Genomic DNA, 72089 nt, shown 5'->3' with positions numbered 1-72089 from the left:
TTTAAGAAATGCTGTTAACTTTTTTTCCTCTTTCTCCCATTTTCAATTAAATCTGGTAAATGAGGGCTGGATTGCTTTGGTCTCTTACCTACTCTCAGGCAGAGGCAAAGAGCTGAATTTTTATCATGGGTAGAAAATAACCTATGAGCCTGACTGCAGAAAATATCTTAATATGGGCTTTTGCTGTTCTGAGAAGTGTTTTTTTGCAGCTGAAACAAAACATGAGGAAGATACCTGTTTCAAGGAGGCTAGGAAGCAATTTGTCTTGTTTGCTTGGAGCTCTGAATCAGCAAAAACCTCAGCATCCTTGCTGTCCAGTGGTTTGCTTCATGTGTGATATTCCTGTGAGTGCTGTGTGACTTGGAGAGGATGCCTGCTTTCTCAGGAGAGCTGCAAGTTCAGGATCTGTCAGAACACAGTTGTTGTCGTGTAGTCTGAGTGTTTCTGACCTCCAAAACAGAATGTGTGCACCTCCCCTTCCCATTAACCATTAAGTATCAGCTTTTGCTCATATCTCAGTGGTGTGAGTTGTTTTTGTTGGAGTGCACATGGAATTCAGGGTGTTGCTTGGTGAGAGGTCAGCATGCAGACTTCTCCACTGCAGCTCACTGGGAAGCCCATCCCAAAATGACAACAGAGGTTTCTTATATTCTTATTTTTCTGAGATTCCAGACAGCCAGAGATCTGGATACCAACTTCCAGCTCTGTTGCTCAGAGGGGAAGGGTGAAGCTGGATGTGTGCAGCTGGAAATGCATTGGATGACTCGCATTGTATGTACTCTCATTGTATTCCCTATGCTGAAGTGAGCTGCATGATGGGTTGACACAGCTGATTTAGACCATCCTCTAGTTCTTCTATACCACATTTGGTTTCAAAAGTGCTGCAAAGTATGGACATCTTTGGAAAGTGTTGGTATCTGTGTGGGCTTTGTGTCTGTGTAGGTCCTGCTCATGATCAGTACAAGTTTATGAATCTGGAAAATTTTCTGGTAGAATCAATAAAAACTTCATTGCTGAAGTTACAAGCTCTGAGAAGACATTTTCTATGGTCCTTCTGTATAATTCTGTATTTTTGACAAAACCAGCTATTTTCAACTGGTATTTTTCTCCTTGGAATTCACTGAAACCAAGGAAAATGGTCACCCACATACAACTAAAAGAATGGAATTATGGCTAGAAAACTGCTCCTGATTTAGTTGCAAGGTTAGGTGTCAGGGAGTGAAATGAGGGTCCAGAGAAACATCAAGATACCATTTTCTTTTCTAGCTGTTTTAAAGCCTGCATGCCAGAAAACCTTTCAGAATGATTCATTGGAATGTAGTTTCTAAATGTGCTTTAAACTGGGATTTATAAACTAATGATCAAGATAAACTGGAGCCTAAAAGCAGAACCTGGAAGTACAAATCAACTGGAATTTCTTTTTCCCTTTGAGCTGAAATAACACCCCTTGGTTCAAGTTTAAGAAGGATTTATAATAGGGAGACCAAAATACTAAGAAAAGAAAAAGAAGATTAAGTATTGTTTTGTGTTTATCTTAAATCAGAAAGCAGATTTGAGGTGTTGTTAATGCCTACCCCCTTCTGAATTCTTCTGTTGAATTTCTTCAATTTCTTCCCTTTGCCATAGATCTTGGTCATGTGTAAGGGGGGAAGGTTTGAGTGTGGATATGCTTTGTGTCTGTCCAGTGGCATCTGGGAGAATTTGTAGACTGGGAAGTAAGCTGCCCCTTTGTTTCTACCTGTGTGAAAAGCTGTGTGACAGAACTGTTCAGAGAGAGAGGGTGACACCATTAGGACAGCCACCACTCCTGGAGGACATAAACCCCTCACTCATCCTGGAAACAACTCAGGCATTGCCCAGGGGAGGAAGCTGTGCCCATTCAGGCTGCTGGGCAGCTTTGAGGAGTCTGACTCTGTGCGTGGTGGTCTCTGTAAGAGGAGCTGGTCCTTTTGCCACCCCAGATGACGGGTGGCAGACTGAGCCCCTCTGGGATGGTCCTTGGGGTGAGCTGAGCCTCAGCAGGGGCACAGAGAGACTCTGTGCACGCCCCCAGGGTGCCCTGGCACGAAAGTCATCTGTCAACAGCGCTAGCAACACCTCCCAAGTGAAGAGAAGACCTTCAGGACTGGAGAGAAGAGCTGGAGATGAAAAGACTTCAGAGGGAAAGGAGCAGACCTAGGGCTGGGAAATCCAGGTTAAAGAATGCCTTCTTCCCAAAGCCTCTTTTATTCACATCTCTTTTGTGCTTTGCTGAAAGAATTTCCATTTTTAGAACTCAGAGTGACTTGATTTACTTATGATAAAATTGTAGAAGTAAAAATAAAATGCAGCCACAGGGCATCACCCCACAGAACTATATGAGGGTGGTGCCTGTCCTTACTGTCTATGGGGAAGTGAAGCAATAATCTCTTTAATGACTAAATCAAAGTTTATTATGCAAGTGATCCAGCCTTATATTTCAGTTCCAATTTCAGCTCTACTGCAGTTTAATCATTTTTATAGCAAAAGGTACCAGTGTTAGAAATCTTAAATGTCTTTGGCAAGGCATTGCTGGTGGGGGGGATACGAAGCTGTGTGCCTCAGATTCAGTCTCCCTATAGATTGATCAGCACATGCATTATTTAGGGTCCATGTAGTACAGCAACACTAGTTTAAATGTTAAATAAATGAAAGTAGATAGGAGGCATTTACATGGAGCCAGGTAGCCTGGATTTCAGTGTAATTGTGAGGCATGAGGGGTCTGGTTGGATGTGGAGCTTTTGATGTGATGGTTGAGTTGCAGCACTTGTAGAGCACAGCCAGCTGTGCTGGGATGATTCACTGTTTACTTTATGTGATTTTAAGCATAACACTTTATATAGTTTGCCATTTATCTAATTTAAGTAATTTATTTTATGTAATTTCAAGGATAAACTGCATGAATTATTTTTTAATATCTTACCATGATGTATGACTAACATTATTTCTTAAATATTGAGAGATTAAGTATGCTTCTGTGCTCTTTCACATTGGAAGAGTTTATGAAATGCTGACCAAAAGTTTCAGGCTCAGGGTCCTAAAAGTATTTCCCTATGTTTCACAGAAGCAACCTGATTTTGGGTAGTAAGAAATTCACAATTTTTTTAACTTCAGAGGAATCTCGATATATTTGAAGAGGTGGCTTGTGCATAGCTAAGGATCTAAAGGTCTAATTTTAGAAACTGAGTACTGTAAGTGTGGATCTGCAGTTTTAGTTTGACTGTAAGTATATAAAGCATATGACTACACACAGTATGTGATCTGATGTACCAAAGGATGTTCTAATAGTTTTGCTTTCAAAATTCCTAAAAGGGGAAAGAGTATTTATTTGGATGCAGAGTGACTGTGAAATTAACTGGGTTTTATTTAGTCTTCTATTTTCTCTGAAGTCTGGATTTGGTCCTTATCCCATGAAACAAAGACATTTTTTGCACCTTCTTTTACACCACTTTATTCAGAGTAAAATCTGAATTCAGAGGATCTCTGGGGATGCTTGAAGCTTCCTGCACGTATTTTGTTGGAATAAATGGAATATATATTTATCTGTTTTTTCATCTCTTTGAAGACATTTGAAATACTTCATAGAAGTTTGGCAACCTGTATTTAGCCTCATACAGGCAGAGGCAATGGAGGTGGGACCAATGGAAAACTGAGCTTGTGAGAGTTTTCTTCTCAGCTGCAAGGGAGGGAAAATGCTGTGGCTTTTTCAGTCACAAGGGGAATAATGTGGGGGAAGTGTAACATCTACTTTAGAGCAGAGCAGTGCTGTCACAAAACTAAACAGCAGCAAATAAAACATAGACTGGGAGAGTGTTTCCAGCTACCATTGAGAAGGGGTTGCAGATGGAGTCAGCCTGAGCCAGGTTTTCGGTCTCCAGCTTCCAAGAGCCCTGTCTGCAGGATCTCCCTCTGACTCTTGCACTGGTGCCAGTGCTCCTGCACATCTGCTGGGTGCTCAGGGAGCCCATCCAGGTAGGAATTGGCCAGATATGAGAGGATGGCATTCCTTTAGCTGATGGCATCCCTTCCTTTGCACACTCTCAGGTTGCAGGGGAGCTCGGTATAGACGGGAGCTATGGCCATAAAGGAAGAGAAGAGAATGTGATCATGGTTGGATTTAGGGTAGGTCAAGTTGACACATAGCTTCACCCTGCAGCTCCAGACTATCCAGGGGAAAAAAAAATAATAATAAGGTGGCACCTTCCTTTGAATCCTATGTCCACATCCTGTGCTTGGAGTATTGCTTGAAGTGTTTGCTATCATATTAAAAAGTATGTTGATCAAACAGTTATAAACCAGAAGGAATATTTAAATAACACTTCACCCACCACGTGTACAGGTTCCTCTCCTTTGGTTATTTGCAATTTTATTTTTTTTTCTGTGTTGAACAGATTTTGGAACAACCATAAAGCATCACTGACATCAGAAAACCAGCAAGCACAAGCATACTCTCTTTACTTTTGTCCACAAATAAAATGAATGCGTGTAGATTGCCTTTAGGTGTTGAAAGAGCACAGATCAGATATGCACTTTGAAACTGATGAATAAGCTTAAACACATAACAGAATGGCTGAAAAAAAAGTTATTTTGGCTTCCCCTTTCTACAAATTTTCAAAGAAAATATTGTTCATCAGTTAAACACTATTGATTTTTTACTTCAAAGCATGATCTAAGGAATACTCAGAGTACATTACTTCTTTCAAGAGCCATTACTAAACAATCTCAGGAAAACTTCTTTCCTTAGTACATTCAAAACTTGGGGGGGCAGGGATGTATGATGCTTTTGCAGATTAGTTAGTTTTGGTAAATGTTGCTTGAACCACCAATAAAGTAAAGCTCTTGCTTTAGAGCTTCTGTTCAATAGTGAGAGTATCTTCAAAAGAAATTACTCTTTCAGTCCTTTGTATTTGAATCCTGAAGTCTTGTTCTTGGCTGAATTGTGTTATTTTAGCTCTCATCCTAGCACTGATTTCATCCTATTAGGTTCGAAACTGCATCAGCCTCACTAGCTAAATAGTAAAACAGCTTCATGGTTGCAGAACTGTATTGCCCAGAGAAGTGAAGTGTTAAAAATTTTTTTTTCTAAGGTTTTCTGTCAAAATCAGTGTTTTTCCATTACTGTGTCTCTTTGCATGAGCAAACTTAAAATAATGGAAAAAACAAGAGAGAGACAAAATTCAGTTTTGTTTCCAGAGATGCTGATCACTCAGCAGAAGCTCCCAGTGACAAGGACTCTCAGCCCTCACAAAAATCACTTTTGATATGCCTAAGTCTAGCCCTCCTCTTTATTCTGGGCTCTTTCATCCTCTGAATACCAGCACCCCTCACAGCCTTCCTGTTTCCTTTCAGCCTTAGGTATAACCCTGTGGTTTCCACACTCGCATAATTTGTGAGGAGACATCACCAGGGCAATTCCTGCTGTGGTTACAGGCATGGACAGGTCTATGGTGGTGCAAATGAGAAGAAAAGTCTTCACTGCCTTTCCTATGGGGGAGGCTGGATAAGTGTTCTCCTAAACACTGCTGATTGCTTTAGTTAACAACTTTCTACCTGCTGGACTTTGTGTGTTCATTCAAAATGCAGCGGGGGATTTTGGAAAGTTTAGAGGGAGAAAAGTCACAGATTTACCACACTGCTTGAGATTAGTGCCTCTGGTTTGGTGGTTTAACCTAGTTTGTAGGTCCATTGGACTGACACTGGAAAAACAGAAAAAAGGGATTCTTAGCTGTGTAAATACGAGTCAAGGAGCAAATGGTTTATCTACTGGTTAGAACCTTATGGGGAGAAGAAATGGAAATTTATGTCAAGTTTGATATAGGAAAATAGAAATGAGAAACCCCCCCCCCCCCCCCCCAAACATTTTCTGAAAGAGAAAATGGTTTTGAGAGATATTGAAGGATTTTACTCTGTTTACTTATAGAAAATTTGGGAGACAAATTCAAAATTTGGGAGACAAATTTCAAAAGCTTTCATGCTGTTTGAACACGTCGCTACCTTTCTTCTCCCATGAAGGTTAACGTTCCTTAGAAATTTTAGAGAAAGATGCTGCAGGACTGGATGACTGAAAACCAGTGGCAGACACTCCCAAATAAAAATAATATCAAGCCTTAGGTTGTGTCTTTCAAAAAGCATTTTTTACTTACATTTTTAAGTCTTACTGACATATTGAAAGTTTGAATTTCATGATCATCATTTTACTATCATTAGTGCTTACTTTAAGAAAACACAGATAGAGTTCTTAATTTATCTCCAGAAAAGAGGCAGGGAGAGCCTGTTTTTCACTCACTATGTTCAGCATTTCTCTGGAAAGCATTGGAGATACCAAATCTGCTACTTCTGGCATAAAATATTAGCATATTACACAGAAGATAGCCCTTGAGGGATGCCCCTGGTTGTCTTCTGCCAATATAAGATTGTGTCTATTTTCCTGTACTTGCTTGAGAAGAACTGTAGTGTTGTTCTGTATATCAGGGTGTGTCTGGGGCATCTGGAATGTGCTCAGCATCTTTCTTATGGGCAGGAGGAATTTCACTGAAATTTCTAGAATTATACCATTTCAAATGAGAGGAGAATCTGCTTTTTTGAGTCTCAGCTGGGTATCATCTATTTGATAATCCACCCTGGCAGTTCTTACTGAGTAGTCCTTGTCTACAAACAAATCAAATCAGTTGGGGAAGAACTGATCTGCAAATGAGAGCATGGAAAAGTCCTCAGGATGGCGAGGACAGAAGAAAAATTGTGACACTGATGTAGTTCCCACTAGTTATGATGATTCCATGCTGCTGGTGATTGTGCTAAAGCTTGAGAATTTGTCTACAGTCTGTATTTGCTATCCATCATTCTGCAAGGGGTCTGGCTGAGCTATTTGTTATCTTCCTGATTATCCATGGACTTGAGATAGATTTGTTCAGTAAGAGAACGTGTTTTAATGAATTACTGTTGCTTTGATGTCAAGAATCTCTTAATTCAATAATTTTCAGTTTATGTATAAATTTCAATACAACTTAAATTAATAATACATGTTTAATAACAAAAAGAACAAATGCGTACTTAAAATAGTTTAAGGTTACAGAGCATGGTGAAGGATAAAAAGTTCATTAAAAATCTGGACAAAAATTGGTTTTCAACTTTGCAATTTTGGGGGTTTTTTCCCACTGCTAGACTTTTTGGCTTTAAAAAGTGACAGTCTTGAAATCTGGGTAATGTTCTAGCTGTTGGTAGTCACTGTGGAAAAAAAAAGAAGAATGACTCTATGCTTTGCTGAATTTTTATTTTTATTTTTAAAGTTGCAATCCTCTGCTTTTGAAGCATTGAAGATAGCAGAAGGGAAATAGGAGGAGAGCTGAAGAAATAGCTTTTTTTAATCAAGTCCTTCATGCTGTTGAATATTGTTTTGAAGGAAAAATATATTTGAAAGACCAGGACTGTGGGAGTCTAAGAATGGAATTGCAGTAGAGTTGTGACGGAACTTCTCTAAAGTTGGTGGTGGAGCCTCCTGGTGCAGAGACAGACATACCATGGAAAAGACAGAATTTTTGGTACTCTGAGGAAGAATCCTCATGGATAATAATGACAAAAAACTGAATTTCAATCTCTCAGTCTTTTAGGAGGAACATCTACTGTTTCCGCTTCCTTTTTTATTATTTTTTTTGCCTAGTTAAGTTATTAATGCACTGTCTATGTTACCGTGAGGAGAGTAAATTCTCTATTTAATATGGTTTCACTTCACTCTTTTTAAAGGACATATTTTAAAATCCAGCATTTATAGAACATCACTCTTTGAGCTGTCTTAAGAGCTCATTCTGCATTACAGCTCCTGGGCACCAATACATGTGTGTTGGTTAAGTTGTTTTTCAGCTCCTTTGATCTTCACATTCAGTACACACTTTTTTCTGCTTGTCAGTTGTTTTCTAATTTTTTTGAAGACCTTTTACACATGGTTATCTACAGAGCTTATTTATCAGAGAGTTATTAATTTCTTTCAATCAGTTTTAATAGATTTTTCACTGTATTAAAATAGAAAAACTACTAATAAGAAATGTTACCTTGAATTATTCCTATAGAGAGAGAGTTAACAGATCATGAGGAACATGTAGATATGTTTTTGTTCCTGATAATATGTTTTTGCTTAATTTATATTCTTGGGAAAATATGGCTCAGTATGAGCTATATTCTTGGGAAAATATGGCTCTTTACTGATTTCCTTTCTGGTGCCCTTTGATGGTACATTATTGCTCTTTAAGCTGAAAAGAACACAGTAATTGGTACGAGTTTTTGTACCATTCAGATTGCAGAAGATGCATTGTCCTTTATGAATTCTATCACACTTATAGCTGCTTCAAAAACTTGCTTAAAGCCTAATTTAAACAAAATCTATGTTACAAAAGCTTGCATGTGCTGTCAAAAAGTGCACCTCATGTAGAGAAAGTGAGATGTGTTGAGAACACAGGATAATGTAATGTATTATGCATGTAAATTTGCTTGATCTATATTGGTCTTTTCAATTCCCTTTCCAAACAAAGAACATGGTAATTTCATTTTACAGATAATGTAGTTTGAGGCCCTAAATCAGTTTAGCAGTACACATTTTTGATTCATGGCAAGGGCAGTCGCTAGCTCTGAATGTATCTGTTCATAATCTCCCCAGCAGAAATTCAGCAGTGACTGATTTGTTTAGTGGCACTCACATTGTCTTTGCACATTGGGAGAAATCACCAGATGAGCTCTGTGATTCATCGATCACCACAATACCTATGGACAGTCACCACAGGGGGAAATTTTGCTATGCATTCTGAAAGGAAAAGAATTTGAAGAATTCCTTACTGGCTTTCTGTGACCACTGTCTTCCACAGATGTGGTTTGGGGTTACGTTATTTAATTATAGGTGTATTATTTTTTATTTGGGCATGTGCACTTGCATCCTAATCTGTTGAGTTCCAGTTTTGCATTATGGTATAAACAATGGCTGGAAGCAAAAACCTTTCTATGAAGATTCCTGATTTATTCCTTCATTCCCTTGTAAGTTGAGCATAGATGGAAGACCAGTTTGAAGAGTGATCCTTTTTTTGCTGCTTGGTCTACAGGATGAATACACACCAGACAACACAACTTCTAATAAGCCACTTGTCATCCTTCTGTAAATTATCCTGTTAGTTTTCAAAACCCCTCTAGACACAGGCTTTTGTAACAGCATTAAATGGGCAGCAAGTTCTGTCATTTAACTTGCACAAAATGCAAAGGAAGTGCCATTTGTATTGATTGCTATAGATTTTTGTCTTGTCTAATGGGACTTATATTTTTTCTATGAACTTGTGTTCGGAAAAAAAAAGTGAAAACAAATAATGGCCAGACATAGATAACATATTTTAAGTATAGAAATAACTCAAACCTTTCAATTTCTCGTGCATGCCGTGGCATCCCTGGTTTCTAAGGCATCCAATCCCATCTGTCTTTTTGCCAAGACAGAGATGCAAAAGAGCACTGGAAGCAGCCTCCTTTCACTTTGCATTAAAGCAGACAGACCAGCACTCAGCTTTGTGCATTTTGAGCTCACTGCAATAAAAGTTTTAAGAGATAAGAAGCTTTTTCTATTTCAGGGTTGCCATTAGCCTGAATAATATATAAACATGGGAAAAGGTCTGAAGTCCTTTTGAGGCTCACAGTATAGCTTCAATTAAATTATACATCATTATCACAGCTGCCAAGCCTGGTGTGGGATTTTAGCCCCCTATCTCACTAAGTGTTCTATGGAGCTGCCTTGTCCAATTCTTTTTTCTTCCTTTTCTTAAGCAGTAAGAGCACGCTTTGAAAAACCAGGCTTGAGGAATAAAGTGGAGGACGAGGTTTGGTTAATCAAGAAAGAACATGGAGATGTCAACAGTCAAGCACCAAGGGAGGAAGGAGGTCAACTCTCTAGCCTTAAAAACCACTGGGGAGAAATCAAACACTATTAAGTCATGACATATTATGTTCCTTTTGAACCAGGGCTGTGTGTACTCCCTCTGTCTGCTGAGAGGTTGGCAGAGCAGCTCTGAGCTGCTCATGAAACCCCTTGTGAAAGCTGAATTGCTGGGGATATCCACTGGGGATGCTTTCAGCCCACAAAGCTGGCAGTGACAGTGAAACACAACCTAAACGGATCCATTTTTTGTCTCTTTGTCCATTTATGGTTCTTTCAGGCTTTACATCCCAAAATTTTCATGGTGGCTTGTCATATTGCAGATGAATGTTTTTTGGATCTCAACATGATACAGAATTATTCAGCCTTCATAATAGGTGTCAGCTAGTTAGTACTTTGTGTTGGCTTTGGCATAAATCTAGGATATACAGAACTATTATCACATACTTGGGGAAATCATAATGGCTTGCCTTTCTTATTTATTCCTATAATATCCTCTAAAAGTGTTAGAAGTGTTTTGCCTAATTACACTACCCACACCACTAATGCCACTGCACTTGCTGTTGATTTTATCAGTTTTCTTGTCTCCTTTGTACAAGTATAACATTAATAAATATTTGGCTTGAGTAGCCATACATGAAAGACTGAAATCAAGGTGGCATCACAGAGTTTTGTGTGTAGAATACTTATTTAGGATTATACCATACCATTGATTTTTTACACTGAACAGGCTATTGATTTCAGTGGATGCTTAACGTGCAGATCAATGACACATTATAGGGCTTAAATAGTAACATTTGGTACTTAAAAATAAATGAGACAGAGGTATCACTGACTTTCAAGCAAGACTAAAAAATATCTGATAAGAATGTCAACTTCCTTAAAACTTCAGACAGAATGCTTACTTAGGGAGAAGCATCAGGTAAAGAATGTGTGAAGAATTGTGTTTAAAATGTAAAATTGAGGATTTGTTGGGAAAGATGTGAGTTGAAAACTGTGTGCAGTAGGTTGCACCACAGCCCTGGTACTCACCTGGCAGAGCTTTGCTTATTTACTCACAGACCTGGGCAGCCTGTGCTGGTGCTGCATGTCCTGCCCAGTTTCCCTCAGATGTGTTCTCTGTCTGATACAGCAGCAGTTTGCAGAGTAGCAAAATAGAATTTAGCATTCACTGGTGAGAAATCAGACCATGTAGCTCATTATCCCAGTGATCTGAATTTATGGGATGCAGCTGGAAATCCCTTAAGACAGTTTACACCAAACTTTGTGAACTGCATGCCTTCCAGTCCTGTTTGAGAGACAAGAAGAGATGTTTGAGTAGGAAATGTGCTACAGATTTTTGGAAATCTAATAAACAACAAGACTCTTAACTTCTTAATCCTCCACTCAGCACAATTTGTTCTGACACAGGTTTCTTAAAAATTGGCTGAAATCCATGTTCTTAAATTTGCATTTTCAGCACTTGGGCATTTTTCTGAAGCATGGCTTGTCACTTATACCTCTAGAAAGGCATTGAGATGGAGGATGAAGTGCTCATTTTTGGTGGTTTACACTCTTTGATTAATCCTCACATTGGAAAAGAAACTTTTTTTCATATTAGCTATGCTTTAGCACAGACCTTAGATATAAATGCAGAAGCTTTAAGCCTGTGCAAGCTGTCAGACCAAATATGTAATGAGTTAATTTTTTGCTGTTCTGTGGTAGAATTATTTTTTAGGCATTTCTGCTGATATTGAAAGAGAAAAGTAGACACACCTTCCTCAATCGCTTCTTCAAAATGAGTTAAAAAAATCTGTTCTTCAGCATGTAACATATGCCCTTTAAAACTGCTACTGTGCTGCTGCCTGCTCTTATCAGTATGGGCCATAAATTTTGCATGGATATAGAGAGAACTGCAGCTTGAGGACTTGAAATAGTTAGCAAGATGCTGCTGAAGTATACAGACAAAGTACACTGGCAAATGGGTCTTTGTAGACAGGCATCATTACCAAGATCCATGTGTGCAGAACTGTGCCAGCCTGAGGAGCATTAAAGGCCAGTGCTCACAGGAACCTAATTTTGGGTGAATGGAGTCCTTAGATTCATTGTGATATCACACATAAATGAAAATACCAAATGTCACTGACTTGTCAGTGAAAAAGTAGCCTAGGCTTTGTAACAAATGGATCAGTGATGTATATGTGGAAGCTGTGTGACATATTAAAGTAGTTTATGAGGCACAATTTGTTTTGGTGGTCTGCTCTGATTGATGGTGTGCTATCTGCCACTGCTTTAGATGTTGTGGTATGTTTGTAATAAATGTTCGTTCCAAGACAGTGCTAAATGTGTTCCATCTAAATCATTCATTACTTATAACAAGTTTCAGTGTATATGAACCAAAGCTTTTTTATACTTGCCTTCAGAAGAATTTATCATGTTGAAGCAGCTCTATCACCTGTGATGGGGCCAGTTGCATGCCTGAGTGCTCAGACCCTTTCAGCAGTGCCTGCTGGAAGCAGCACAAAGTTAAACTGTAAGCAATGTAATGTTAAGTACTACATTTAAGAGTTTGTTGCCTTTTCTAAACTAGCACTCCTATTTGCTTCTCTATTTTTGGGTTCACAAACAGAATACCAGAAAATATCAGAAATAAACACTGAGGGATGGGGAGGAAGCATTGGTGTAACAACCGGACTTGCCAGAGGAAGCACATCAGTGGGAGGGATTTTTGCTGATGTTTTATAGCAGTGTATCATTCATCAGAAAACAATGAAAAATGTATGCACTACTCACAGGGGATTTCCTCTTTCTGGAAAGTGCAGAATGCATCATCCTTAAACAAACAGTGTACTTAGTTCCCTCTTGATTGGTAGGAGAAGGATTTCTTTTTTCCCATGGGCCTTGTCTGTGTCCTTCCTCCAAAATTCAAGTGACAGTGGAGAAAACCTAAGGACTATCATTCCAGGATGATCAGTGTAGAAATACTACATAACTTTTTATTTAAAAGCATTGATTTTCCTTGACATGTGGCATTTGAAGAGATCTAGGTTTTCCCTGTTTCAGTAGCCACTAGGAAGTACAGAAGTATCACAGAATTCCAGAATGAGTCAGGCTGGAAGGGACTACAGTTGGTCATCTGGTCATGCACCCCTGCTCAAGCTGGGTCATTCCAGAGCACATGGAACAGGATTGCATCCAGCTGGTTCTGGAATATCTCCAGTGAGGGAGACCTCACAGCCTCTCTGGGTGATGTGTCCCAGTGTTTGGTCACAGCACAGTGAAGAATTTCTCCCTCATGTTCACATAGAACTTCCTGTGCATCAATTCCTACCCATGGCTTCTTGTCCCATTGCTGGGCACCCCCGAGCAGAGCTGTTCCAGAACTGGGCACAGCACTCCAGATCTACCCAGAGGTGGTTGAAGTAATCTTAAATTCTTAACAAAAATTTGTGTACCTATTAATTTAGAATTTGAATGCTGTTGGATTTTGACTACGCTTGAAAGGCAATTGTTTAGAGAGAACATAGCCATGTAGACCAAAAAGTAGATAAAAAAAATGAGACTTTTAAAAATTATTTTGGCTAGTGGAAATAACAGTTAAATCATAACAAATATGTGAATCTCTACACAAGAGTCCTTGGTCCCTTATAAAAAGAAGCAGACTGTTGTATCAAACAGTTTGTAAAACAGAAACAAATTTGGCAAAGAATGGAAAAGTAAAACAGTACAAAGACTTACCCAAGCAGTCCAGACTTGATGCAAGAACTCTCTAATTCATAATTGTCTTTTTTTTTTCTTTCTAATTTTACATGCAAGACAGTATAAAACACACAAATTATGTGCTGGCATTAGGAAAGAAGCATGTGGGTGTCTTTTCTCATCATTTTCAGAAAGAAAGAAAGACAGGCACACTATTGCAGAGTTAAAGGTGCTGTAATGATGGGTTGAGGCTGTACAGCTGCAGCAACATCAAACAGTGGAAAGCATCTGCATGGCATAAGTTAGTAACTTCATTCCCCCAGAGGTGTGCATCCAAACCTGTGCTAAATTATTGTGAGGGTTTTTTTTAACATATAGACTGTGTAACAGTGGATTGATCCCCTTTCTCTTTTTCTGTTAATGTTCACTTTCCAGAAGTTTTTAGCATGTTAATAGCAGCACATTCAAGAGTGTTTATCAAAACCTGAAAAGTTATGTAACTAGACCCAGAGGAAAAAAACAAGATGAAACTCAGAAAACATAAGAGAAACTTGTGGCATCAGCAACTCGTAAGACAAAATAGTTCAGCACTTGCTGCTTTCTAGAGTTAATGAACAGATATGTGGCAATAGGTGGAAATGAAATCTGAACTTTAAGATCCATCTTATCTACCTCTAAGCCTCTCTTGCCATTTTAATTGGAAATCTTTGCCTCTGCATATTCACATTTCTTTTTCCTGTGTGGATGTCTTTTTCTTTATCACGTCGTAAGCAAACAGTTGTTGCATTCTATAACGTCTCATATATGGGCTTGGTGGAAGAAATGGCTGCCTTGGGAATGTTTGTCCATAGGACTGATTATCCCATCAGTTCACAGAAGCTATGCCCATCCATGGGTACAAAATGGTTTTTACAGATTGCCTGCTTGTTTCTCACTTTGGTTCGTGGAAAGATCACCTACACTTTGGTGTGACATATGGCAGATATGTATGTGTGTGTGTGTGTGTGATATAAATGATGTGTACACAATATCTGAGGTTCGAAATAATTTTGTGAGTCTTGCAACTCAAAGAGTGACATATGGTCACCTCAAGGGGAAGAAAAAATGGGGAGAGGTGTTTCCACCATCTAATCAAACCATGGCTCAGATTTTAGCAACATTAGCTGCTGTTCTGGCTCCTGGCCAGCAGCTGTAAAATCTGGCTTCCATTTCTGCCTTCTTCCTTTCTCAGAGTAGTTAAGGCCCAAGAGGAAGGGAAGGTGGGAACCCCAAGGTTGTCCTGGTGTTTTTTTGATATGCTCTGTACCTTGTGCTTGGAATGAGAAGGGAAAAGGAGGCCTTGGGAAGCACCATGGTTTGTGAGCACACAGCCACTCAAGTCAGGAGCAATCCCAAGACTCCTGCTTTGAACTGTGGCTGCAGGAGTGAGCAGTGGCTTAGTCAATGCTCCTTCTCATCCTGCTTCTTCCTTACCTACTCTTTTCACTGTTTCTCAGTTGCAGTGTTTTGAAGTACAGCTGATGCCCCTATTGGCAAGCTGATTTTCAAGGTTGCTGCCAATAGCAGGTATTGCTGTGTAACCAACCATTTTTTCTTTTATGTGGCAACTTTTCACACCAGTTTTGCACTCAAGAATTTCATGAGAGTGGTACCAGGGGATTTATACACCAAGACAAGGTCTTTTATTCGGGCTTTTTGACAGTGATGCATAATACTCACTGTGTCTGGGAGGAAGAAACACATCTGCCTTTTTATCCAGTTCAATAACCTCTACTGCCTGTGTTTGCTGCTACTGAGGAAGGACTAAGCTGGGAATCAGGGCTTTAATTTTTGACTACCACCTGCTGGTGGAATCTGTTTGACCATGCCATTTATAATCCTAGCTTTGTTGAAAGGCAAGAAAAAACACCAGTCTGCAAACTTTTCTACCAGCTTTGATGGAACCTACTGTCCAGACTCGTCTCTGATATTTTTTGCTTGTCCTACTTACAGGGGGATCTGCCCTTCCAAGCAGCTACCAATACAATTTTTTTTATTCCCTTCCTCTGCAAAAGTAAATTTAACCTCACAGTCCTCTTGCCTGGGGAGAGTTTTATCTAGTAACTACATAGAGATCTGAGAAATGCAGAGGTTAGGTGATGTGCCAAATTGTGCTGCCTCTGTCTCTTACAGCACAATAATATAAAGATCTTTCCTATAATAGCTCTTTATTGCCAATTCCCTAGTTGTTCTTCACCAAAGTACAATTAATTAGTAGAGGGGCTTCCCATACAGAAAATTGTTGATGGAGCATCTGAGAAAAAGCAGTAGAGCATAACCCCATGGAAACATACTGTGGGAGGGGACAAAATGTATTTCCATCTTAGGCTATGCCCTGTGTTCCTCTCATTTACATTCTGAGGTTTGTGGTGTTTGGGTTGTTGGGTCCTGTGAGCCCCCTCTTCTTAACTTGTCCCTGTCTTGATGCTTTGGCTATTGTCATTGTCTGTTCTTCATTTATGAGCAGGTTTAAAATGGTGAATGAGTTGTCTGAATGTTTTGCAGTGGGTTTGCAGTGGTAGCTCCAGGCTCCTGCTGTCTCCTTTTAAAATGACATCTCCCTCCTGAGCTTACTCCAAAAGGCTGAATTTGAATGCTAATACAGATTTTTGTTATCATTTTTATTGTGGTTCAATTCAGAGATTAAGGATAAAGTACAGAACTGGGTTTCTGACTGGTTAGGGACTGCAGAACATAGCACTGAAATGCTACTGTTCCCAATGGTTTATTAGGGTAAAGACACAGTTTGCCAATATTTCCTTTAAATATATGTGAACTCAATCTTGCAGAAGCTGTAAAAATCAATTTCACTAATAATTAGAATTATAGAATTTTCTGCCAGTAAATGTGCTATATATAAGGAGGCATTGGACTCCACAAGGTCAATATACTTGCCTTCAAAATATATCCTGATATCTGTTAATGTAATCCACCAATTAAAAAGTCTATAAATAAGTATTTACTCAATAGATTATAACGTCTCCAAAGGGAGCAATTAGGCTTTTAAGGAGAAGTCTTAAACATTCCCATGAAGGTTTTAGTATTTTCTTTAACACTTTGTCTTGCACAAATGTACATTTCAGAAATTATGTTTGAAAATCTATTAATTTATGATAAACTTGTAATTTGCATCCCAATGGTAAATAGTCTTAAAATGAGTGTTGATAATGTATAGTTATATTTATTTCATAAATTATAAAATTATGAAAGTTTTATTTCCTGCTATAGTGTGGAATACCTTGCTATACACTACAACCTTTAGTGTACTTACCAATCACATGAGAACATTTTTTGTCCCAAATAGCTCTCTATGTATTTTACATACTGGAGATAAAGGGATTTAAAATACTGAGGCAGATTCTTGATGTAAATATCAGTGAGCTGAGCTGATTTAAATTAGCTGAGCATCTGGCCCATTCTCTTTGAAAACAGATAATCTACTTCAGTAATTGGCTGAGATTTGTGGGTTTCATTTCTTTCATTTTATATTTAATTGTATAAAATAGCGGCATGCAAATCTAGCCAAGATTATGAAAATTATTGATCACCTATGCTGTCCAATCAGCTACAAACTATGCACGGTTATAAACCATTAGTTTTAGGTTATATTAGAAATTCATCCAATTAGAAAAAATAATAATAATTAAAAGGATCAGGGGTGTGTGTCAAAATATAATTGCACATTGCAGAGATAGCAAATTGTCATAGTAGGACTGGCAGTCATTCTTAGGGGAGAAGACAAGGGCAAGTTGTGAAAAATTCAGATATGACTGAAATGCCAGTAAATGTCATACTAATAAGAGTATACATTACAACCTACTGTGATTTTTTTTCTCCCATGGGTCACCTTTTTTCTCTTTTTCTTCCAAGGTTCCCTGACCATGGAAGACAGCCCTTTCTCAAATCTCTGGCCCATTTTATTTTTTTTCTTCATTTTCACCTAATTAATTAAATTAATAACTTCTATAATTAATCTACAACCTTTTGCAATATAAGAGCTGTGAATCAGACACATGCAAAACCAAAATAAATCTCCTGCTTTGAAATTATATTGTTTTTATGTAATTCCTTAGTATGGTTTACCCATAGCAGAACAAGATTCACCATGTTTTTTTGCAAACTGAAAATAAAACTATACATGTTATACAGCCACCAGTATGGCAGACTGTAAATCATATTTAGATATTTAGTAAGCAGTGGCAAAAGTGACAAAAAAGCAGCTTGCTTCAGTGATTGCAAATATAAACCCAAGCTGATTAGCAAAGTGATTTCCTCTCAGGCTGCATCTGAAAGAAAAGCAATATCATCCCTGATATTCCACTGAAAACACCAACTTGAAGCAGTCACAGCTTGATTTTCTAGCAGGGATCTTCTCATTCCTGTACCAGAACTTTTCTTCTTATCCTTGGGACATGTGAGTTTTTTGGGTATGTTAGGGCAGTGCTTCAGATATGGAGTTTTCTCTATGCTCATCAGTGCCTCACACTCACCTGCCATAAAGGCAGTCCCTGCCCTAAAATAAGTTTGTGTTGTGTGGCTGATATAGTGAAGTGCTGGAGTAATTTAGAATTTGCAGAAAATAATCTGCTACTTTAGAGCTATGAAGTAAAAAAAACCACTTTCTTTAGGGCTGTTTTAAATAGGCGAGTAAAGTTGGATGAGAAAATCACCTTCCTAAGGTAACTGAGCTGCAGCCTCTCCAGTTCTTCCCTGGACAAGGACCACAGTCATAACCAAAACCATTAGCAGAGAATTTGGAAGAATTATAGCAGCCAAAGGATGCCTTTTAATGCTGAGTACTTTCAATGACTGAAATTACTGGAAAGCATCCATTTCCCTTAAGTTATTTAAGTGCCCAAAGTGGAAAATGGGTGCAATTTTCAGAAGTGTATTAGATGAATAATTCTAATTGATCTGAATCACAGAGAAATGACCAGGCTCCTCTACAAAACCCCACTTTGCCTTCATCTGCATCTTCAGATGTCTGCATATTGCAAATATTTTTCTTTGGGCACCAAATCAAGGAACCATCTTTGCTTAGTTGCTCAGCTGTGAGTTCATGCTTGAATTAAGCATGTGGTTGTGTGCTTTCCTCAACACAGAAAACCAAAGGATGGGAGGGTCACAGAATCATTTAGGTTGGAACAGACCTCCAAGATCATTGGGTCCAACCTTTGACTGATCACAACCTTGTCAAACAGACCATGGCACTGAGTGCCACATCCAGTTGGGGTTTTTTTTGAACAAACCCAGGGATGGTAACTCCACCACCTGCCTGGGCAGCCCTTTCCAAGGCTTGGCAACCCTTTCAGTGAAGAAATTCTTCCTGGTGTCCAGCCTAAAACTCCCCAGATGAAGCTTGGTGCTATTTCCACTGGTCCTCTTGCTGTTTGTGTGGGAGAGGGGGGAAGAGATCCTTCTGATTCAAAGTACGTGGCAGGGGTTGGGTGTAATTGCTTCCTCCTAACTTCTGTGGCTCTAAAACTTTGACAGTCTGAATTGAGAAGCAGTATCTTTTTGTCCAGAGGGAATTTGAAGTCTAATCTGTTAATGTGGAATGGAAAATAGATGGGGGTAGAGGCTGAGGGTGCTCATTCAAAGAAGAAAATGAAGACTTAGAAAAATAATCCTCATTTAAATCCCTTAGGCAGCATTTTGAAAATCTCTGCCTCGAGTATCAGCTGTGCTAGGGATTGATACCAAACAATGGGGAAAGTACTTTGGATAGTCAGAAAGTATTTGCTTCTTAGATAAATAAAAAGGGCTATAGAGTGTTCCTTTGGTAGCTTTGCATAATTTTTTTATTTTTAAAAGATCTATTCATTGAATAATAGAGACAAAAGATGCCAGACCCTCAAAAGGTTTTCAGTGACAATGTACAACACTGAAGTCTTAATTCATGTAGTTAAAGAATAAGAAATATATACTTCATAGCCTTTCAAAAAAATTCAAGAGAAATTAGTGGACTGAGGATTGTCCCATCTATCATTTGAAACAAATATCTTTAGTCTTGGTTGAAAACAAGAAAAATTAAATCTTGTAACCTATAAAATATACAATCATATAAGAGGGCAGAATTAGTTACTAAATAAGTGCTTTCCTAAGAGATATTTTTCTTTGGGGGGCATTGGGATGATAAATTTCCTAGTGTAGTTTGACTGCAAGTGAAACAGCGAATTGATTTACAGGCTGTGGAAGCTGGAGGAGGCAGGAGTGGCCTCCAGGCACTGTCTTGCTTCATTTCTGCCCCTCTTTCCTCAGCTGGGAAACATCAAAGTGGGTCTCAAAGGTGCTGCCTGCTGGACTGCTGGCTTAGGTGTTGGGTCATTTTGGATTGTCTAAATCAGGACTGTATTACCAAAAATGTTTCTGAGGGCAGGAAGGTGATATGGGCTGGGGGTTCAGCTTGGTTGAATTTTGGAGGGGGGAAGGAGCAGTGGGGCTGAGGGATGGAGGGAGGAGACAGGTTAGAGAGCAGTGCTGCTCTTGGGCTGATTTTGTCAGACAAATAACAGAGGAACTGAGATTTTCAATCCTCACTTGTAGTGAGCTGGTCCTGTTTGTCCCTAATGCAGCCCCAGCTCCAGAGGGTTTTCTATCCTTCTTGAAGCCTTTTGAGAGAGAGAACAAAGAGCAGGAATAAGGTATGGAGAGCAGGGAAGGGATGGAGACCCAAGGTCCTTGCAGGGTGAGATTCCCTCTGGCCTTTTTTGTCATGGTGGGGAGAATCAGGTGTATTCAGAAGTGAGCCTTGCAGTTAGGCCAAATGTTATTTAATTTGACATATTCATTGTGAACTTGGATGTCAGTGGCCTAAAAAGGCATCCACTTGTGTGTTTGCTAATTGGATAAATTAGACCCACTGTGAGTTTTAGATCCCTTTCCACATCTTCATCTGGCCTAAATGTCTTAACCCACAGCTTTTGGTATTTTTAGTGGAAATCACTTTACAATGTTTTAAACTATTCTAACATAGCATCCAAACTGCTGCAGTCCAGAAGCTCATATTGTGGCATGATTCTTGAAGAGTTAACATGGCTTAGTAGACTTCTACACTGTAAAGAAAGGTCTATACACAGCAATTACCTCTTTCAGCAAGGAGGAATGCACAGTTGTTGCAAATTCCTGCAGTAGGATAAACTGAAAGGGTTTCTAATGAAAGAAGAAACAGGAGTGTACTTTTCTGGAAGAGTTGATGACCTTATACTGAAGTACAACACTTCTGTGTTCACTTAAGCAAAATGTTTCCTGCCTGAAATCAAGCTGAACTATCAGATCTGTATTTTTTTTTTTGTTACTTTAGGGGAAAAAAAATTAAATGGTAAAGAACACCAGTGTTCCAGCACAATTCTTTGCAAATATTTACACATTTGTTGTCATTGTTGTTTCAGTGGGATTTTTTGTGATATCCCAGGTACTTCACATTTACAGATAGAAAAGAATATGTTAAGAAAATTGTTAAATATTTTTATATACTTTTGGGACCAGATTAATTTATATGTGGCTATTTCCTATAAGTTATTGAAAGCTTGTGTCATTTCTAACTTTTAAAAGTACAACAATACTCCTCAGTGTAGTTAGTAAGAGAATAAAAATACAATATATTCCATGTATTATTGGGAAGTGGTCCAATTTACCTAACTTCTCATGCGAAGGTTTATCAATCCAAATTAGCAGTCGAACAAAGCCAAGTGCAAGGTGCTGCACATGGGTCAGGGAAATGCCTGGTATGAATCCAGGCTGGGGATGAGCAGATCCAGAGCAGCCCTGGGAGAAGGATTTGAGGGTTTTGGTGGGTGGGAGGCTGGCCATGCCCTGGCTGTGGGCACTGGGAGTCCAGAAGCCCCTGTGTGCTGTTTGTGGATGCCCCATCCCTGGAAGGGTTCAAGGCCACATTAGATGGGGCTTTGAGCATCTTGATTTTTGTTGTTTTTGTTGTTTGGCAGGAAAGTGCCCCTGCCCACAACAGGGGAACATTGGAACAAGGTGATCTTCAAGGTCGTTTCCAACACAGGCCATTTTGAGATTCTCTGATGTTACGGAACTTGAATCCAATGGCCTCAGGTTTTGAAACTTTTCTCAGGATAGTTAAAACCAGTTGGTGAGTCTGGTAATAATTTTCAACTGATATTTTAATAGTATTGGAATATGTAATATAACTAAAAACCATCATGTACAGGTGTTATACTTCAAGCAAAAATCTTCCTTGCCCTGTATTTAGTCCTCTAAAAAGAAGTGACAGCATGACTTTTTTACTGTTCTACATACATGTCATTGATCTGGAGAAGCTATGTCAACTTCAGCATAGGTTTCCAGAGCAAGAAACCAACTTCTAGTTAATCAATCAGCTGGAGTTAGACTTGTTTTCTTTAAGTAGTATTGCTTTTGCATTGTTTTGCTATGGGATAACATATTTCTTCATGAAATATATATATATTTTATACCTTATTTGCTTCCACCACACACACTACAGTCAAGGACATTATCCAGATCTGGAACAAGCCCCTAAGGATTTTCATCCCTAAAATAACAAGATTTTTTCAGTTTTGCTCCATATATAATCTTGCTGCCTTAAATTAGGAGGCAATCAATAGGAAACTTTCCAGAACTCTCCATCACTCTAAGCTTTAAAAGAGCACCTACCAATCTGAGTAAGTACAGAAATCTTAGATACCTTTTCATATTAATAGCCTAGTGTGCGATTTGTGATCTCCCTGATTATTTTCAATCTGTGTATTATGGTAGTTATTACAGGGGGTATTTGTTTTCCCAGTTGATGGTTGTGTTTCAGTAATGGAAAAGCAATCCAGCTGAACAGTTTCCTTCAAAATCCTCTCACTAAATAAATGGCAAGTGTATTATAAATTCCATAATTTTAAGCTAGGCTGTAAATTTATGATCTCCTGGGATCTGTGTAAGTTTTTCCTGTAGAGAGATTGACTTAGTCCATATCAGCAGGATTTTTTTTTTACAAGTAGATCGATGCAGTTATTCTACAGCTCTGCTTATTGTGTCTTGCTACTGTAAGATTAGAAAGCTGGCATCAGAGAAGATGAACTGAAAGCTTCATTTATTGGTTTTCAGTTCAGTGTTGCAAAGCACAATAGTAATGGGAAGTATGATATTCATGGCAAATGGTGTGGCTGGAAATAATGTGAAACTCAATAGGAATTAAAAATTTTAACCCAATAAAAAATAGAGTAAGAAAGTGTTGCAGTTCCCTCTGTTACCAGCGCTTTTTAAGTTTCTATTTCTAAGGCATGGGAATTAGATGTAAAAAGAGTGAGATATAAATGGTATTGTGCACAAACAGTTTTTCTTCTGAAGCTGGAATTAGAGCCACTGCTTCTCTGGACATGTGGGATGCAGCCTTCCCTTGGTCATAGGAGCAGGTGAATGGTGTACATGAGGGTCCTTGTGATTGTCTGCCTTTCAGTGCTCAGCAATTTTCTTCCTGGGTGCAGGTTGGAAAGAGAATTTTTCTCCTTTCTGCACATAGTGATGAGTTTTACCTGATTTGTATCAGAAGTTAGTTTGGTTTGGGATGGAAGATCCTCAAGTGAAAGGTTAAAATATCAACCTCCTCAGAACCTCTGTGGTCTGTGCCTGCTACTTGAAACTAAATAATAATTAAATCTGCACCAGTCCTACTTCTGAAATGCTGAGTGACAGCAAAAAAGAAAATCTATTTTGCAAGGAGCTTTCTGGGGACTGCTCTTGGATCTTCCATTCTGGATTTTCTTGTGGCATCACCCAGGACCTTTGCTTGAGCACCTTATCATATTTCCCACCCATCTGTCCTTTGGTTTTCCAAAAAGGATGGATTGATTGTTATATTTTTGCAGTTAGATCTGTCTTGCTTGTCAGTAAAGCAAGTCTCTGTCCTGTGGGCTAAATCTTTGAGGAGCTGGATGGACTCTGACTCCTTGAGGGATCCAAAAATATGCGACAATGGTACATTCACCAGAGGATGCTCAGGACATGGTTTGCATCCTTTAACTTGTGTGAAGGACCTGGCCTTATAATATGAAAATAATTTTTTTTTCTGAACAAAATGAAATAATAAAACAAACTGTTGCCTGTTTAGTCTCACTCATGTGTACAAAAATGATTTAATAGATCTAGTGCTTCATGATTAATGATGATGATGTGCTTTAAATTTCTGGTTCCATTAATAAGCCTGTGGCCTGTGTGAAATAAGATTAACTCCTTCAACATGCAATATCAGTAACAAGTGAAACAAAGTGGATTTTTTCTGTCCTGAAAAATTCAGCTGCATGCGATGTAAAGTCTTTTAAAAAAATTCTTTTTAGGGGTCCACCACTTTACTAGTTTTTATAAATAATTGATTAAATGAAAATGTCTTCTAGAAATATTGATAGTAATTATTGCATAAAGAGAGTAATATAAATACTTATTTATGGTGATTTATTTTTACAAAATTTTTGTACGTACAAGACTGGATAGATTTGTATATACATACATCTTAAATGTCCCATGGAGTGATTTACATTTTAGGTAGTGAGAGAATAACTAGTGCTAGTTGAAAATATGAGTTCATTCTTCAAAAAGTAATTGTAACTTCTTACTTAAACAGTAGTGTTTCAAATGTCTTAGGCTAGTGTTTGCATGGATTAAATCAAATTTTAAAAAGATGAAGCAATTAATCTTAGAGCACCTTTCTGTAGATTTCACAAAGTTGTTTATGTGACCTCATTTGGCTGATGCTGAGATGGTTTCTGAGGAGCAAGCCTGCATTTTCAGGTGGGTGAGCAACTCACTGCTGCACTTCTGCTGCTTTTTCACCTCAGCTGGCTCATCTAGAGCCCAACTGCACGTAGCTGCAAACCAAACTGCACAAATAGCATGTAGATGAAGCTGTGACAGTGCAGAAAATCGACAGGAAGGATTATGTGGTGTAATTATGTGTGTAAAACTCCGAGGGCTTCTGCCAGCAGAGCGGGAGATGGAGCTCAGCCCGTGCACAGCCCACTGAGCTGAGAGCAGGGCTTGGAGCCTTGGCTCAGCCTCCCGGTCACCCAGAGCCATGGCCAGCCCTGGAGCTGTGTCCCTCTGAACCTGCTCAGGGTGCAGAGCAGCAGCTCCATTCCATCTGCCTTAGAGGCAGCAATATCAGGGCTTCATTTAGACTTAAGGAAGCGTTCAGGTCTCAGCACTTGCCATCTTGCCTCGGTTGTTTTTAATGACAAAAAGTTTAGCTGGACAAAAGTTAGTGGTGTCTTGTGAACAGTGATAAGCTCTGTGGGAAATGGGAAGGTAAAATATACAATAAAATTATAATTAAGTTCTGGTTAAATGATTTAGGTGCATTTTTATTGTTATAAAGAGTGTACTTTTGTTATGCTTTAGCTGGACACGTGATCTGAGTGCTCAGATATTTCTGTGCTGTCTTTAGGGTGCAGGTTTCTTAATACTGTATTTGTCACTGGATCAGATTCTAAATCCCTTCACATGAAACACAGCTGTGAATCCTTCTGGGGTTAGCTGGAGTATTTCCTTCATTAAGGTGCTGCTCAACATAAAATGAGATAATGGAATCTCATCCTCACAAGTAAAAAAAGTTTCAACTTGATACTGCAACCCCAGCATTTTTAGCACTGTGCTGAGGTGTGCTCTGCAGTATTTACTGGCTAATTTACAAAGCTCTGTAGTGCAATTTTAGTAATCAGTGGTATTTATTTTTGATCAAAACTGGCCAGAAGGAAGGCTTAGGAAAAAGCATAAAACAACTTGAGAAGAATGTTTAATTGTCAGTAATAAGCCTTTTGTTTATGGATCTAGAATGTAGAAGACTTTTCTGTGAAGAATAAAGCCACATAGTCTCATGTGAAAAATATAACACAAAGTTGAATGCATATTTTTAAGTTTTTTGTAACTTCATCTATCCTCCTGTCAAATTATATTTCCTGTCTTTTCCTTTTCCTTTATTTCTTTCCTTTCCTTTTTAAACTTGTTTATCTTCTGAGAAGATGAACTCTTTAGAGTTCATTCTTTGCTAACAATTAAACTACCTTCTTGCATTTTTTCTCACTGCAATTTTCCTCCCTTTATTAAATTTAGAAATTTATTTATAAATATAATTTATGATGACCTTTCCTTTTCAGTTTAATCCTCCACATAACTGCTTAGAATTGTTTTAGTTCTAAGCAGGTTGTTAAAATGTCTTTCAGTAGAGATGGTATAGCAGGGACTGAGGGTAAAAAGTTGAAGAAAATCAGTGTTATCTATAAAGGAATGACACACCCAGAATTGGAGACTTATTGATCACAAAGCTGTGAATTCTTGTGCTTCCTCCTATGTCTCATGATAGTTGTTCAGAACATGAATACCTGATTCTTTTTAACTACTCCATATCAATGTATCCTTTGAAAGAAAAAATTGATTTAAAAAAAAGAAATGTGTTTCCTGGGAGAAATTGAAGCCAGTATGTATCTCATAAACCATATACTTGCAGATTCTGAAGCAATATCATATTAGTAGGGTGTGCCTTTATATAGGGTTTTTCAAAAAGCAATCAGGCAGGTCACTGGCCTAAGTATTTTTCAGCTTTTCCTACTTTGTGGTAGAAGAACCAAAGTTTAGGCAGTGCCTGACAGACCAGTTTGTTCTGAGCAGCAGGCCAGGGATAAAAGCATCTAACTTAGAGGCAGTTTTAAAACCTGCTGCAAGTAGTTTGCTTCTCTCAGTTTTATCTATCAGAGTAACTCCAGAGATAGGAACTTGCAAGTTTATGAGTCAAATTAATTCCCTAATTCCAATCAGGCACCAGGTTGTTTGTTGGAGAAAAAATAATGATTTTACGACTCATATTTCTGCAGTGTCCTTCTGCAAGGAAAACACAGAGGTCCAAAAAAGACCATTTCAAAAGACATCAAAAGATAAATCTCTCTATGAGGAGCTTTTGAAAACTTCAGAATTTTTCAAATATTGCAATTTCCATTATGGTCTGTGATTTTCTCTGAAATTTCTGCTATTGATTTCTAATCTAAGAAGTGTTAATGTCTTTATTCTAAACCATGTGTTGACAGTGATTGTATAGAATTCCTTAATTTTTATTATTTGCCCAAACACTTTTCCCAATGCCATTCAGTACTTGACTGGGCTACCCACTTTAAGATGTTGCGTAGCCTTAAGGATTCCTAAAAGCTTTGGTAATTGTTTCCTGCCACTTTTAATAACTTTCTAGTGTACCATATTAATTCATTGAGAAAATCTTCATTCTGGGGCCAAATATATTGGTTACTTTGATCCACATGAGTTTTTCAGCTGCATTGTTTTCTGGTATGCATAGTGTCAAATACCTTAGGTAAAAATCTTGGTGAAATAAAAGAATAAATTTGAGTTCATATTTATTCAAAAGATTACAGTTGCTGAATGCAATCTAGAAATGTTAATAAAAGGAATCATCTCATTCTTTCTTCTCTAATGGAGAAAAACACTTTTGCTCTTAGATAAAGGCACATCACCCAACCTGTTTCATACTGCAATCCACCCTCTTTATTTGTAAACACAAATTTATACACCAAACTTTTGACATGCAAGATTAGATTTAGCTTTCCAACCTTGAGTACCTCCAGCAGAGGTGTCAACACCCTAAACTCTTTCTCCTGGAGTCCCTTTTCCAGTCAGTAGGAAGCAGTAGGCATTTTTAACACATTTGACAAAACAGATAGATGGACTGCAACCCAAAATACCTGTCCACCTCTCATATCTAAGCCTAGGTGAAATAAAACTCTACTGCAATTTTCAAAAACCTTCATATGCTTATTAGGATGGGCAGATAATGCAATTATTTGAAATCCATCCAAATATTCATGTTAAGCATGAGGCTCAGGGTGAGAATTGGCAGGTTTGGACATTGGACTTTAGGAAGCTTAAGAGCAATATAATAGCATTCTCAGAAGGTAAAATACAGGATAAATCTTATTCCAGATTATGTTTCTGCAGTGTTTTGTGGCTGTCAGTTTGCTTCTTCACATGTTGAGTCTGGAGTTCACAGTGCCCAAAAACAATGTAAGATGGATTGCTAGAATGGATTTTTAAAAACTTTTTAGTACTCTTATTTCCTTTATTACCTTTTATTTCAGATGAAAACAATCCCTTTTATTTTCCTTGTGTTTCTGCTTGCATAAAAGTTTGGAATAGAGGAAAATCATGAGTGGAAAGCTAAATTGCCATAGTGCCTCATAATTCTTTATTGGACCTGCTCATACTTCCTAATCCACTGTCATCCTAAAATTTTGTGTGAAGATTCCAGCACTGATAACAAAGAGATTCTCTTGAAGCTGATGGAATTTTGTGTGTAGGAGGATGCAGATAACACACACCTCCCTTCATGTGGGTGACAATTTTTCTGGTCCCAGAATGGCTGAGTTCCCTGAGCCTGGTGATGTTTTGCACTGACCAGGCTGGTGGCTTTCCATGGCCACTGGCAAACCCTGCCTGCCACCTTGTTCAAGGTGCAGGTGGCAGGAGAAAAAACCAGCAAATGGTGTTATTGCCAGAAACCCTTAAAATTTCTCTCATCCTTAAAATGCATGGATGCAAAAGTAACACTAAGCAGTATGAAAATTACCTTCTTTTTTTTCCCCCCTCTTTCTTTTTTCTTTTAGTGTGCAATCTTCTCTTTACGGGGGTTTGAAAAGGAAATCCTGAATCTGTTCTTTAACATATAATTTTGGTATCTAAAAACAGCACTTGGGATTAGCAGGCTTGTCAGAAAAACAAGAATTTAGATGTTCAAAAAAACTCAACAATCCACCCCCAGCTTTTCAACTGTGTCATGCATTATTGGCTGTACACAGCTGCTGTAAGATGAAGAGAGGGGAAATGCACTGAAAAGCAAAGGTGTTATTTTAAGGACATGATGAAAATAATGGAATCACCCAATCTGCTTTGTATAAAGTGGCTTACATGTTCTGCAAAGAGATGAAAATGCATGCTGATCTCATATTTGGGCAAGTGTTAATTATAGACTCACTGACAAGATCAAGCCTCTCAGAACTTGTTTCTTTCTTTTGGTATTCTCTAGAAGCCAAAGAAACTATGACTTGATCCTCTTCTTCCTCTCCTATCTGCACATAGATACCAGTCTGTTTGTAAATCAGGAATGAAATGAGATACAGCCATCTGACACTAATAAATGATTTTTATGGAGGCATGGAGACTGCAATCATTATTCCTGACAATAGATAAAAAGTTGTCTTCTTCCTGATTCCATTCTTTCAAAAGTGTTTCTGTCTGCCCTTATTTGCTATTCATGGCAGATGTAATGACTGGGTCAGGGTTTTTTCTGTTCTCATAGTCTGTTCTCTTTCAACTTCTGTCCACTTTTAGATTGTATGAAGCTACAAACAAAAGATTAAGTTGTTATAATTTAAAATGGTTTATTACAGTGTATAGATTCATTTCAAGTGCTTTGGTTGTGAGTGTCTAATAATGTTCTTTTTTAATGCTGGCAGGTTTTTTAGTACCTGCTGATCATGAAAGCCTAATTTTAAAACTTCTTAAGAAAAATAACCTGCATAATTACAAATTGCAAAATTTACTTCTAGGTTTTGACAAAGTCTGAGTTATTACTTTAGTTTTGCAAAAAAATTTTCCTTTTTGTTCTGCTTCTCCTCCTCTTGTGGTGTTAACAGTAGAAGATTTTCATCATTTCCCATTGAGCTTGCATTGCAGGTTCCACAGAAAACCATCCTTGGTCTCCCTCAGCCCCAGTCAGCTTGGATACCTCCATCCCCTAGTTCAGGCTCAGCCACCAACCTCAGGTTATCTCCCTGCTGCAGGGCATCTCCTGAAGTCCCCTCAGTGACAAATCATCTTCATGTACGTGTAGCCACCAGCCCAGGCTCAAGGATGAGAAATTTCTCCTTTACATCTCGTAACTTTCTTCTCGTTTCCTTTGTGGGAACTAGTTTTTAAAACCTCCTACCTTATTGGTTTGTCTGATGGACAACACCACACACTGTTGTTCCTTTTTTTCCTTCATATCTCGGTGTACATCTGGATATGGGTGCACATAAGGGTACACAAACGTTAATTGGAATGTTGGGGAGAATCATGGAAATAGCAAGCAAAAGAGCATTAGCTTCTGAGCTGTATTTAAGTTTCAAAACAAGATGCTCAGAGCTGAGTTGAAATTCAGTGTTGTACATATAATAAAAAGCCCTATTTTCCTACACTGTGCATGGCTTTGGTGGGGTTTGCAGTGTGAGGCCTTCTCAAAAACCCAAGGCACAGAGATCATCCTTTCTTTCTCCCTCTTCTGCTCAGAGAAATATTATTATGAACATGGTCAGAAAGCAGAGCCTTCTGCGATCACTCAATTTCAAACTTTGACACTTTCATATATAAAACAAAAAGATTTTATTAGAGGAGTGTCAGGATTTCAAGTAGGCATGTTTACCAAGCACCAAGCAGAGTTTTCTGGAGAATCTGGCACTTCCTTCTGCTGACATGCTGTGATACAAGCTCCAGTGTGACCCATCACTCTGTATCAGAGAGCATCCTCTGCAGGGAATGGCTCAGCTAATGAATGACAGATTGCGGGAAGAGCAAACACTGGAATACTCAGGAAAGTGGGGGTTCCTGCTGCAAGCCTGTGAGGTGAGGTGATATGAGGGGAGCAAATGAAATCTCTGCAGGCAGCACTGATTATATCATGCCCATGGTTCCTCTGGAATCCCCACTGTTTCTGTGGTTTTATCAGGTGGGAATTCACAAGGCCATCTGCCTTTGTGAGGCACCACACCATGCAGCAGGGGAGCAGCACTGCCTCTCCTCTCTGCTCAGGGCCCCGCAAGACAAGAGGGAAAATAAGATTGCTGAGAAGAGGAGGCTGTGTGTACTCCTCCAAGGGAAAATGTCCCTGTGAAATCTGCGCCTTGTGCTGAGACAGTGATGAGGGAGAGGCTGGGGAGGAGGCAGAAGCCTCCCCAAGGCATGTACCACATACATCAGCCTTCTAGGTAGTCCCCAACAGTGTAGCTGTGGAGTAGCTTTTTCATGTTTATTTGTTTCATGTTAAGCAATAAAATTAATTGGCTTAAATTAAGTGGCTTAAATGTTGGTTGTAACTTCTCATATTTTTCTTTTTATTTTAATGGAGCCTATGGGCTATTCATTAGCCCATAAACTATTATGCCTACTATTCTAGGAATAGTATTTAAATAAAATATTTATACAGAATCTCTGTGTGTGATACAGAAACACTGGTGATATGAATTAAAAAAAAAACTATACTACATAAACAGTAGCAAGATCTAATATTTGAGTCTTGCCTCCCAAAATGTCAAATTTGTCACTGAAACATTTGGTTAAAATTTGAAAGAAAAGCAGTTGTTAATCCCCTATTATTTTACGTATAAATATTGTTTTCATGATAGTGATCCTTTTCCTCAGTTCTTTTTCTACTCATATTTTTGTGAGTTTGGGTAATGTAACAACTCTATGATACTGAAAATAATCATGTACAGTTCAGCAGTAACAGACTAGACTTATTTTCTTCTACAAGAAAAGAATGAGTGTACAAGTATTTAAAAACAATTCACTCCAAAATTGAAAATTCCATCCCATCCCTTTCCAAATAGCAAAAACAAATGCATGTTTGCAGTGTCTTGTTTATGAAAATGGGAAATATGCAAAGCATGGAGGCAACAAAATGAAATCATGTGGTTTGATATATTTCCATTTCATTTTTCTGCATGAAAATGCAAAATGCCTCCCCCTTCTGCCACAACCGTTTATAGCTGGTTTCCATCTGTTAAAAAAGTTGTGAAATACATATGGGAAGTCTGCAAGTTTCTGACATTCACGTTTTGATTAGTTCTTCATCTTTTGGGATTCATCTGTGTCTAATCTTCCTTGAGTGTTATAGTGGTGCCAACTACTACCTCCCAACCCTATACATTTCAGCATTTATGTAGGAAGTAATCACCAGTAAATTGCAGGCCTTTCTTCTCCTTGGAAACATGGTGGGTTTTGTTCCCTGGAATATTAGAAGTTCTCTTTGTGTCTGCAGTTTTGTTGAGCTATGTGTGTGCCATAAGAGTGCTGTGTATTTGATTAGAGGTGTATTTATATTAACTGCAGCAATACAGATGCATGTAGACATTTGTAAAATATGGAGTGGGACAGACAAATCTGATAAAATTTATAGTTTAAAAAAAGTGAGTTTGAATTTATCTTGGAAAACTATCAAATGCTGTGTTCCCTAATTTCTGGGATAAATTGAAACATCCAACCACTACCTTTGCATTTCGACTTCAAAGTTTGGAGTTAAATTTTTGGGGGAATCTAAGCAAAGGCATATGGTAACAGTAAAAAAAATCCACAATATAGACTTAGAAACGGTCCTGATAAAGGAGGTAAAAAAAAAAAAAAAGGACTTAGAAAATAAGTCACGGTAAAGGAAGTATATAAAAGAAGGAAAGTTATGAGCTTGGATTTTGAAATATTCTGTGTACTCTTTCTTATCAGTGCACTTTATTATTCTTTAACACGTTGACTATGATGGGTACAGAGTAGCTGTGCTCTGACAGGTTTGTTCATCGTTGTTCATTTCACAGTTTGTGAACACCATTTGTTTTTCCTTCTATCCTTAGATGAAGCTGCTGACATACAGTGCAAGTATTATTTCAGGACAACGGCAGGTGAAGCCATCCCAAGCATTATCTGATGCTAAAAGCTAATCCTGAAACTGGTTTTCTATCTGCTTACTTTTTGTGTGGGCTTATTTTACTCAAAAGCTGCCAGTGCTGGTGTAGGCTGGCTCAGAGAAAGTGTGAGCATTGAGGATGCTTTTGTAAGTGCTGTGGGATTGTGGTAGGGACAGTGCAGACAAGGCAGCAGAGAAGCAGCTGCTCCATGTCCCTCAGATATGGACCAGCCCTCAGCTGGGAATCTCATTTCCAGTTGTGAATTTCATTTACTTATTATTTTGTGTTGTAGACCTTGCAGGACCTTTTCAATGTTTTAGTCTAGCATCTAAATGCGTGCAAGAATAAGAAAGGTGATGGGTTATCTCTGTGAGTACATAAATCTCAATGCAGGCAAGACTACAAAAAAAAAAAAGGAAGTTCAGGTGATGAGATTTAAATTATTTCAAGAACAATGTTTTCATATTTGGGTGATTGGAGATAATATACTATCTGGGAAAAAAAAAGGAGGATAAATATAACTATGCAGTTATTTAAATTTGCTTTAAATGCAACTATACTACCTCTGCCATCAGAGCAGTTGTATTTCCTAATATTCTTATGGGTGCAGCACTGCAAATAAAGAAATTCACTCTTGAATAAAAGTATTATAGGGGCATTTGGAGTGTTTTTTATGTCTGTATATATTTTCAGCTTGGGAGTTACTGCAGAAGTTTTTTGTGAGCTCTCTAGGGGGATTTCCAGAGGTACCTTTGCTGTAGACTATCCACATTGCATGGCATGGAATGGATAACTCAGTGGGCAGAGCAATCTGTAATGGAGCTTTGGACATTAGGTAAACCATGCAGTTGGGAATGCCTGGTTGCTCTTTCCATTTCTGGCAAGACAGCAAACAAACAGTTATCATAAAACATTCTCAAAAATGCTTGTCTATAAAGGAGAAAAATCTTTAAGGCACATTGTTATGTGTTTATCCTTGAAATGGGTAAGAACTGTGGGGAAGGGAATCTTCACAGCAATCCTCAGTAACTTCCTGTTAATCAAACAGCCTCACGAGTGGTTTCAAGTGCAGAAGTTTCCTTCCTTCAAGCATTTTTCCATCTTACTATTAATACTGGTGCTGCAACAATTAAGTTTATTTCTGACAAGTATGGCTTTCAGAGCTGGAGTGCTGAAGACATGAGGAGAGCATTAAGCATCAAATGTATCAAATGACTATTGAATGCTATCCGGGGAAATTTGGCACAGCCTAAGAGGGATAATGAACTAAAGGGAATAATTTATTTTTGTAAGAGAAGAAGTTAAGTTTGTTTTTGTAATCCCCTCTCTTCTCATTCTGTCACTTTTTTTGAAAGCTTTTTTTTGAAGTTCTTTTTTATTTTATTTTTACACTGAATTTTGTTCTCCTTGACTGCAGCAAGGAACAGATCAGCAAAGTAAAAGTTTCTATTCACATTAGCGGGATTTGGGTTAGGATCTGTGTTTATTGTTAGTGAAGAATCCCACTAGGATGCACAAACATCTATCCAAATTTAAATTATGCAACTCAGTATCTCTGTAATTTACTCATATATCATCTTCAAGGGAGAATTTGTATGTGCACACCTTCCTGGAGATGTCAAAATGTAGTGGTTCACCCCTGGTATTTTTGAGTTGACCACGCATGTTTTAGGATCTGCCAGCTGGTGAGTTTCTGCAAGCCTCCACCTCTGAATTGAGTCGATTTTATTTTAAAGCTGCTTTTGCTTTTATTTATATTACAGCTAGAAATGCAGCAGAGGTAGAACAATGAGCCTGGCATAAATGCCATCATATAAATGAGTGAAGGAGCCAAGATCATTCATGGAAGATGGAAAGAACATATAGTAGAGAGAGAGATAAATTTCTCATATGGATAGCCTAATATGCCTACTTTATTTATTTAAAAGATTTCAGAGTCCCAGCTATTAAAAAAAAAGAAGTATTGTTTTACTGTGTTGAGAAGTTTTCCTTAATTTTTCATGCAAGCTGGCATAGCAGCTTCAAGGTAGTTGGGTCTCCATGCTTGGGAATAGCATGGAGCTGAATTTTGGGATTCACACAGCCACCACTGTGTGGCCCTTTGTGAGCAGCGGGCTGCAGTGTGTGTTCTGGACAATGGTCCTTGGTGCACCTTAGGATGAGCATCCTTCTCTTTGGACTTGCAGGGTTGCATTTTGCAAATGAGTTACACATTAAAAGTTCCTGGAGTATCAGAAGGCTTTCTACTGCAAACCTGTGAAAATTCCAAAAAGAAGGTATTTATTTGGTAATAAGAGAAAATGAATGAAATGTTAGACGTGATAGTACACATTAGGCACGTGGAATTTACAGCTGTTCCAAACAAAATAAAAAATCTTGGCAAACATTTGCATTTACAGCAGAAAACTGAATATGAAAATGAAACTATCTTGTAATTACTGTATTTTAATTTTTAATAGATAATTTTTAATGCTTCAGGACTAGTGTTATTTTGCTTTAATATTCCATTCCAGATTTAAAATCTAATTTCAGTTATGCTGATAATTTAGAAACATAGAAGTAGAGTTGTGTCTTCAAGTCAGTAGTATCTAATGCTGATGAGAAACTACTCATGAGATACTGAAACCTGCAGTAAAATCACTCAAAAAAAGAAAAGGATCACTCAAAGTGTTTATAGCAGAAAAGATGCATGAAAAAATTCATTATACAATAAGTTTTTGTCTCTTTAATGTGTTGTTCATCTATAACAAGTCAAACAGCTCCAGTTTTATTTTCAAAAGCTAAATTTTTAGTAGAAAGTGCTGTAAATATGAAAATGTTCCCCAAGATTTATGATTCAATGAAATTAGGATTTTGGGGAAAATCCTGATTTTTTTATTTAATAAAAGAAAAAAACCTCATCATTACTTTCAAAACCAGCAGAGATGTCCATTCATTGTTAGCCATGAATGTGGAAGATTTTAGGGGGCAAAGATATGACTATTTATAAATCTGTAATGTATGCACCGCACCAAAAGTTCTCAAGCTGAATTATTCTACCTTAGTCCATATTCATGGATTCTTTCAGTAGTACAGATTATTGCTTACTGCTCCTTAAAAGACTTATTGGTTGTTTCAAATGGGAAAAGTTCTTGGGGAGGCTTGGTCATTATTACTCTCTGAAGAATCACGTGAGAAAACTCTGTTTGTGTAAGAAGTTTAGTCATATTTATTTGGCATTTTGCATGAAAGATGGATAAGAAGTGTTCCTGTCTATCTCCAGTAATCCTACATTAATAGCTCCATGGGGAGTTGAATAACATTTCTGCCTGTATTTGATTTGTGCTAATTCCTCAAGGCTTATCAGTGTAGTACAGCATCATATAACTTTAAATCTCTGTGTATTTTATTTTTCGCTTTTAAACTACAAGATATTATCTTTTACCTCAGTCCAAGCTACTGTTCCCAGCAGAAAAGTCTACTACTGATTTAAATTTTAGAGGCTTATTATCTTGCTGGTTTCCTCCTATCAGCTATTTGCTGTTCTGTACCCAGGAAAGTTAAAGCAAAGCACTAGAACAGAACAGATCGGGCGTGACCCTAAAATACCTGTGCTCAACCAGAATTTCTGTTTGGAGCTCTGCTTTGATCAGTAAATGAGTCTTCTAGGTGAGATACGAATGCTTTCTACACATGTATGTCTTTATCAAACCCTGTGTTATTCTGATTTTATTTCCTTTCAAGTTTTAGGTGAGCATTTTAGATTTTGGCATGTTTGAAGTTAAGCACTTAAATCCTTGTTCAGGGATATGTGAGTTGATTACATTCCTGAGCACCTGAGGACTTGCATCTATTTACTCTATTTAAAAGTGATTTTTCAGTCTGAAGTGCCAGCTCACTTCTCATGCTGAAAAATACAAAAAAAACACCTAAATTTAGGTAGCTCAATTTGCACGGGTGATCTTTTGTAGAATTCTAGGCAATTAGAGTTACTCTGGGTAAAAACTCCCCAAATGTGTGTACATGGAAGCCTTAACATAAATGATGTTGATCTGTCAATACACTTCTCCTAATATACACAGTTTGTTGATACAGATGTACACTTAATGCTCTTTTATAGGTGAGGATTTGAGGGACACAGCACTGAAGATCCAATTTTGACAGGAATCTGTTCTGCCAACAATCCAAAAGACTAGTTAATTCTGTGATTAGCCCATAAGTGATTTGGTTGAAGCTATGTGGGAATTCTCTGTGCAGTCTCCCAAATCCATGCTGGACCCATTTTCTTTCTCTCACTAATGCAGTAAAGAAATGAGAACTGCCCCCTCCTCACCCACCAACCTCTGAAAGCATGGGTTCAGCTTGGATTAATCACAAGTCTACCCCTCCTTTGTGTGCACAACCACAGCATAAAATGTGCCACACCTTTGAAGACCATGACTTTTAATAACTAAGTTGTTTTATTGACCTGAGCAGAGCTGTTTTAAGTAGCTTTGGCCATTGCCTTGCACTGGAGAAGCCTCGATGCAGGTACTGAAGGGCTGCTCCCTGCATCTTTAGTGAACCCCACAGAGCAAGAGGTGGCCAGTGGGCACAACAAACTTGAGTAAGTTCATGGCTATGGCCAAGTCCATGGGCTTTTGTGGACCTGCTCTTGGGGCCATGCAAAGGGAGCTGCCACATCTTTTCTACTGGGAGGAAAATACAGTTTGTGTCAAAGGCAGCAGAGTGCTGAATCCTGCACCAAATCTGTCTGTGATGGTGCTACTCAAACTTAACTGATCCTCATTGAAACAGAAAATTCTTTTCACTCATCAGAACACTGAAAAATTTAGAATTTTGTTTTTGAAGTAAACTAAACTTCAATGCCTAATGTAAGAAATATTGAAAAGATAATTTTGAGGACCACTTTTATCCAAGGCCTTTTCATCTTGGTCATTCACCTTTAACTTTAAACACACCAACTAATTATGGGTTATTGATGTTGGGTTAATTGCTGATGTTTTGTGAAAACTTTCTTAGCTTTTTGACATTTAGTTTAGTAGATAGGCACCACTTCTTTCTTCACTTTTGACAAAGAAAATCTTTTAGTGATGGAAGCGTTGCTCTGTGAAACCATGTTCATCTGTGCTGTGGTGCACACCCCATCCTGCTCTGCAATTTATTGTGGTTTAGACTTCACTTCTATCAAAACCATATATGAAAACACTGATAGCATAATGGTTTTTTCTGCTTTTGTGAAATCTCACACCACCTAAGTATATAATTTAAAATGCAAATCACTGCATGTAAATGACTACTACATGCTTACTAATGGGATTTAAATTGAAATTCTGATGTAAAAAACAATTCATTTTGTAGAATTTTTTTTCACTTTTTTGTTTGTGAGTCCAGGAATTTGCTAAGTTAATCATCTTTTGGTCATTTGTCAGTATGTTCACTCTGGAAAAACACACTGTTTGAAATCTAAGTTGTTGGAGGAAACAAAGTGTAGGAGTTAGCTGAGTACATTTGTTATAATGTGAGTTAGCCATGTTTACTGAACTAATGATTCCAGACAGAAAATACCAAGAAAGCAATATTCCAGTGTAGGAATTTTGCTAAAATGGAGGTGTCATAAATGAGAATAACTTATCCCTTAACTATGTTTCATGTACTCTCTGTATAAATTGTGAATGGAGAAAATGATTTTTCAGAGCTTGAAGGATTTTTTCCTTTGGGCTCTTCCCAGAAGAGACAAGGATTTAAACTTACATTTCATGGTAGTATTGACCACAGCAGACCTGGCAGATTCAAACACATGATGAGCCAGTCAGGGCTCAGAATGGCAGATGAGTACCAGTTTTAAGACACAGAACACCACTGATTTGTCCAAAAGTGGTTAAAATGGATTTTTCATAAATCCACATACATGCTTTCTCTGTTTAGTGCATGCATTCAGATGCATTCAAGAGGAATTTATTCAAAGTAGAAAATGTTTTCTCTTTTCCCAGTGAAGACTGTTGAAGTCAGGTAAAATAAAGTACAGGGTTAATAAAACATAAAAGAGCAAAATAAACATCCCACCCCCAGTTCAGCAGGTACCTCCTTGTTTTTCTTTCAGAAAAAAAGCTACCTGATCAGTGCACAGTACTTTGTTTGCTGCTCAGGAAATTGGTATCTGCTCCCTGATTTACAGGGAGTGAGTTAGACCCTGCTCAGCCCAGGGAAAACCACATGTGCAAATCCTCAGGGAGCATCATGATGGCAGAACATGCTTCCAGACTGAAAGGACTGAAAAGGCAAGCAAATATAAAGTGTATGATATATAATTGATGAAGAAGAAATCTCTAAATGTAAGAGTTTCATTCAATCATAATAAAGTAGTTGAGGGTGTGCAGACACTGGAATTAAAGATACATGTACTCCATTCAGCAGATCAATATTTATTCTTCAGTCCAAGGCACCAAGCATAAATTTTATATTTTTTGCCTAAAAGCAAGAAATTTATTTAAATCTCACAAATGTTGAAAAAAACCCCATGCTGACCAGATTTCTGCCTAGGGTTTTTTCACCTTTGTAACATGAGCAAGTTTCTAAAAGACTGGGGAAAATTCTTCCAATTATAAATAGATTGCATCAATCACTTGGAAGATCTTAAAGGAAAGTTGCAAGATGCAGAACAGAGAAGGATGTTAGCTGCAGGATACGTGCAAAGCAAGTAAACCTTCACAACAAAAAACAAAAAATGGGTAATTGTTTTTCCCTGAGGTATTCTGGAATTTGCTGAGAGTAGGTTGTGACAAAAATTGCAATGACCCTCTTGAATTCACAGTGTCTGGAAGAGTTATGGATTTGCAAACTATTCTGTGGGACCAGAGCTGAAAGGTCCAAGAGGGAGGGGTTGTGTAGAGAATAAAATGGGTGTGGGGTTGAACCAGGGCTGCCATGTGTGTGATTCCAAATGGTGCTCTCCATTTGCCTGTGTTTAGCCAACTACACTTACCTTGGATTTTTAGCTTGTTCTCATATGGAGGGAGATGTGTGGGGTGTGTTTTTTTTTTTTATTTCACCTGCAGAGTGGAAAGTAGTGTTTGAAGAGCTCAGTGGTGCTCTTTCAGCCCAGCAGCACAAGGAACCTCTGCAGGATCCTTGGGTTTCTCAGGCTCAGCTTGGTGGGGATGGGAAGAGAAGGAAGGAGCCATAAGAGGGATGAAAAAGAGGACAGTCAGGTTTTTTACTTCTTACTCTGGTACGGTCTGCTGCAGTTTGGGAGGTTGTTGGAGGGCTGGAGAGCTTCTTCCAAAATGTGTGATCTTTTCATAGAGACAGCATTTATGTAATGATTTTTTACTTAGGTTTCTGATGTGTGTGATGTGACTGTCATTGTGATGTGGCCGGGGAAAACATCTTTTTTATAATGCACTATGTTTGTTCATGACAGAACTCAGTCTGCCTAAGGTGAAACTATTCCTTCAGTGGTGCTCTCATTAGCTAAAAGTCTTCAGAGTGGTGAAAAATATGCTTAGCACTCCTTCTAAAAGTAAGAACAGTAGTGTCTGAGGCTTTTCTGTAACACAAACTCCTCAAGTATTTAGAGTAAGTTGCTGTATGGAGATGTGTTGCATAATGGTGCTCAGTAATGTGCAACTTTTCTGATGAATGTGGGATTAATTGAGAAAAATGCAGTGCTTTTTCAAAGGGAATTTAGTGAAGATAAATCCAGAGTGGTACATATTAATGTTGTGGGAAACCAGAGAGGTATTCCAAGTTTTGAAAGTGAAGTGTGTGATATCTGTGCATCTCCATACCGAGTGGACCTGGATTGGAGTTTCTTTATTTTACCTCGTGATGTTGCTGATACATTGCCAGGCTAACGTGGTACCTACACCTATGCCCATGATATGGCAGAAATAAAGGTTAACTGCAGTGCTAAGGATGCTTCTCTCTCAAACTGATTACCAACCAGTTATTGCCAGTCAGTATTTTTCTTCACTTGCTACATTTATTTCTCATCAGAAGAAAGTCTGTGGAAACACTAAAGCTGCTTTGCTTTTTTTGCCATTGTAACATGAAGCATATTGTTCCATCACATACAACATGATATTTCATATACTAAAACATCATTTCTATGTATAAACTATTTGTCACATCCAAATAAGATGGTCTTTGCTCCTGCAAAAAAACACCAAAATGGGTGCAGTGAAGTCATTTAATGCCACTTGGGTGTCACTATGGATAGTTAATTTGCTTGTGGCCACAGTGACTTTGTTCATTGCTGGGCAATAGCCAAAGCTGGAATTTCCAAGTTAGGGATCATGACCCTATGGGACTTGATTATTTGTGTTAGCAAGAAGTTTTGCTGTCCTCTGTAGAAAGGAGCAGAAGTGAAACCTGCTAAGATTTCTATGATAAAAGATGTAAATTCTTACTAGCTTTGAGATAAATAGGTGGGGATCAAAAGTTTGTTTTTTCAGTCATGACATTTCCATTGTCTTTTTTTTCAAGTTTCATTCACCTAGCAAACACAATGATTAACTGGGCATGTATCAAATAGTGTACCTTTCAATGACATTTTCTTCCAACAATGATAAAACTGGGTACTCTTGTGCTTAGAAATGGATAATAATATTACCGCAGAAAGATTGTATCACAGGCAACACTCATTTATTAAGATACTTTTTAGTAATGTAATGTTTTATTCTATCTGTGCCTTACATCCAGTGTAGTGGCTTTTACTTCTTCATTTTGTGTTACTGTAGATAAAATATAAGCCAATATCTCTTTGTTTTCTTTGTATTAATCTTATTTACCAAAGTAATAAATTATTTTTTAAGTCAGGGCACTTTCTGATTTGAAGGCTCTGAAGAAGTGTACAAATAGAAATGTTAGAGCAGTTTTTCACGGGGAAGCCTGGTCATTAATCTCTTCTTTCTTTCATCTCTGTCCCTATATATTTGTATTAAAATTGATGTACTTAGACTGTATCAGGAGACTAAGAAAGAGGATGCAAAATCTGCTCTCATTTTGCACGGGTTTAAAGGTTGAAAGAAATTGTCCCCTATGCTTCAAGTTGTTCTTTGTTTAAAGGATGCCTAGTGACACTTGAGTTTTTGTGGTATTTCTCCTAGTTTATAGCAAATACTTCATTGCACAGAGTGGCTGCTGCCTGGAAAGGCCACCTGCTTACTTTGGATCCTTGTACCTCAGGGACAAAGCTTGTCTGTCTGGAGGGAGGATGGTCAGTGGTCTAGAAAATGGCTAAGATGGACCACCATATTCCATCTGATTACCACAGAAACAAGCTAATTACCCACACACATCTGTGCATGCTCAGCCACTGTGTAGCTGTGAAGATTCAAGGCCATTTGCCTTGGGATTCTTCTCTCAAGCTCAGCAACCACTTAAACTGGTCTTCAGACAATCAAAAAGCTGTATGATATCTATGTTCTCTAAGCAGGCTATCCAGGGAGTTTATTCTATCAATTGAATGCAAAAGGTTGGATAAACTCTAAAATCCCTTGCATGCTGAAATAATTATCTACAACCTTGCCTTTCTTTGCTCACTTTTACTCAGTTTTGAGGGACATATGATGAGATTTTTGAGAGCATATGATACACTTTATTAAAATTCTAGTGTTGAAGCTGCTTTCATTTTACTTTCCAGTGGGTGGCAAACCCAGTGCTCCCCGTGTTTGCGTCCATGCACATCCTTTGTAAAATTAGTGAGAGAATTAGCAATAAACTGGGAGACTAAAGGAGGGGAACTTCCTTTTCCAACCATGCTTTCATTTCACCAAAAACAAGGTTAAATTTTCCCATGTTGGGGTCTTTTTCACTGCTACTGGTAGATCTCAGAGCTATGTTTTTTATTTTTTTTTTTTAACTCAGCAATTTGGTATCTAGCTGAAGTAGGTCAGAGTGGGGAAATGCCAGGCTGAGTGGAAGGTGGGTAAAGTCTGCTTTCATCCAGTATTGACTGGGGGTGATGTGAACCGTTCCTAATTTGTTTAGACCGATAACGTGGTGAGGCAGATGATGCTGCAGAAGTGATTTCAGCACACTTTGGTTTTTAATGGACTAAGTTGTGCTTCATCTCAGAGATACATTGTATTGAGCACAGGGTGGAAATTAATTGCCCCAGTTCTACACAACCTTCAGCAGCTGCATTCAATTTATAATTACTAATGATTAAAATTTACCAAGATGGTGAGATCAGCATTGCTCTTATCTATAGTTTTATTAGAAAGAATTAAAAATGACAGCACTTGTCATTAAATGCTGTGGATTTTCTTTTTTTTTTTTTTCAAATCTGCATATATTTAGAGATAATTTGCAAGAATATCGGTTGCATTAATAATGCAAATCCTAATTACTTGTTAGAAAATTGATGTTACCCCTCCAAGCTACATTATTGCACAGGCTTTCTCCAGAGTAAGATTATTTGGATAACAGTCTCCCGAGGATCTCAGGTTTTGTGTTGTGTCAAATTTTTTGCAGCTCTGTGCTTACAAGCTCATTTTTTTTGCACAGCAAGGGTGAATAATAATCTTGACTGGCTTATTAGTAACCCTGTTTAGACACCTGTACAAATCTTATTGTTTGGAAGAGTGATTGATTTATGTGTATTAATAAGGTTGAAAATACATTTCTTAGCTATTATACATTGATGATCTGAATCATTGATTTCAGTCTCGCTCTCTTTTTCTCATTAAAAGTATAAAAAACATGCCTGCATATAAATTAACTGAGCATAAGAACCACGAAAACCTTGCTGGTATTTTTAGAATTTTTTGCTCTGAATTTTCTTACAGCACTCTTGATTCAAAAACAAGAAAATGTGAGAAATACCAAAAATAACTGTGTTCTGACGTTATCAATGGCTCTTTGTGATGTGTTTAACACAACATTATCATGGTGCTTTAGTTAGTAGTCTAAAAAGTCCTTCATAGTGAAAATGCAATGGTAAATTTCTTGAAAATCAAGCTTATCCATCTTTTTGAGTCACTGGACCTGTAAACCTTCAATCCTTTGTTCTTAAAAGCTGAGGTATTCTCCAACTTTCATTACTCCTAAGTGCATATGACACTATAAAGTGATTTAGATGTTTGAAAACAACAGCAATATTATATCTTTTTAGGATATCATTAGAGTCCATGTCCATTAGCAGAATTTCACACAGTTCTTGGTTAGCAAAGTGGCCCTCAGTGGTGCCATGAGTATATGGTCAGGAATGTTTTGCTGCAGACTGGAAATGGACCTCTCTGGGTAGTGAAGATATTTCAGCTTGCTGAAGAATTTCTGACTAATTTTGAAAAGTGCTTTCTGTCGGGAAATGCCACACAGTATCCCTAAAGACCAGAATGGAAGCAAAGCTGAGTTGGTTGAGTTTCCTGTCAGAGCACACAGACCATGTTTGTACCAGCTCATGGAATTACTCCTGAGCAGTTGATTGCATAGTTCACTTCATGTTCTCTCCACAGTTTTATGTTTAAGACAACCAACCAACCAACCAACAGAAAAAAAACAAAAAAAAACCAAAAAAATCCCCAAAACTAACCCAAAACCCAACAAAAACAAAACACCCAACCAAAAATAAACCCAAACCAAAAAACCCATTTTTTTTCTTTATCTCAGTCATTATTCCAAATGTCTTGTCAAACACAATTAAAAAAAAACCCAACTGGTGTAGTACATTTCTGTAGCCCAATTATTCATGACTGAGATTTGTATTTAAGAATATAGTTAGTTTCTAATGGAATGTGGGATATTCATTATGTCCTGCTCATAGGTCAATGAAACTAAGAATGATGTTTTTTCCATGGAAACCAACTTATGAATTTTACAGTTATTTTTCTTTTAATATCTAAAAATTTGTGTAATATTAATTTTCATGCAATGGATCTCATCAAATATGTTTTTTGATCATTGCTCAGCCTTTATTTCACAACTTCCTCCAGAGAAATAAAGAGCTGTTATCTGGCCATTACAAAAATCCAGAAAAATGCAGTAATTTTTTATACTTTCAGAAGGAATGTGCAGTCTGGTATACAAGAAACTACTAATGTTTATATATACAGAGAAACTGCAGGAGCTTTATCTAAATTTTTGTACATCATCACTGTATTTATCCTCACAACAACTCTTTGATGCTGTCAGAGGCTGTGATGTTTTGTTGAGCTGGGACAGGGAGACAGAATGTTTGGCCTGTGGTCATACTGGAAGGATACCCCCTTCAGTCTTTGCTGTCCTCAGCTGCTCCAGCTTGGGATTGCCAAGGCAGGAATTTTGTTCCTTGTTTTCTTGGTAGCGACACTTCTGTGTGCATGGAGCTGCTGGAGCCCAGAGACAAGATGGTTTCCAGTGCTGTGCCCTGTATCTCTTACAGCAAAAATGAGGGGCAGCTTCAGGTGACAGGATGAGGTGTCAAAAGTAATTTAAATTAGGCTTTTGGGAAGAGGTCTTTATGCTGCCCTTCAAACGATTAGTGCAATACTCAGCTGGGTCAAAAATCCAATGCGAATGCAAAAGAACCAAAAAATGGTAATGATTTAATGATAAAGCAAAATAAAGTAGAAATAAGTAGGCTGTGTTTGAGAAATTTCATTTTAAAGGAGCTGTAAATATCTGCAGTTTATTTTTGATGTGATGGAAATTTTTCTGCCATTCGTCTGTCTCATCTTTAAAAGCACCAGACACATTATATCATTGCACTGAGGTAATATGAGATAATCAAGATTTTCCTACTAGTGATTTAATGAAACTTTCTCTGGCAAAATGTCAAATATCCATTTAACATGAACTACTGAAATATGTAAAGCTTAGAAATTTAGAACTGCAAAGAATTCTTATTAGGAGAATATTGATTTAACTTAATCCAGTTTAATTCCTTTGTAATGTTTCAAAACTTAAAAGCGATGAGTTTAGAAGATTGCACAGTATTTCTCAGCAATAAAATTGCCAATTTTTTTAAGGTGGAACTACTAATGTCACTTACTATTCATGATCTTAAGATTCTGTTTTACTGTGCTGTGTTTATCAGGCTTTTCTTTTTACTTATAAAGCTATAGATTTTTGGAGTGAAGGAATATGTTGTGACAGACTTTATTTTTCCTAGGCATTGAAAGGAAGCTATGTGGTAACAAGCTGTTTAATGCTGTTATAGTCAGGGATCTAATAGTGACAGAAATGATGTGACTGGAAGACTAAACTCTTCTAAATAAAATTATGCCCCAACTTCTCTTCAGACAGTGTGGAAAGACAGAGCTTTTGAAGGCTTGAATTTGGACTTAGTCAAGCATAGTCTGTTTTAATGTCCTTGGATGGCTTTTAATGGGGTTATGAAGGCCAGCAATTAATACATTAATAAGCAAATACTGACAAATATACATAATTACTTCACCATCCTGATTAGAAAGGGGGAGGAGGGGTTTGAAGTCTGATGCATGTTTTGGTTGCATATCATAGATATTTTGTTGTGTTTGTTTTCCTAATCGGGGAAATGCACATTTAGATGAGCAGTTGAAATGCCACTGGGTAGGAAAAAGGATCCTCAAAGAGCAATGGGAAACTGGATCTTGAAATATCTGTTCTTTTTACTGATCAAACCTGTACCATTCACATTTAAAGGGGTTTTCTTTTTTTTTTTTTTAAAAAAAACAACAAAAATTAAATGTGTGGCTGTAGAAAATGAAGGAATTTGATTATTTTAATGGTTTTGGTGGTATATTGGAAATCTCTACACAACAGGGGGGAACCAGTAAAAACCTTCAATTTTGGTATGTTGGCATCATTTGGTAAGTTAGGTTTATTATACATAGGAGTTACTTAGTGCCTAATTATAGAAATTTGAATCCAGCTCTGTTTAGATGGCTTTGGAAAATGTTGACTATCGGTCGAGAAGGTGAAGTGAAATGTGGCTTTACAAAAGTGTTGAGCATTTTGGTTGAATTCCTTCCACTTGTGTTTGAGCAGGGCCCCAAAGCTGTGTTTGGGAGGGTTCTGGCTGGGCAGCAAAGCCAGTTATCTCAGGCCCCTGCTTTTGCTGCCCTCTGCAAATAGCAGACACACTTGTTCATCCCTGCAGGAGCTGCAGAATGAGCAGCCAGCCTCTCCCAAACTGGGTTCCCAAATAAGCTCAGCTGCCTGCAGTGCTGTGCTAGATTCGAAAATGTGCTTAAGCAAATTCTGTGGAGATCTGGGGCTGTGTGGGGAGATCTCTATAGCAGATGTGTCAGGGCCTCAGCAGCTCAGAACTGCCATTTGCAGTTTGACATGGTGCCTTTTCAGCAGAGATTTTCTTGAGGGAGAACTTTGGTTTTAAATTAGTGCCTTTAGATCATCTGGAAGAAAATGGCAATTTTCTACTCTTTTCTTTTTCTTCTTTTTTTTTTTTTTCTCTCTTTTTTTTTTTTTTTTTTTTTGGAAAATAGATTTCCTCCAAACACTGTAATTCAACTTTTACATAGATGAATCTCCCTCTCTAGAGAAGACCTGAGGGCAGAAGAATTACCTACAGAAATCACTTTGAGGTCAAAGTCCTGGAACTACGGCTACCTTTTCCATAAGAAGTGAAAATGTACAATCTCCCAGTGGGCATCCTGCTAGCCTGAGGAGGTACAGATAAATTAATTTCTCTGTGGTGATATGCACAGAGCTTTGGTCCTTGCATTATGCCTCTGGTAGTCATAAGCACCTCCATTTGCAACTGGGGAGGACTTGGAAGAGGCAGAGTATGAATTTTTTTAGAGCCTGCCAGATGGCTGTGCTGGCAATAGCTTTTTCATGTTGCATAGGGCAATATCTTGTGCCACAGCTCTGCATCAGGCCCTGCTCTCTCCCTTAGATGTACATAGATCCTTCCTTGTCTGTGATCTGTGACCGTGTTCACAGGGGTCTTAGGATGAGGGAAGAGACAAGGATTTGACTCCATGTTTCAGAAGGCTTGATTTATTATTTTATGATATATGTATTATATTAAAACTATACTAAAAGAATAGAAGAAAGGATTTCATCAGAAGGCTAGCTAAGAATAGACAAAGAATGAATGATAACAAAAGCTCGTGGCTCAGACTCTGTCCGAGCCAGCTGACTGTGACTGGCCATTCATTTGAAACAACCACATGAGACCAATCCCAGATCCCCCTGTTGCATTCCACAGCAGCAGATAACCATTGTTTACATTTTGTTCCTGAGGCCTCTCAGCTTCTCAGGGGGAAAAATCCTAAGGAAAGGATTTTTCATAAAAGATGTCTGTGACAGTGATCCTTCCACTAAACCTATTTCTCCTTTTGTAGCCCCATCTCTGCTAAACCAGCATAGCTTGGCCAGGAGTCTGGAGGTAGAGACAAGAAGGAGCACGAAACAATAGCTGTACATCCAACCTCCCACATCTCTGCCCAGCTAAAACTGCATCAGTCATTCACTCTAATGGTGGTGGTGAAGGATCACATCATTTATACATAAAGCTTTGTCAGTGTGTGTGTGCAAGGCAGTAGATAAAATTGCATTAAAAATGGACTCACCCTGAAAAATAGTAGTCTTTTACTTACAGTTGCATCCATAAAATGTATTCCAGCTAAAATCTGTAAAGAAGCTTTCAAAAAAATCCCCCAAACTGAGCTTATTGCATCAGGCTAAATATTAAACATCATAAAAATTAAAATGTTGACTGCAAGTAAAATGTACTGTGGCCAATAAAAATTTCTATATATAGACCTCACTTGGAAGTGGTGAGCTCTCTCTAATAAATTACAAACCCTGTGGTTTATGTATTACATTTTCTTCTCCACTGACTTAAAATATATATAGCCCAGTGATTTCAATTAGTTTTATACTTGCTTCTTGCAAAGCTAAACTGGGCTAGAGTCTGGCTTGCCATTTATTTTTCTTTCATCCTACACTAAACAACTCTGTTCAAAGATTGAAAAGCAATTGTACTTCATTTTATCTTTGCTACAGGGAAGAAGTGAGGAAGTTGATGGAAATTGTAGAGCTGTTGTGGTACAGGGCTTCCACCTTTGAGGTTTCTTGACTTTCTTCTGAACACTGTAGAGTCGGGGAGACCAGAAACCAAGAGATGCAGTGGGTTGGAGAAAAGAAAAAACAAATCCAAACTCCTCTCTTACTCAGCTTAGTGAATCACAGGTCTTGAGGTGCTCACTCATCAATTCTGTAATCCACAAGGTGCTTCCTAGCATGCCCAATGCAAACATTTTGCTCTGTGTTCAGCTGCAGAGTCTTTGTTTGGGAGACACTTGAAGGATGCTCTTCCTTATCCCCAGCAATTATCTTCTGAAATGCACCAGGTTTTTTTTTTCCTCGTCTGCTGCAGATATTTTAAAGCTGATTCCATTGCAGAGGACATCTTTCTCTCCTCAAATCCTTTATGCAAAACCTTTTTTATGCTTGAGAAAGAAGTTTAGTTTGATAGAAAATGTGTTCAGGCTTTCTGAACAATTATTTTAGCAATTCACAGCCTTTAAAGGGATAGCTGCACTAAAGGTATTCTGTTTTTCTTCCCTGTTTTGGGGAGACCTTTATGCATTGTTCTGCAAGGTAATAGAAAACTAAAACTGCACTGGGAGTGACACAGAAGTCATTTGTTTTCCTCTGTACAGGAAAACAAAACAAAACACAGTGATGTGAAGATGGCAGGAAGTGTCATAATACAGATTTGTGTATAAAATAATAGCATCTCCTCTTCCAGTTTGATTTCAAATAGAACCACCTGCTGATAGTTCAGATTGTGTCCTAAATCACTTGGTTTTTTGTACATAAAAATGTCAAGGATGAATATGTTCATCCTGCTATGTTCTTAAAACATTTTATTAGTGAGAACAGTGAGTTTCTCAGAATTTGGAAAATATTATCTTATAAACATGATAAGCTCTAAAGATGTCTAATCTAAGTGAGGTGACTTTCAAGACTAGGGGATGGTTGATACCAGCCTACAATTAATAGCACATGATTATTTTTTTTTTAATTTTGAAGCATGCTAGTTACATAATTTTTCAAGGTGTTTCTTCCTGTACAACTGAAAGCCTGGGATTCATTATGGGTTTTTTTAAGCTGAAGAAGAAAAAATGTAGCTCTGTGTAGTATACAGGGTTGACAGTGATAGATGTTGGTGTGGCACATGGAAAGAATATTTTATTGGGAGCTTTTCTGAGTCACTGACTGCATCTCTGGTGAATGACTGGCACCAGGTACATTTCTCATGAGAGGAGGGGGCTTGTGGTGCTTTGAGCATTCACCTTTTGTCTGACAGTTTGCAGCTGGTAATGCAGCCAGTGCTAATGCCAGCCTTGTGGGCTTTATTGGACCTAGGGATTATAATTTGGGGTTGTTTCCTATTACATTAAGCACTACATAAAAATGCTCTATGCCAACACTATTCAGTGAAGTGTGTGGCATACAACATGCTCACAATATGTTATGTGTCACATGTGAATTTCCCTTCTGAGTGGCAGAGAGGAAGGGTGATCTTAAATAAAATGAATTCCCCACTTTCACATTTGCCTTCTGAAAGTGGAAATGTGGGAAACAACACTGCAAGTGATACTGGTGGCTCAGAACTTAGGAGGAAAGGGAGCTTCTATACCTGGCATATATTTCTTTGCAGGGAAATAAAACAACTCTTGGGGTAGCTGGTGCAAATGCTGGAGCCCTGAAATTGTAGTAGCTAATCTTGTGTGGCACATGCCATGAGATAGCTCCAGGTCCTTAGCCACTGGTAGATTTCTTTGGAGGTCACAAAGACAATGTACAGTGGCTGTTGGAGCCAGGTGGAGTCAGCAGGACAAGAGGACAAAGGCTCAAGCTGCAAAAGGGGAGTTCAGGCTGGACATTGGAAGGAATTTTTTCACAGTTAAGGCTGTTTAACATTGGAATGGACTTGCCAGGGAAGTGGTGGAGTCACCATCCCTGGAGATGTTGAAGAAACAACTGGATGAAGAGCTCAGTGCCATGGTCTGGTTGGCAAGGTGGAGATGAGTCAAAGGTGGAACTCTGATCTCAAGGTCCTCCTAAACCTTGGTGATTTTGGGACTCCCCATGACTGTAGTGGTGGGAGTGAAGCAGTTCAAGTGTCCCCCCCTTCCCTTCCTTCCTTCCTGAGCTGCTTTGTGTCATCCATCCATGACAGATGAACAGAGGACTGTGGCTGGGAGGGTGTGTTTGGGGGGATAGAAATGTGGCCGTGGTCTCTTCAGCCTGATTGCAGGCTGCTTTCCCAAAAGAAAGTGCTGTGTGACACAGGTGTTTATCTTTGCCACTACAGCCCATTTTTATATTGCTTTTTATTATATTCTGCTTTCTTATGGCAGAGTTTAATAGCAGTGTTTGATGTGGAGAAGGTAAAAAGGGCTGAATCCTTCACCAAGCTATCACAATTTTGTAAATGTAGACATTTCTGTGGTTTTAGGTATACACATCATAGTTCTTACTGCTTGTGTTTCCAGGGTAAGGAATAAGAATGACAAGCTCTGGCTCAATTTTGGCATTGTTGTTTTCTAAATGACCTAAGGATTTACAAAGCAGGTAAGGTGGAGCACCTTTGCTAAGCAATGTAACTTAGGCTTTTTTCAGAGTGAAGGATTTCACCAAGGACTGAACAGTTTTGTTTTCAAGCAGGAAAGATATAACAGAATTGTAAAAAAAATAAAAAAATCTGTTCCAGGTAATGTCAGTATTTTTTGAGCTTGTAACTCCAGAATCACCACTAAATTTTAGTTATGCTATGGTACTGCTGAAATTCATCTCCTCCTATTGTGTTAGCAAGGATTTTTGTACATAGAAGTTTTCAAGGTCATCTGTGGGTAGTCATGAACAATCATCACAACCATTCTTGATTCTGTACATGTGATAGCAAATAAAATACAGACACTGCAGAGTAAAGTAAGGATATGAAATGCATATAATGATACAATCTAACAGTTTCCTGGCAATTATCAGGAATTAATTTGTCTTCTGCTTTTGCAATTAAATTCATGGGTTTCATTTGGAGAAAGGGATGCTTTATTTCTCCCAAAAAGTATATATCAGTGTTTGTCTGTTGTGGTAGGAGTTATAGGAGTTATAATTGAAATGCTCCAGTAGTTTTTTGCATAATTTGGTAGTATATAAGTTATAGGAATCCTGGGAAGCAGAGGCTTAATATACATCATTAGACATCACTGTTTTTTGGTGAAAGTGAGGAAGTTTTGCCAAGGATTTTTCAGTATATCAACAATAGATAACTTCTGCTTGCTGTTATAGGAGTAAACTTTCTAATCATTATATTATTGGTTACATTTCTACCAAACAGTGACAACAGAAGAAGAAGCAAGTAGATTCCTCCAACAGATACGAATATTGTGGCTTGAAGCAACACAAGTGTCAGTTTTATCTAATCCAGGGAAGAGGTGTACCTTTGCAAACAACTTCAGGGTGTCATGTAATGCTTTTTAGAGATGGGCTTGTACACCTGAGGTGCTTGTGCAAATAGTTTGGCAATGAGCTTGCAATATTTTTACCCAATGCAGTATTTTATTTTAATCTTTATTGTTGCAGAAGGTGAACAAACCTGTGCACAAAGATCCAGAACAGGCAGTGAGATTAACTCCATTCTGCCTTGCATAAGAACTGCCCTTCAAACTATTTTCTTTCATGAGGGGATACAATGCTATGAATGTACACATCATGGAAAGTATATTTGATTTGTATTTGGTTTTGGTTTATAATCACAAGTCTTTGATACTTCACTGCAGTACTGAAGTCTGCTCTTCTTATCAAATCACAGAATTACAGAATACTTTGAGTTTTAGACTTTTAAAGGTCATCTAGTCCAAAGGTCATCTGCAATGAGCTTGGACATCTTCAGCTAGCTCAGGTTGCTCAGAGCCCTGTCCAGCTTGACCTTGAATGTTATCAGGAATGGTGCATCTGCCACTTCTCAGGAGCTTCTTCCAGTGTTCCACCACCCTCACAGTAAAGTGTCTTTCTAACATTGGATATAACCCCTCCCTCCTTCAGTTTAAAGCCTTTACCACTTGTTCTATCCCTGCATTCCCTTGCCAAAAACCCTTCTCCAGCTTCCTTGTAGGCTCCCTTCAGGCACTGGAAGGCTGAAAGCAGTAGCTGGTGTGCTTTGTTACCCTGTGAGTACATGACACCATCCCTTGCAGAGCCTGAGATCCCAGCATTCCTGAAAATGGGGTTTAGCTTTGGGAGCATCCCCTGGGAATAACCAGGGAGTGCTGATATTTTGCTTTCACAAGTTGCTTAGCCTACTCCTGCTTTCCCATCTACAACACATATTTTTTCGCCATATGTTGTTCTTCTTTTTTTAAAAAAGCAGCTAGAGAAAGTTTAGGGTCTGCAGTTATTTCTGTTAGGAGAGATGTGACATGATGTGTGTTTGATGCCAGCATTTTGGTTTTTTTTTTTTAAGGAGGTACAAATTTGTGATGAAGCCATCTTTGAATGGGGGAGGGCTGCATTAAAGGGTAGGTTTCTGCCTTGTAGCCCTCTTGTCTTTCAAATAAAACCTTCTCAGAGTGCTGCCCCCTCCCTGACCACTTACTGGTGCTCCCCAGCCATTTGAGTGTGGTGCCAGCTCCAGGAGCAGCAGGGCTTCTCCCTAGCACAGGCACACCCTCTCCCCTCCAGCCTGTCAGCATTTCTGAGTAGCCTTCCAGAAACTTCTGTTTGAAATTCTTTCCTAATTTCATTCATGTAGTTATTTTGCCTAATTATCAGCCTTTTGCTGAAATTTTTCCTAGCCTATTTGGACAAATATTTTAACACTGTTTATTTATTTTTTTTTTATTTAATATTGCCCTTTTTACTTCCAGGGGCAGTAGGATGTGTTATGCTATTTGTCTACACAAATTAGTTCAAGTCTTTTTGTTGCCCTGAGTTTCCAACATTAAAATCTCCTATAGAAAGCAAAAAGTATTTTCTGTGTGCCACAAATCCAGGAGACCAGCAACCCATGTTCTTTCCCTGCTATTTATTATCTACAAATGCCTTTTTTTTATTTTGCCTCTGCACTTTAGATCTAAGTCCTTTCTATGCAAAGTTCCCCTGGCTTGGTTGTTTATTCCTTGCAGGAGAGTTCATGCATGCTCTGGATGATTCTCTTTGCCTGCTCTCAGACATTCTCTGCCTGAGTCAGGCACTGCCAGGGTCTTGCTTTGCTCCAGTGAAACTTCACCTGCTGGTTTTCACTATTGTCTCTGGTGTTCACAACATGGATTTTCATGCAATTTTTCCAAATTCATGATTAGCAGACCCCATGCTTGTGCTCACCAGCTCAAAGGCACTCTTCACTTTCCTTTCCAGCTACCTTAAACTCCTTTAAGGTGAATGAGGGTTTCAGGCTTCTATCTCCAAATAGAGATTGTTTGCCCTGTGTGACCTTTTTAGCATTTGAGGTTTAGCAGATGTTTCTAATAATCTTCCTTCTTGATAAATCTTTGCAGTTTCTCTAAATGTTTCTACTGTTTGTCAGCAGTTCTCAATTATTAGCTTGCATTTTAATTATTTATATTTATGGCCAGATGATATTATTGTCACCTGACATATAAGCAGAGACTTCAATAGCCAGTGACTTTTCACAAAATATCAAAGAACAAATCTAAATCATAAGAGTTTGCCTATCATTCATACTTCCCTTTTTAATTTGCATTAAATTGGAGAGAAATGTCCATCAAGCTGTAGTGAATGAAGGCATTCTTTTAATGCTAGACAAATAAATTATAAACAAGAGTAAGAGCTTTTTATTTTCCAAACTGATTTGTGTGATTATCTTATAATAAAATTGTAGTAAACATTAAAAGACTAGCTGAAACTTGGTGAAATATAATAATATGTTTATGTAGTGAAAATAAAAATAGCTTTAAATAGTAAAAGAGTGTTTCCTCTAAATGGTAATAGTAAAGTATCTTCATATACTAAATGTTTTTTAAATGCAATGTTTTCCTTTCTGTCTGCTAAGCAGCTTTTGATAATTTCAAATAATTTGCTCTGTTCTCCAGCCACTTAAATTTTCACTGGTTTTCTATGTGATACTTTTTTCAAAAGGATTTGGAAGTCCAAATAAATTATGTCAACTGGTTCTCTTTTATCCATTTTATCCATTATTATGCTTGTGGAGTATGACCCACTTGGAGAAGTTTATCAGATGAGAAAGAGTGACATAGTGGTATAATAGAGACCAAGCTACTGTCTAAATGTATCTTCAAGCACCATAATGGAAAGTGGGACTCTTCAGATCACTGTAAATTAAATTGATTAATAATACATCATGATAAAATGAATTTTTCATGGTTTGGGAGCTAATGTTCTCAATTATTCAGCAATGCAAAATGTAGGAAACTTGCATATAAACAGCATGCAAGAGTCGATCCATGAAATCTTTATTTAGAATACAAAGATATTTTGTTTAATATGCTAGAACAAATCTACTAAAAATATCTTTTGCTTTTGGTGGCAAAAATTCTGTCAGAAATTAAACTGGCCATGTATAGACAGCAAAAGTATCCTGTCTATTACAGCAACTGCGCTCACACTTTAATCATTGTAAATTCAAAATTTTCCCATTTTTTTACTTCTTCAATGCTATGAAATAAAAATTTTGTTTCTCACAGTTAATTTTGCAGTTTCTGGGATACATTTGCAATGTTCATATAGGAAGTTCTATTGTCTTTTGAACATGTCTTTGTTAGAGAAATTTTTAGACCATTCAATTTAGAAATATTGATATTATTGATTGTGTTTTTCCTGAGCCCTGATTCCAAGTCATAATCCTGTGTGCTTAAACCTTGAAGTGTTTTAGTGGAACTAAATGTTGAGAATTTAGAAGTTATCTTCAGAAAAAAATATGTCCAAAATGGATATTTTATGTTGAGGAGGCTTCTTTGTTTGCTTGCTTTTAACACATCATTTCAATTATGTGTCAGGATTAATTTTTATTCACAAATATTCTGAATGTGACCAATTATATTGGAAAATAAATTGTTCCTAGTCCATGTACTAATCTCAGCAGTAACTACATAATTTTGTAGTATCCCACCATGGTATATTAGCTGTATAAGCTTCTATATTGTCCTTTTGGACATTTTTTATTGTAAATTTTCATCATTGAACATATGTAAGGGCACTGATAATGCTGAGCACTCGCAACATTTGAGTGCTCCAAAGTACTCAGTATTCCAAGTATTCTACTCTGTAGCAATGAGAAATGGGAAACACTTGTGTGTTTGTCTAAATCCTCTTTATATAACTCATGGCGAGTTCCCTAGTGGGTATTTTTTGAGAATAAATGCCATGATCACCTCCTTTGTGGAATAAACTTTAACTTCAGTGGAAGGGTTAAAATGCAGATTGATTGCAAGATTCAACCTGTGCTGTCTGGTGTCACTTTAGGTGACTCAAAATTAGGGCCTCCACACATGGTAGCAATGGTGGCTAACTTCTCTGAATTATTCTCTATTCAAGCCTTGTATGAAGTAGAGATCTTGATTCTCCTTCTCTACGTTGCTAAATAAATTATGTGTCTGAGATTGCAGGTGTACTAAACTATCACTCCCTAATATATCCCTAACCCCAGGCACGCATTCTGTGTGTGATATCTTTGCACCAATGGAAAGTTCAGTTAAAGTCTGCCAAGCTACTCACAGAGAGGTGCCCTGGCATGCAATACTTTATTTAGAGAAAAAAAAAAAAACAGTGAAAAAAGTGTTGTCTACAGGAGTACTTCTCAACATTAAAAAAAAAGAAAATCCAGATAATTCTCCATTTTTTATACTCCCTTAAATCACTGCTCTGAAAGTCATTAAAATGTTTGCTGTGCACCAGTGAGGTGTTTTGTCAACCAGAAACTATGATGTGCCCAGACACAGATCACAGTAATTGTCTAGAGGTTTTTGGTACATTTGGTTGCTTTTTCCCCTCAAAGAGTGATAGAAATTTTTAGAACAACTGCAGAAAACAAAAATCTAGTAATTGTGCTTGTGTTTTTCAGCATACAAATGCAGAGACAGATGATTGGGGTTTGAGAGAAATGTGTCTTTCCCTGAAAATAGGAAGACTTAGCCTGCAGGACCCTATTCAGTATCAAAGGTTGATGAAAATATTATTGCTAATGGCCTCATCTCTACTTTAGTCAGTTAGTTAATTTGCATCCAAAGAGCTCTATTCCATGTACGTAACCACCATTATGAGCACAAGATTATTGTGGGTTGCATTTTGCATCTGCCATGTCTTTCTGTATGGTTGGAAGGAATCACAGTAATTTCCAGCATTGCTCTTCCTTATAAGAATATTCACCAAGATCTGGGAAAAAAACCCCAGTATTTCCCATGGGAAGGAGTGGGTTGTTCCCTGGAGAAACAAAGATGCATCCCTTTTTCTGTGGTAGTTTCCTGTGAGCTGGTATCTGGTGTGGAGACCTAGAAACTCGCCCGACTCAGCCATTGGGATTTCTCTTTGTGGACTTGCTGAATTGCAAAATATTTGTAGCTCATAATGAGGTGTAAAAAAATGTAAATTTGAGGGGTGGTATTTTTGAGTTTATCTTCCCCTCAAATCTATTGACAGTGAAAGAAAACTGTTCCTCTTTTTCATTGTACCTCTTTCAGGAACAAATTGCAGATGCATGGGTAGGTGGAGACCCAAGTGCCTGGGCTGCAGTAGCCCCATACTCCAGGAGTCTGTTCAGAAACAGCGTTTTAAACCACAACATTTGGTTTAAAATACTGTCAAATCCAGACACCAGGTTGTTTTCAACCTTGCTATCATCAATCCTTCTATCATGCTTCCCCATCAAATCCTTCTCCCCTCAAAATATTCCATTGCTGTTCTGTTACCAAAGCTGATTCTCGAGCGCAGATTTAGAATTGAGACTGCATGAGTGAGAACTAGCCACAGTACTCACTGATACCTATTTATCTTGGGCAAGATCTTTTAGCTGTGCAACATTTGTCAGGGCTCTGTTGGCAATGTAATCTGGAGCAATCATTTCTCTTGTTGTCACTGCAAATTCTGCCTGGGAAACTGTAAACCTAAAGTGGACCTCTTGGAGAGCCATGCCGAGTGAAACCTGAAAGACTGGGAACTGCTGAATGTCAGCAAAGGTTATGCAGTCATTTCTCATGTCACTTTGACAGGAGTGCCACTCACACAAGAGCCAGGAGCAAGGGAGAATTGCAGCATGGGGATCCAAGGGTGCATGGGAGAGACGGGAAATGGACCATTAATCATGGGCAGAATATGGGAAAGCTCCGTCTTTCAAAGTGGGGTGACCTTTAGGAAATACCTTGTTAAGCACTATGATTAATGCTCTGTGTTCATTTCTTAATCAGTCACATTATTTACTGGGAAAGTGGGTGAAAATAAACAAAAACACAGTTAAAAGGAACAGCTTTGTAAAGACAGCACTGGAGTGGTTATGTTCAGTTGGTAGTTTTTTGGTTAGATTTGGTACAATTAATATCCATGCTGCAGACATTCAGAGAACACTTTTTGATGGTGCTGCTAGGCACTGTGTACTCAGCAAGATTATATTAAATTGCTCAAAGAGACACTGATACATATTACTGCCCTATTGATTCATGGTGTTTTATTGTATGAAGTGTAAAATCACTGAACCTCAGGTTAAATATTCAGTGTGATTTGGGGTCTTTTAGTCATAGAAATCCTATTAAAAGAGAAAGAGATCATACAGCTAAACTGCTGTGAATGGCACTGAACAGTTACCTCTAGTGTCCTGTAATGATCTTAATAATGCAGAAGTCATTTGATATTCATTGTCGAGCCATTGATCATAATGGATTCATTCATTATTAATGAGGCTGTAGCACAGTGATGAAAGACCTGTTGCAAAGTGAGCAAGAAGATTAGTTTTGCAGAGGAAATCTTGAGGTAGCTTGAGATCAATAATCTTACCTGCTGTGGGAGCAGTATCACTGGAGAGGAAGTTAAAGGATATCAGTGGTTGGTTGACTCTTCAAGAAGCTCTAAGAGGAAGAAAAAAAAAATTACTAGGAGGAGATACTGGAGCTGAATCAGGAACCTAAATTTTCTAGGCTCAAATAATACAATCATAAATTGATGGTTGTTACCCATCATCATCACTTGTTTGAAGGTCACGTGCCAGCCCTGGTCACACAGAGCCTGCCAGCTGGAGGCAGCTGGGCCAGAGGCCCCAGGACTCTGGGGACAAAAAATGACCCCTGGACCAGTTCTGCAAGTCATCTCTTGATTTTTCCCCTTATGTTTTTCAAGAGTATACAGCAACAGTTTATAGCCAAACACATATAGATAGAATATGATGGTTTTAAAATAATTCTTAACTCCAAAATACCTTACAAATCAGTTGATACACATGTAAAATAGCCCTGTATACAGGTAAAAACCTAATGTGTGGTGTTTAGACTCAGATACTTTAAAATAATACAAATCAAAAATATTAATGTAACAGCAAAGCACAACTTCTCTTTCATTCAAATAAATATTAGTATGTAAAGTGTTTGAGTGGTTATCAAAAAAACTGAAAGCAAAAATGTCTTTCGAGAAATAGCATCTATATCCATGTGAAGCAAACTTGAAGCTAGGCTGATAGTGACATGGTTGTGTAAATTTAGGAGTCAAAATAGTTCTCAAAGAGCTGCTGTTTCAACATTCCTGGACAGGAAAATATGCCCATGCATCAATTCATAGTCTTGTTCTCTTGCATGCCTGCACTTCTGCCATCTGTTAATGTGGCATTTTGCCCACTCTAGGAAGTGGTGTTTCATTTTCTGCCATGTACAAATATCAACTTTCTTTCTGGAGAAACCCTGAAAAAATACAGCTGTTCTTTCTGGCTGTTTTCTTTCCATACATTTCCTCTTTTCAACCTCTGCCATTGTGTGCTTTCATTGGAGGGATGGTGGAGAGTTCAGCTCACTCCTTTCTCAATTGCCAAGGTCTTTTCTCAGCATCCACTGTTCAGCTGCCTCTAGATGACCAAGAACTCCACTGGCTGTTCAGATGGTGTTTTTAGAGTTTAAACATAAGCTTGGCTTATCTTTACCTGGCCACAAATGCATGAGGCACAACCACTGTCCCTGTGCTCCCTGGAAGTCAGCTGACAATCTGTCCCTCCTAAAGCACTATCAGTGTATCTGAAAAAAAAAACCAAACCCCATGAGCCTTCTCTTGTAGAAACTCCCAGACAGATTTCTTCATCTTGGAATGATAATGAGACATATTCATGGTGTTTTGTTAAGCTCCCAAGCCTTGCTCCTAATCTCCTGATTCAAATTTCTCATGTTGTGTAGCCTGGGAAAGCTACACAAAGCAAACTGTTTTGTTCTCAGCTTGAAATGTGTTCCTGCATCCTCTGAGTCACTGGCCCCACATTTGGTAGTAAATGTCATGACTTCATGTGGAATGATTTCCTGAGCACTCATATGAACTTAAAAAAATGCAACAGCAAGATAGGTAACTGGCATATGGCTCACATGAGGTCTCTTCATCAGAGTGCTGAACTTGCACTTGAATAAAGAAATGCAGAGAGGGACAGTAATTCCCCTATAGAAAAGTGACATATGCCGGAATAATTGCAGGATGTGAGCAATCACCTGGGGCAGTCAAATGGAGGTTTCACAAGTGCCTGAGTGATCTGTGAGTGCAAGGGGAGCTGAGAGGCCCAAGCAGGAATGGGCTCACAGGGAAATATCAGTCAGCTACAGAGCAGCTTTTGTTGTGAATTTAAATCTCAGTGGCATAATTTTCTTGTTTATCACAGAGAATCAGATTTGACTGATGACTTGTGGAGATTTCCTTGAGATCACTGACAGGTATGCTTAATTAGAGGCAAAGATTCAGTGGAAGCTGAGTGAGGAATGACTCCCTCTGTGTCAGTGAATTTCCTTTCTTTACACCAGCTGCATTTCACAAAGAGACTGGGAGGGAAATTGCATTAAGGCATAGTGGTTGCACTGGAAGTTTCAGCCTCTTAGTTTTAATGTCCATTTCCAGGTAAATATAGCAAGAATATTGTCAAACAGTGTGGACTGGAAAAGTGGTCTTTATTTTAAAGTATTACGGGGATATGTTGTATCTTATGCCCAGAATGGCTGCAGACCAGGGAGTGGTTGCACACACACCAGACTAGTAAGAATATGGATCTGTTCTTGAGACTGGCTAGAGTAAAAGTTTATGCTTGAGAAAAGGGGGCTGCTAGCAAAGGAAGCTGAGAAGTGTCCTGGGACTGTGACCCTCTTGCAAGGTCTTCTCTCCCCTGCATATCCCTCCCTGCTTCTTTCCCACATTAAAGCTGCATGCCCATCCACCTGCCATCAGTCATCCTGCTCCTCATGCCTGCTCCTGCTTTTTCCAGCTCCAGACTCATTCTTTCTGCCTGTCATTCCCACACCAGTTTGCCAGAGGTACTGCATTTGCACATGGGGGAATTCTCATTTGCAGTTATTAATACAAAGTGCAGAAAGAGTGGTTGGTTCAATAATACATAACAGAAAAGCCCTTTTAAAATGGCTGGTTGCCATAGCTATTTATACTAGCTGTGGTAAAGCTTAATAATCAATATATACCTCATAAAAAGTTAGGCAGAGAAGTGCAGATAGGTGCAACTGCTAAACCCTTAGCATCATCACAGTACTATATATATATTTGCATTTGAAGTTGCATTATATTTTTATATGCATGTATATATTCTGCATGTAAACACACACATAGAAATGGCTTTGTGTTTACTAAAAGTACATAAACAATTTACAGAGGATATGGTCAGCTGATGCTGTGTCATGGCCTTTTAAAATAACTGTTGGCTGCCCTTGGGACAACTTTTAGATGTCCATTTCCCATAGAACACAATCTAAATAATTTATATTCCATAAATAAAAACTATTTGGTAGGTACTCATGTGTTTACACATCTGCATACACACATGCACATGTATATATTTATAAGTTCATCATTAATTCCATCTCCCTTTCCAAAGACGTTTTCCAAACCAGGCTCTGAAATCCCTTTTAGTTCCCTTCTGCCCTTTGGCTGGAGAGCACATTCATCCATGGCCACTGCTTATATGGAGGCAGGAGAAAATGCTCATGACAATGGCAAGAAATAATTCCCCAGAGTGCAGGGACAGACTTACTTGTGGGAAACAAGTGCTGCTGATAAATATCCAGGGGTCGTTTTTGTGGAGGTGACTCAAAGTAGCCATTCCAAACTGCCGGCCCCCTGATTTCCCTCGGTGCACAGCTGGAATGGGAACCTGACTGAGTAATGAGCAACTCTTCTAAAATACATCTGGTGGCCCAAACACATTGTAGTGTTTTTCATATGCTTGCACAGCATGCAGTGGCAGGCATGAAATAGTATCAGTGTTTTGTTCTTCCTCCTCTGACTACATTTTATTTATATGGAAAAAAAAACCCTCAAGCAAGCTGATAAAGAGCACTGAGATCAAAGAAAAGACCTTCATGAGACTCACATGCTTCTCTCATTTTCATTTATATTCTATCCACTGTGGCTGTCAGTATTTAAAATTTAATCCTTACTTCCTTGTCAATAAAATGTCACACTAGTGAGTGTTATGTGAGTAACAATAATGGTAATAAAGTGATTAAGTTCATGTGCTGAGAAGACCATGAATTGGAAAATGACATCTTGAGATGGAGCAACTAGCTAGAAGAGAAACATGAGATGGACAGTGATCAGAATATCAGTCTACCACTAGTACAGCAAAGCAAGATGAAGGACCAGATTTATGAAGCAGATGGAAGGCTATAGAGATGTCAAATGTGTTCTTTGAATAGTTGCTGAGTGAAAAAAAAAAGAATTTCCTAAATGTTCTATAGTATTGATAGAAATAATTTTAAGTTTGGATAACAATAGCTTTTGGTACAATCTATTGTAATGGTTCAGGGATGATCATAATGTATAATTTTTTCAGATTTTTTTATTATTTTAAGGTAGAGAGCAAGTATAAAGTTGTCCTCATCCAAGTGAGGGTGTCTATATGTGTCTGCATTTTGCTGTCTTGGCCATAGTGAGAGTTACAAACCTCTGAGCTAGTTAAAGGCTATAATTTTGTTTGTGCTGCAAGAAGTTGTCATACTGTTGTGTGAGGTGGAAATATATGGGCTTCCACATTCTGCTTCCAGTTTCAGTGGTGCTATGATATATCAATATAACTCTGAAAACCAAGAGAAAACTATGCCTAGAAATATTTAGCATGGCATTAATGAGTAACTTAGAGTAGTTTTTCTGACACAATTAAAAAAAATCAGACCATGTTAAATTACATAGCTTTTTTATGAAAGATTTTCAGATTTCAATAACTATTTTCAATTTATGGATATGATGTGGAGAGATAAAAATCAGTGGATTATGACATATATTTACATGGACTTTCTTTTGGAAGGGAACTTGTACTACTGTTACTTGCTAAATTGTGGTTTTTCAAAATCAAAACAATCATCACTGAGAATCTTTTCAATGTGCTCCTTTTGAAGTATACCTATATTATTGATTTTACATAATTTCGATATGTATAATGTCTAAAGGAACAATAAACAAGAGTGTGTTACTGGTGTCTGTTGTACACTGGTACCTGGTAGGCTTTAGAGAATGAACACAAAAAATTTTCATATTTGAATGGTCAGGAACACTGCCTAAAATACTCATTAAAATATCTAAATCAGATTATTCTTATAAAATCGAGTATATTCTTCCACACAGAGTCATTCCCTCTTGCATTAACCTAACATTAATGATTTCATTAAGTCCAGAATGTTGAAACATGTTACAGAAGACAATTAACAGAAGACATTTTCTAAAGAATTATTTGGATAGAAAATCCAAAGATCTGCCCAAAGATGGGTCGTTATCTATCGCAGAAAAATAATTGGTAATTAGGATAGAATCTCACTACAGCTAAAAATATTCTACTCCCTTGTTTCAGTGATAAAAAACGGACCCATTTAATTTCATTGAGCTTAAATATGTTAGGCAGTTTGCATTCTGTAACAATTTCCTGGATTTTGATGTAGAGAGGACTATCCCTTGAGGGCACCTTTATGCCCCGGTCTGAGGGGTCATTAGATTGATTTGAAGAAAACCTGGGACCAGTTATCCACCAGCTGACATGGTGAGGCATCCTTTTCATCAAAACCTTGCCTGGAGAATGGGGACCTGCCTTCTCTTCCCAGGACTGTGTGGAAAAATGTGTTGGGAAGGGTGTATCTCCTTCTCAGTTTCTTCTGAGTAGCTCGGGGTCCTCTTTAAAACAAGATTTTTTTAGATAATTTAAACTAATGTTTCTGGATATATTCTTTTATATAGGTCATTATATCTTTAAACACAAGCATTTTCAGAATTATTATTGACAGTGTCCTTCCTAAGTGGTAAGAAACCCTGCATTTTTTATGTACTAGGAACAACCATTTAAAAATTACAGCATCTTGTTTTGGTGGACCAGATTTGACCTCAGAGGATTTATCTGTAAAAATGCTGCTAAATCTTTTTAGTTGAGGGAGTAGGACCATAAGATTAAAACAAAACAAAAGAAGATTGGCTCTCTTTCAGGAGCAACAATTTGTTTCTCTTATAAACAGGAAATATTTTCAAAGTTCCACTGTTCCAGATTTCAGTCACTGAATAACGTAAAGGGGTTTCACTTGGACCTTGAATGTTGCAAATCTTTTGCTGTTAGGATTTCATGGGCTCAAGCCTAGATGTCAGCAGGTATTAAAGTGCCTGTCAACATTAGGTACCTGAACATTTTAAAGGTTACTGTGTCCATACATAATTCTGATACATTTTTTCCCCCTGGACAATATTAACAGCCCATTATAACATAAGAAAGTTCAAATACTACACTTTTAAAAACCATGTGTGGCATATCTAACATGGCACACCTGTTTGTGGGTTTCCCCTCAAATGGTAGCACAACTGTGAGTTAGTCCAGGATAAAGAAATAGATGAGGACTGCAAGTCTTTTAATTTTAATGTACTCCTTTACCAGCAATGCATTGCAGTAAAACTAAGCTTCACACTGTTGAATGGCAACTGCTAGAAAATGACTGAGCCTTTGAAACATTATAAAATACCTTTTGTTTGCATTTTTTACTGCAAGGGTTTCTTTATAATTTTGTAAGGCCACGTATATCTTAAATTGACAGTTTCTACATAGCAACACTTTACAAGCCATGGTAAGGCTGCAAGGCACGAGTGTCACTGTCCCCTAGGGCTTGTGGGGGGGACAGGATTATCCTTTCACTGGATGCTTGTTGGGTTTATTTTCAGGAGTACAGCACAATCTTTACTGTTTCTTTTCCATTTTGTTCTCAATCTTATCTGAAAGGCAGTTTTTCAAGATACCAGATGTCCATATCCCCAGTGGCAATTAAGTAGAAAAACAAGTTCCTCTGTTCACATACCTGAACTGGATGACCCCGAAAGAAAAAGTTGGGTATAGATGGAATTCTATGGACATTTATTTCAATCTGAATTCTGAAATCATCATTTTTCCAGTAAATCAGCGTTGATTAGATGGATATGAGTGTAAATTTAATTATATTAAGAATGTATATAATTAAAAATCATAGTCAAGCTAATAACTGTAATTAATCTCTCAGCATCATGCTGAGAATTCACACAAGATGTTTCTGACACTGAATAGCTGTAGACTTATGAAGTTCACAGATTAGAATTTAGGCACTCACTGTGTACCAAAACTTGAACATTTTAACTATTTGTATGTGCTGAGAGAATCACTGCAGATTTTTTCACCCATCTTCTTTATTTTCTAAATGATGCTACTTTTCTGTTCCTGTGGAAATTTTGAGGCTTAATGCTGTTGTATACAACCATAAATAGATAAGGATCTTTGTAAAGGTAAGGCAGAGCGCTGTGATGGGGAGTAATGTTCTTTTTAGAATAAAAAGGCAGGCTGACAGCAGTCTAAAGGGAATAAGTGCTAGAAGCCAGCACACTGCAGGTGAAGGCTGGAGCTCTGCAGAATGTGGGTTGTGACAGCCAGGTTGGACACAAACACTGCAATATCATACCCTGGCACTGACTCTCAATGCTCTCAGTAAGGGCAATATTAGAAATAACTTAATATTCAATATAAGGGACAAATGTAGGTGCTGTCCTATGAACATCCACAAGAGATAAGCTTGAAATAACATAGCTTCTAAATATACTTTGGTTGTAGACCTAGAGAGGTGGAGAGTGGTTTTATTGAGGGCATGTAGTGACAGGACAAGAAGGAATGGATTCAAAATGAAAGGGAATAGGTTTGGATTAGGTATTGGGAAAAAATTCTTTACTGTGAGAATGGTGAGGCCCTGGCACAGGTTGCCCAGAGCAGCTGTGGCTGCCCTATCCCTGGAAGTGTTGAAGGCCAGGTTGGATGGGGCTTGAGCAGCCTGGTGCAGTGCAAGTTGTTCTCTGCCCATGGCACAGTGTGATCAGTGGGGAATGAGGTGATCTTTAAGGTCCCTTCCAGCCCAAACCATTCCCTTCTTCTGTGATCTATTTGTAGTGCTTGGTGATGCCACCGACACTTCATAGTCCAGATGCTGTCATGACTCATCCCTTTTCATCCCCCCAAAAAACACCCACCCTAAGTTAGCTGAAACCTCCCTGCCCTGAAAGACAATGACACATCCATGTGCACACTTTCATTACAGAGATCAGCTGAACTCTAGCTCTGTCCAGCTGCATAGAAAACTTATCATTAAAACTTGGGAAAATTGTACATTTCCAACGAGTAGGGAACATTGTTTTATATTATTTTAGCACCAGGGGAGCTTCAGACCCATGTTTTCCTCCATAGACTTCACACTGAATATCAATTCAGGACAGAGTACTCAATGTGTTTGGTCCATGCAAAACATTTTCTGAAACTCCCTGGAAAACACCAGCCCACATTTGTGGAGTGCCAGACAGTGTCACAGTGTCCATGTCCAAGGAGCAGGAGAATGTAGGCACAGAGTCTGCATGCTTTAATGTGGCAGATAAACTGAAAACATGAGAGCTGCCCATGCCTGAGAGAAATGTAAACTCCTGTGAAAACAAAATCAAACATTGCCATTAATTTGGGGAGGATGAAAAAGCCTACAGCTATTGGAACTGGGTGTTTATAAGTGTTGCTTAAATTGTCCTCATAAGGTTTTTGGGTCCTATATTAAGGAGTATAAACACATCTATCCAAAATTGTTAGTAATTCCCTGTAATTTCTGAGACATTTCAGGCAAATGAGTTCTAAGTACTTGTTTCTATAACATACACACAAATGGGACTATACCTAAGAACAATAACTTTCCTTTAGTTATCTTGGTTACACTTTGTATTTTCAAAGACCTGCCCAATGTGCATCGGTATTTATGTTTTTTTTATCCATAAAAAGAATAAAATTATTCTATTTTCCTAGTGCTTTAAGTGCTATAAAGTGGATTTTTAGGACTGGTTTTCAAGCATATTTCAAAATACCATTAAACTAAAGAACTTTCAGGGGATATAGGTAAACATAAAGCTTAAGTAACCCCTGTCGTTCCTAATGAATGTCAAAACTCTCTCTAGATTTCAAAAACTCTAAAATGAGCTGATAATTTATCTTAAGGGGCAACATAAAAATTTGCTAAGCCCTTTAAATCACAGGTTCCACTTTAACATTATTTGTAAATGCAATTAAATATGACAATCATAGAGAAGACAAAGCTTATCAGTGTGATTAATTCCTCAGGTATTTCATTTTGCAGTTTCTTTCCATTACTGAAGTATAGAAGAAAGGACTTATTCAAAGCATAAAAGGTAATACATTTAAGAGTTTAACAAAACTTTTTATTTTAAGTAGAAAGCAAGCTTTAAAACTTAGGCACTATTGATTGCTAAGATATTAATTTATATTACAGTAGACTGCCAGCAAACTGATAATTTTACAATCTTGCTTAAAAAGGCCTTCAGAACAAGGGATGGTCTTGGATGTTTTTTATGAAGGAGCAAATAATTCATTTGCAGAGTTGCAGATACCTGTGGAGCACTGACAAAGCTGTTTCTGTCCTTCAAGTCCACTGATCAGACATGTTTTTCCAGGAGAGACTGAGACCCCAGAAAATGTATAGAAATTATATTTTCATCTTTCATGGATTAAATAAAACCCTATGATAGTCAGTTATAGCAAGTGGGTGTCTCTGGCTTTTCACCTCCAGTCTCCTGCATTTCTGGTGTTTTGAAATTCCCTGTTTTGCTTTGATTTAAGGCTCTTTTTTCCCTTGTTGCTTCCTTGTCTGATTTCCCCTTCCACCTGCCTGGTTGGAAGGACATTATCGAGCTCTCTCATTCTGACCCCATTTCCATATTCCTGTTATTCTCAAAAGTCCAGCCTGGTTAGTTAATACCAAAAAAAACTGCCCAAACTGGTTAGTTAATACCAGAATCAGACCCTTTTTCATATACACACATGCAAAAACTTACAAAACCAAAACATCTAAAAACTACCATCCCCAAAAAGAAAACCCAACAACAAAACAACAATCCACAATCCTTTATTGTCCTTTAATGAAGCTTCCATGGTTTAAAGGAACATTGCCATCTGTCTGGGACTGAACTTGTGAACTTTCTGTAGAAGTTATTCCATGCTTCACAGGCCAGGAATTGTTTCATGACACAAATCTTGGGTCTGCAAGCAACTCTGAGACCTTGAAATAAGAGCAGTGAAGCTGTAATATCAATAATTTTTTTTTTTCAGAATTACTGTTTGAATCTATTATTTTTCTATAGACTTTCTTTGCCATGTTTTTTCCTTCCAATCTTGCTGGGATGAATTTGAGAGACCTCAGACTCTTACAGACTCTTACCAAGTTGTTGTGGTTGCTTGCTTCTAGCCCCTGGAGGACCCTCACTGGAAGACACAGGGAATTCTTTCCCTCTACACATCATCAGTGGACAAAAACCACTGGTAGCCATAGTTCTTGGCAAGCATTTCTAAGAATGTTTCTAATATTACAAATATTGCAATATTACAAACACTTTGTTAAATTCTGATATATTCATGGCATTACATATAAACCAAGGCAGTGCTCAATTTCTGCTGTGATTTCAATTCTGTTTCCAGGTAGTGTAGAAGACAGACAAAATAAAAAAAAAGCTTTCTGAATATTAACACTCGTTCTTTTGGTACCACAAATAAGAATTTACAGTTATGAGTCAGAGAAATTAAACCATCATATGGATTTGGAAGCTGGAACAGAAATCCAATAAAATACCATGTCTTTCCTGCTGTTTGATAAATTAAAAGTTTACATTTCCACACATGAATGTAATCTGCCAAGTAAAATTACTTTACCTGCTGTCAGATATTTTGCTTATCTGTAAATACTGAGTTTTTCCATATAAACCTTGCTAAATTTGGCTTCTCTCAAGCCATTGAATATGTTTCTTTTAGGCCAATATTTGCTGTGAAAACACATAATCTGGCTTAACTCAAACTTTGGTAACTACTTTCTGAGCAAAATACATGATGCAGTAGCTTATATTGATTGTAAACAGCTCTAAAATGTAGTTATATCTATTTTTTCTTAAGTAATTTTACCAAGAGCAAAGTTGTCTAATATTTTTCCAGTTTGTGGATTTTTAAATGTTGGTTCCTTGGTAGCTCATTTGTTCTCATGGCAATAGTCATGATTTTCTTAATTATTTCTACAGATCCCTAAATCCAAAATCCCCAAGGAAGGAAAACCACAGCATCCTGTTAAGCCATGTACCTATTACTAATTTGTTGGTGTTTTTAAGCACCTTCCTTTAGAGGTCAGGGCTTTTTATGAGATGACTACTGCAGATTTGGATATGCACATGAATCCTTTTTCAAACTGGCAGATTTCCCTCCTCATGCCTGGGGACTGAGAGAACAGGCAGGTGCCTTGTGAGTGAACTCCTCCTTAGAGATTTATCACCACAGAAATTACTTGTTCTAGAAAATACATTTAAAAAAATATTTAACATCTGAATTACTTGTACACAGGCTTTGTATCTGTTGTGAATCTTGGCTCTCTTTGGTTTTTTTGAAGGACACTACTTTGCTTTCCTAGTCACTGTTTTCTGGCATGGTATTTTATAGAGCCTGAGGATATATCACAAGCTTGGGGTGTGCCAGAGTAGCATCACATGTTTGAATAAATTGAAAGAAGGATGCCTACTTGAGCTTTAATTAGAAATGTCTTCTTCAGGGCAGAGTTTAAAAATATTCTGTAGTGAACTGGTTGTGTTTCATGCAGTGTGCACATGTGTTTGGGTGTGCAAGGAAAATCTGTTTGCATTTTATTTCTGTATCAGTGCCCTTAAAAGCAGAATCAAAATCTCTAGGAACTTGTTAAATACAGAACAAATAGCATACCTAGCATACCCTTCTACAGAGTTACTCCTAACAATAGCTACTCTTATCCCCATGAATACTACTTCTTTAGCTTCCAAAAAACTACCTCTTCTCTTTATTTATATTTATTTAGCATTTCAGGTGGTAGCTCCAAATTATACGTGCAGCAATTCAGTCTGTATGCATATAAAAATGCGTTCATATATTCATATACAAATGTTTGGGATTTATTTGCTGCAGACTAAACTCTTTTAAAAATAAGTATTCTAGATCAAACACTTAAAAGTTGGTTTGTGTATTTTTAATAAAAACTGAAGCATGTCTCAGTCAAAATCTTATGGGCAGATTCAGAGTTTGACTAATCCTGAATAGTAACACACAGAATCATAGAATATTAAGGGGTTGGAATGGATCTTAATGGTCATCCAGTCCCAAACCCCCTGCCATGGGCAGGGACACCTCCCATTAAACCAGGTTTTAAAGAATTTTCCCATTTTGGTGCCAACATGGAAATGAGTGTATGCAATCTGTCATGATGCACATGGTTATTATTGAATATTATTGAATTAACTTGACACTTGTATGAAATAACTTAGCTGGCAAGGCAACAGATTGCAGCTGTGTCATTTCCCTTTTGGGTAGGTCTAGATTCTCTTCTTTACTTTTCATATTTTTCTCCAGCAAAACATACTTTTATTTTTTTAATTTTTAAAAACCTTTGGGGCACAGTGTGAAACCACTTACTCATGGGGTGAAAGGGCTTTTTTAATGGACAGCAAAAGCTCATGGTATGAGCATGGTGCTGGTCTGCCTCATGAGTCATACAAAAGCAAGAAGCTGTAAATGATGCATAACTTTTTAATGAGTAAATGCTAAGAACAAACTTGTAGTATTTGACAAGGAAGGCCAAATTTCACTTTAAATCCTTTATGCACTTTATTTTAAAGCCATTGTTTTCAGTATACAATTAAAGATGTGGCATAATTGCAGTTATCTTATTAGTTTAATTGTGTATTTAGTCTGTTCCAATGCTGTGCAGAATAAAACATGGAATATCTCCCCTAAAGAATGTTTATTGTAGCAGTATTTCCAACAAGATGTAACAGAGCAAGCTAGCAAGCCTGAAATGAAACCACAGGCCTCATCCAAGAGATTTTCCTAATTTAGTGCCATGTGCAATGTGCTCTTTTAAGGCAAAACTATGAGCCAAATCCACCAAAGAAAATTGGAGACCTTTAATTCAGATGCTACATTTAAGAAAGATATGTTTGGAGTTTATAACAAATACTTCTCTCATCTAAAAAGAAATTCTTGCAGATCATTTCTGATACACAGGAGAAATACTATAATTACAACTTTGAGAAATTCATATTTCTGATATCTACACAGTTGAAATGTTTTATATTGAAATGTAAAATATTCAATTTTGAATATTGAAGATGTTGTTTATTTTGAGAAGTCTGTGTGTGACCACTCTCTAGGAATATGCATTACTCAAGATTATATATTCATGTGTATTTGCTAAAGGCCATAGTACTAGGATATAGAAAGTAGATCTTCTGTTTCAAAAAATAGATAGGAAAAAATGGAACATGAATGTAAAACGATTTTGTATGCTTTGCCACACTCTCTTGAAAGAAAATTATTCAATGTAGCATCTGAATGGTTGTAATGAAGATAACAAAATAAAGTGGTTTTTAAATTAATAGGGTAATTTTATTTCAATGTACTTATTAAAATGTTCTCAGAAACCCAACAAGTAATGGGTTTTTCTCTGACTTAGCTATGGATTCACCTGTAATATTGCTAGAAAAGATGGACACAGCTTGAAACCCAAGATGTTGTGTTGGACTTGAGAATATGGGTTAATGGATGACTGCTACAGAAGAGGTGGGATGTGGAAGTGGGGATTGTATCAGTAGAATGATCATTTCATTTGGAATTAGAAACCTAGTGTTCCTCACTGCCTCACTGATTATTTTTTTGATTTCATCATCCTCAGGTATCCAAGAGAATGAAGTTCAGAGCTTAATTTTCAGTGTTGTGCTGGGAAATATTGCTGGGAGGTGCACTGTGCTTTGTGCTGGATTACTTCTGCAGGTCATGCATCATCCTTTACAAAGGAAATATTAATGTATCTGTATAAATTAATCAAGTGGACTCCTCTGTGCATCATAATTCCTTATGTTTGGGGGAGAACAAGGAATTGTGAAAGGACTTGCATCAAGTTTTTCAGGCATGATGCATGTGCTTTCTATTTTACTGTGTGCCTAGAGCAGAGCCACCTCTCTGGCAGGTTTTTTTAGGTTGTATCCTCTTTTATACAAAGTATTGTGATCAATTAAAATTATCAGTTTCCATTTATGGGGAGAAAAGAGGCTACTAATAAATAATAAATAATTTCTTCAGATGAAACATCTCTTACATAATTAAGAAAACCCAA

Source organism: Molothrus aeneus, chromosome 2 (assembly GCF_037042795.1).
Source record: "Molothrus aeneus isolate 106 chromosome 2, BPBGC_Maene_1.0, whole genome shotgun sequence".
Taxonomy (NCBI): domain Eukaryota; kingdom Metazoa; phylum Chordata; class Aves; order Passeriformes; family Icteridae; genus Molothrus; species Molothrus aeneus.
Note: the sequence above shows the minus strand (reverse complement) of the source record.